General features: G+C 38.1%; 2 protein-coding genes across 2 annotated transcripts; both read left to right on the top strand.

The window, feature by feature from the left end:
- The first annotated feature begins 15,552 nt into the window (after positions 1 to 15,552).
- LOC106090246 (uncharacterized) lies at positions 15,553 to 16,197 on the top strand. The gene has a single exon (XM_013256378.2). It carries the CDS (start codon positions 15,553 to 15,555, stop codon positions 16,195 to 16,197), a length of 645 nt encoding a protein of 214 aa, XP_013111832.2.
- An 11,417-nt stretch (positions 16,198 to 27,614) lies between these two features.
- Positions 27,615 to 70,364, top strand: LOC106090247 (uncharacterized). The gene is made up of 4 exons (XM_059367168.1): positions 27,615 to 27,909; positions 27,964 to 28,261; positions 58,797 to 58,903; positions 70,291 to 70,364. Exons 1-4 carry the CDS (start codon positions 27,615 to 27,617, stop codon positions 70,362 to 70,364), a joined length of 774 nt encoding a protein of 257 aa, XP_059223151.1.
- The last annotated feature ends 1,725 nt before the right edge of the window (positions 70,365 to 72,089 follow it).

Below are 72,089 nucleotides of genomic sequence, written 5' to 3'. Positions count from 1 at the left end.
ACTTAACCGGATCCAAAGAATGGCTTGTGTGTGCATCATAGCCGCACTAAGGACGGCACCACCTAATGCCGCTGGACATTGCGGCTAGACAAATTGCTGCCACCAATGCCGAGAGGCTGTGGCAGCTTTCTCTTTGGCCATGTGGCGGCTACGGATACTATGTTATTCTTGATACAATGTCCGATGTGCCAGGCAGTGTGGATTATACCCTACCTGAGCCGCTTTTTGATAAGTAGTACTGTATCACTATTCCTGATAGAACCGATTGGAACTACGATATCGCTGGTAACAGAAGTTACATAGACTTCTATACGGATGGTTCCGAACTAGTCGACCAGGTGGGCTTTGGGCTGTACTCTAAAGATCTAGAACTGGTCATATCGAAAAGGTTACCCGACCACTGCAGTGTGTGTTAAGCGGAGATCCTTGCAATTAAGGGAGTGGTGGAATGGTTAATATATAATGCCATTATGACAACTGGCATTAATATCTTCTCAAACAGCCATTAAATCCCTAGAGAACGTATTTGTGAACATGAAAACCGCCCTTGACTGTCGCAGTTCTCTCAACGAGATGGCTGAACAGTTCAAAACTCATCTCTTCTGGGTGCCGGGCCACAGAGATATCACAGTGAATTCTAAAGCAGACGAGCTGGCGAGACTACCTTACTCATTCCAGGGAAACTGGAATCTGTGGATATGCCTCTAGCTTTAAGTAAGCTAATCTTTTCAGGACCAGGCCGGAAGGACAACGAATTAAAAATGGTCACAAAGAGGGGGCTGTGAGCATTTCAAAACTATGTGGCCTCACCTAGACTTGAAGAGGACTAACACTTTACTTTCACTGGTTAGAACAGACGTCTCTGTCTTTGTGTCCGTCATAACAGGTCACTGTCTAATCGGAAAACATGCTGACAGGCTCAAGGTTGCCAGTAACTACTTTTGCAGAAGCTGTAAGGACATCGAGGAAGAAGAAGAGACTATAGAACACCTTCTGTGTGTGTGCCCAGCTGTCAGAAGGAGTTCTATATTTCTTTATATTTCTTTGAAAACCTGTCTAATTTAGCGGATATTACCATTCGCAAGTTGTTGGGCTATTTAAAGCGATCTGGATGGTTCAACGGTAGGAACTGGAAGACATCTTTCACAATGGACGAAAACGTCTGAGTCTGATGGCAAACTGCCACTTAAACCTAACCTAACTTATGTAAACTATGATTTTACCGACCTTATCCAAGTTTTTGCCAAAATGTTTGGAGATGACAGTCCAAAAAATTTGGTTGTACTAATTTTTGCCGGAACTTTTCTATTCTCTCTTTGACTTTCAGCGATAATTGTCAAAGAGTGATAACTTAAATAGCATTAAAATAAACAAAAGAGTAATTGATGTTCCTCTTTTTTTGAATTTTTTACTCACCACCATCGAATGGGTGTATACTAATCCAGCCATTCCGTTTGTAACACCTTGAAATATTGATCTAAAACCCAATAAAGTATATATATTTTTGATAGTCTCGACACTCCAAGTCGAAATCACAAAAGCGGTCGAACGCATAAAGCCAGCCGCTTGAAATTTTGCACAGATGCTTAATATTTATGTGGTTTATTGGCGATTGGAAATGGGTTGTATCGGTTCAGATTTGAGTATAGCTCCCAAATAAACCGACCCCCCGATTTGACTTCTTGAGCCCTTATAGGCCGCAATTTTTGACGCGATTTGGCTAAAAATTTGCAGATAGTGTTCTGCTATGACTTCCACAAAGTGTGTCAAGTACGTTCCGAATCGGTCTATAACCTGATATACCTCCCATATAAACTGATCTCCCGATTTGACTTTAACCATAATTTCTTCCGATCTGGCTAAAATTTTGCAGATAACGTTTTCTTAGGACTTCTAACAGTTGTGCCAAGTACGGTCCAAATCGATCTATAACCTGAGATAGCTCCCATATAAACTTATCAACCGATTTGACTTCTTGAGTCACAATTTTTGTCCGGCTTGCCTTAAGTTTTGCAGATGGTGTTCTGTTATGATTTCCAACAACTGTGCCAAGTACGGTTAAAATCTTTCCATAAACTGATATAGCTCCTAAAATAAACCGATCTCCCGATTTGACTTCTTCCAGGGGCTCAGGAAGCCGCAATTTTTGTCCGATTTGGCTAAAATTTTGCTCACAATGTTCCGTTATAACTTTCAACAGCTGTGCCTAGTACGGTCTTAATCGGTCCCATATTAACGTGTCTCTAGATTATATTTTTTCTGTTCCTAGAGGCTTTAAGAAGAGGCTTGTTTGACAGAAGTTTGGTATGTAGCATAAAAGTATGCACTTCAATTTAATTTAGTTTGAATAAATTTTTAGGAGAATCCATGGTGGTAGGTTCCCTACATTCGGCCCAGCCGAACTTATCACACTTTTACTTGTTAATGTTCGAAATAAATACAAAAAGTTAATAATTCGCTCGGTTTTGGTTTTAAATGGCAGGAAAGATGAATATTTTGATGTGTTGCAATAGGAATGAAAAACTCGATATAACGGCTTTAAGTAGACTCAGGTTTGACAGAAGTTTGGTATATATTGGGTTGCCTAAAAGTAATTGCGGATTTTTTAAAAGAAAGTAAATGCATTTTAAATAAAACTTAGAATGAACTTTAATCAAATATATAATTGCCATTTTGTTCGATAACCTTTTGCCATCTTCCTGACATATTTAGTATTCCACGCTCATAGAACTTCTGGGCTTTATCTGCAAAAAACTGAACCAAGTGCGATTTTATAGCCTCATCATTGCCGAAAGTTTTACCATTTAAGGAGTTCTGCAAAGATCGAAATAAATGGTAGTCTGATGGTGCAAGGTCAGGGCTATATGGTGGATGCATCAAAAATTCCCCGCCGATCTCACTCAGGTTTTGGCGAGTGACCAAAGATGTGTGCGGTCTAGCGTTGTCCTGGTGGAATATGACACCTTTACGATTGACCCATTCTGGTCGCTTCTCCTTGATGGCTGTATTCAATTTGTCCAATTGTTGACAGTAAACATCCGAAATAATCCTTTGGTTCCTTGGAAGCAGCTCAAAATATACCACACCCTTCCAATCCCACCAAACAGACAGCATAACCTTCTTTTGGTGGATATCAGCCTTTGAAGTGGTTTGAGCTGGTTCACCATGCTTGGACCATGATCGTTTTCGACTAACGTTGTTGTAAACAAACCATTTTTCATCTCCAGTTACGATTCGTTTTAAAAACGGATCGAATTCATTGCGTTTAAGGTGCATATCACAAGCGTTGATTAGGTTTGTTTCAATACATGTGGTACCCATATTAAAATTGACGCCAAACAAACAAATGTAAACAAAATTTCGCGCACTTTGTTTCTAAAGCAAGCTAAAAGTAACAGCTGATAACTGACAGAAGAAAGAATGCAATTACAGAGTCACAAGCCGTTGAAAAAATTTGTCAACGCCGACTATATTACTACTATACTACCGACAATTACTTTTTGGGCAACCCAATAGCATAAAATTATGCACTTTAACTTAATTTAGTTTTTAGCAGAATCCATGGTGGTAGGTTCCCAAAATTCGGCACGGCCGAACTTAGCACGCTTTTACTTGTTAATATTCGGAATAAATACAAATGGTTAATTATTCGTTCGGTTTTGGTTTTAAACGGTAGGAGAGATGAATATTTGATTGTGTTGCAATAGGAATGAAAAACTTGATATAACGTCCATACTATGGTAGTGGTTAAAAAAAATATAATTTGGACAGATGGACGTATATCATTATATCTACCCGCAATGACATGGCGACCTAATAAATATGAGCTTTATATTGTGAACATTAAATCGGCAAACTCAGCATAGCCACATGTTTTCTTCAATTAGAAAAAAAGGTAACAACCGCAAATGCCAATGCAAAGCAAATTGAAAATAAACACTTGAAAATTAAGACAATTAATACCTTACACGTGTTACTGTTAGAGGCAGCCTACTAAAGTTCCAAAGATAACCAAATAAAAAACATTTACAGTTTGACGAAAAAAAAAAAACATTTTCAAGATCATAACTCTGCAAACAATTGATAAAATCGCCTTTATTGTCATTTGATTATGTCGTTTGTTGTGAACTTTAACTATTAAACATCAATAAAACCCAAACACTTCATAATTCCGCTTTGCAACTGAATTATTAAACTCTACTCGTATTGTTTGGCAAAAGACAAAAAAAAAAATAAACATACATAAATAACGTTAGGAATTATCGCTAAATTACGACTAGACCGGAAAACGGCTGTTCACCAGAAGACACTAAACAAACGACTTAAGACACGATATCGCTTAGCGCTTATCGGCAATCAACAACATTATTATTGATTTTAGCGCGCATAGGCAAAATGTTTACTCTTATTCAAAAAGGCATTAAAAAAAATCAAATAAAACTGGTTTTATTCTTTTTTGATTATGATTGCTTATAACAAGTGAAAACAATAAAAAGGTTATCTATCTCTGAAGATGTCTAAGATTCATAATTTGCCATACTGTGAAATACCAAAAGTGTAATGCAATGAACAATGGCAAAAAACAATACTGCATGTGAATGGGAAATAAAAAATGGACACACTGTTAAAGCTTTTAATTGATTTTTTTATTAACTTTTCTACTAAACTTTATATTTTGAACACAAAACACAAGTAATAAAAAAATACATTATTGGAAAGAAGATAACAAATTCCACTGACAATCATCTGAAATGTCAAACCGTACTTCCCTATCTATTTAACATCTTTTTATATTCAAGCTGTCAATGTGTTCATATACCAACCAATTCTTACGCTTTCTTCAGCCCTAAGTTGACACCTTATTCAGCTATACCAAAAAAATAGACCATGGGATGTCTACATCTGGCACAGATGTATAAGGAGTCAATATACTAGATCTGTATAAAAAGTATCGCAAATTAAGAAATTGAAACCTGAGATGAACCTTAAAGTTGAGTGCGACGCACTGCTGCCATTGGGACAGTCTTGTATTGACGGAACCCTAGTGCCATCTGGAAGATCATGTTACACGGATGGATCAAAGCTAGAGAAGGTGGGCCTGGGGGTTTACATTGAGAACCCAGGGACTGGCATCTGTTTTAGACTGCCTGACCATATTACGGTCCTGCAGGCGGAGATCCGGGCGATCACGGAATGTGTGAAGTGGTGTGGTGCTAACGCTAGGACGTCGAGTCTGAACATCTTTACCGACAGCAAAATTGCCATAAGGGCAATAACAACCAGGACGGTAAGGTCACGAACAGTCTTGCAGTGTAAGAAGGAGATTAACGCCTTCTCTGAGGATGGCAAAATCCGCATCGTTTGGGTGCCGGGCCATAACGGAATAAGGGGAAATGGAAGAACAGACGATTTGGCGGTAAAGGCCAGAGGAATGTCATCAATAAACTTGGTTAACCCGAAGCCTTTCGGGTCGACGCAGTCCGAGTTAAGTGAGACGAATGCGCATGCAACATTGTGGAACAGCGAAACGGTCGGTAGGTCGGCGAAAATACTATGGGGGGATCCAGATCGTGAGAGGACGAGGCTATTACTGAAAGGAAGCAAGAAAGAGGTCTGTATAGCTATTGGTATCATAACGGGCACATAGGTGGATACACAATACTAGGCATGAACCAACTTAGGGAAGTGGTATTGAAAACAATTGAGGATTTTGTAAGTAGCACGGAGTTCCTTACTTAAAATTTTCTTTTAAGAGGTTACGTTATAGTTTTTCTCCCAATTATTTTTATACCCCCCACCGAAGGATGGGGGTATATTCATTTTGTCATTCCGTTTGTAACATATCGAAATATTCATTTCCGACCCTATAAAGTATATATATCCCTCCACCATGGATCGCATTTGTAAGAGTTCTTTTCCCGGTATCTCTTCTTAGGCAAAATAAAGGATATAAGAAAAGATTTGCTCTGCTATTAGAGCGATATCATGATATGGTCCGGTTTGGACCACAATTAAATTATATGTTGGAGACCTGTGTAAAATGTTAGCCAATTCGAATAAGAATTGCGCCCTTTGAGGGTTCAAGAAGTAAAATAGAGAGATCGATTGATATGGGAGCTGTATCGGGCTATAGACCGATTCAGACCATAATAAACACGTATGTTAATTGTCATGAGAGAATCCGTCGTACAAAATTTCAGGTAAATCGGATAATAATTGCGACCTCTAGAGGCTCAAGAAGTTAAGATCCAAGATCGGTTAATATGGCAGCTATATCAGGTTATCAACTGACTTGTACTTTATATGACATAGTTGTTGAAAGTAACAATAAAAAACGTCTTGCGAAATTTCAGCCAAATAGGATAGGAATTGCGACCTCTAGAAGCTCTAGAAGTCAAGTCCCCAGATCTGTTTATATGACAGCTATATCAGGTTTTGAACCGATTTGAACCATATTTGGCACAGTTGTTGCATATCATAACAAAACACTACGTGCCAAGAAGGCTCAAGAAGTCAAGACCCAAGATCGGTTTATATGACAGCTATATAAGGTTATGGACCGATTTGAACCATACTTGGCACAGTTGTTGGATATCGTAACAAAACACGTCGTGCAATGGCAGCTATATCAAAACATGGACCGATATGGCCCATTTATAAAACCAACCGACCTACACTAATAAGAAGTATTTGTGCAAAATTTCAAGCGGCTAGCTTTACTCCTTCGGAAGTCTGCGTGCTTTCGACAGACAGACGGACGGACGGACGTACGGACGGACATGGCTAGATAGACATAAAATTTCACGACGATCAAGAATATATATACTTTATGGGGTCTCAGACGAATATTTCGAGTAGTTACAATCAGAATGACGAAATTAGTATACCCCCCATCTTATGGTGGAGGGTATAAAAATTAATATTATGATCATTTTGAAGAAATTTTTGGTTTGAATTTTTGAGCTTTAACAAACTTTCGACTTTCAACAGCCAATTTTCTCCCACAAAGTGATCTACTGTTAATACTAATCTAGTCATTCCGATTGTAACACGTCGCAATATTCCTCTGAGACCCCATTAAAAATATATATTCTGGATCGTCTCGACATTCTGATTCGATCTAGCCATGGCCATCCGTCTGTCGAAATCATGACAGCGGTCAAACGCGCAAAGCTATCCGCTTGAAATTTTGCACAGATACATCTAATTGATGTAATTCGTTGGGGATTGCAAATGGGTTCAGATTTGGATAAAGCTCCTATATGAACAGGTCTCCCGATTTAACTTCTTGAGGACCTAGAAGCCGCAATTTGGCTGAAATGTTGTATGTGATTTTCTGCTATGACTCCTAGCAACTGTGCCAAGTACGGTCCGAATCGGTCTATAACCTAATATAGCTCATATATATACCGTTCTCCCGATTTGACTTCTTGAGCCACTGGAAGCCGCAATTTTCGTCCGATTTAGTTAACATTTTGCAAAAAGTGTTTAGTTATGACTTCCAACAACTGTGCCTAGCGCAGTTCAAATTGGTCTATAACCTGATATAGCTCCCATATTAACCGATCTCCCGATTTGACTTCTTGAGCCACAGGAAGCCACAAATTTTGTTCGATTTGACTGAAATTTTGCATGCGTTGTTCTATTGTATTACGACTTCCAACAATTGTGCCATATACGGTCCAAATCAGTCAATAACCTGATATACCTCCAAAGTTAACCGGTCTCTTGATTATCGTTGTTCGGTTGCTAAAAGCTTCAATTTTTGCTAGTTTGACTGAAGTTTGTTATGTAGAGTAAAAGTATGCCCTTAAGTTACATTTATTTAGTAGAATCCATGTTGGTGGGTTCACAAGATTTGGCCCGGCCGAACTTAGCACGCTTTTACTTGTTATACCCTCCACCATGGGATGGGGTTATACTCATTCCGTCATTCCGCTTGTAACTACTCGAAATATTCGTCTAAGACCCCACAAAGTATATTTATTCTTGATGGTCATGACATTTTAAGTCGATTTAGCCATGTCCGTCCGTCTGTCTGTCGAAAGCACGCTAACTATTGAAGGAGTAAAGCAAGCAGCAACTTTTAACCGATTTGCCTGAAATTTTGCATCAGTTGTTTTGTTATGATTTTCAATAACTGTGTTAAGTATGGTTCATATCGGTCCCTGATATAACCGCCATTCAAACAGATCGTAATTATTTTCCGATTTGGCTGAAATTTTGCACGACGCGTTTTGTTATGACTATCAGCAACTGTGCCAAGTACGCTTTAAATCGGTCAATAAGCTGATATAGCTGCCATATAAACCGATCTGGGATCTTGACTTCTTGAGCCTCTAGAGGGCGCATTTCTTATCCGATTTGCATGAAGTGTTTTAATTAAACAATCAATAACTGCGCCTAGTATGGTTTATAACGTGATATAGCTCCCGTATAAACCGATTGGGATCTTGATTCTTGAGCCACTAGAGGGCGCAATTCTAATCCGATTTGTCCGAAATTTTGCATGAAGTGTTTTGTTATGACTTCCAGTAACTATGTATAGTTCAAAACGGTCCTTAACCTGATATTGCTGCCATATAAACTGATCTGGAATCTTGACTTTTTGACCCTCTAGAGGGCAATTACTATCCGATTTGGCTGAAATTTCGTACAAAGACTTCTACAATGACCTTCTACATACGTCTAATATGGTCTGAATCGATCTATATCTGGATACAGCTCCCATGTAAACTGATCTCCAGATTTTATTTTTTGAGCCTGTAAAAGGAGCAATTCTTGGCTGAAATTTGCCACAGTGACTTCTACTATGTTCTCCAAAATCGGACCATAACTTGATATAGCTCCAATAGCAAAGCTATCCATTTCCTGTATCCTTTGTTTGCCTAAAAAGAGATACTGGGCAAAGAACTCGACAAATGCGATCCATGGTGGAGGGTAAGATTCGGCCCGGCCGAACTTAGGACGTTTTTACTTCTTTGAACTAGTTTCACGCCAATCCATTAGGCATAAGGCTACCTCATTTTTAATTGGAGTTAGAATTTTTCTAAGACAGCTCTATATTCTTGAGCAATTTCACAACCAAACATTTGGTGATCGATAATTTTTCATAAAACTTTAGAATCCTTGCTAAAAATGTTAGCAATTTGCCCGTAGTGTGTTGGCAATAATTTTATTTGCGAGAAATGACACAAAAATTCAAAATATGCGCTTTATTTTATTATCAAATTTCGAATTCACTTGCCGAACGTAAACCCAGACAGCCAGCCGCTTTATGATTAAATAGCAAAGTTATGGCTTCGCTAAGATTAAAAAAATCACAAAACTAGAAATATACAAAAAGGCGCTGAATATAAAAGAACAAATATTATAATTTAAAATTATCATTTTAGTGTGTATGTGTGTGAACGGAACAAGTAAATTTGTTTAGTGAAAATCTAAAATTTTAATTGAGACTAATTTATAAATATTCGTATCCCACAATTTGAGAACCTATATACCCATATTCTAACAACTTGATATTTTGAAAAGAGTTGATAATACAGCTAAGCAGCTTTTCATCTTTAAAAAAAACCAGCTAAAAGACGAACAAAAGCATGACTTCCGATATACCGCTTCCGGTATCCGTTGTTAATTCATAGCACATTGAATAAAGCTGACTCTCTGTCATAAAAGAAACAGAAATGAAGAAAACATATTAATTGGCCTCAGAGAGTAAAAGCTAAATTACTAATGACAATTAATCAATTTTTCGTTTTGTACCTCATAACAATTGGCCAAACAAACTAAAGTCAGCAATTCGAAGAAGTTGAAGATCAAGTTTAAACAGATGTTGACTTAGAACTTTGAAGTTTAAATTGTGTGTACAAATTAAACCATAAAGGAAAGACAAAAGTCAGGCAAAGCCGATTATATATTATCCTTAACAACCGAGTCTACGAACTGCTTTTAATTCGTAGAACCTCTGCCGAAATCTACCCAGACTTAAATTTGAATACCTATCCAATAGAACTTTGTGAGATTTTCTCAGGATAGGGTTTAAATTGTGGCTAATACAGCCTTTAAAGGCCATATTGGATGAAAGATATATATGGATGCTATGTCTAAATATGGAACGATTTTTATACCCTCCACCATAGGATGGGGGTATACTCATCATTCTGTTTGTAGCACCTCGAAATATGCGTCTGAGACCCCATAAAGTATATATATTTTTGATCGTCATTTCATTTTAAGTCGTTCTAGCCATGTCCGCCCGTCTGTTTGTCGAAAGCACGCTAACTTTCGAAGGTGTAAAGCTAGCCGCTTCAAATTATGCAAAAATACTTTCTATTAGTGTAGGTCGGTTGGGATTGTAAATGGGCCATATTGGTCCATGTTTTGTTATAGCTGCCATATAAATCGATCTTGGGTCTGGACTTATAATATTGCACATTACTGTGTGCGTACACAAAAAATAATCCAAAGCACGCCCATGGACTTGGACATAATTGCAATTGTCTGCTCGTCACTGGTAAGGACTCATAACATTTTTTTAATTTTTTGATTCTGTATGTTGAGCAGCGTGGTCAAGTGCAGATGACAAACTTGGAATGTGACCACTTTTAAAGTTTCGCCTTAGATACAACAAGTAAAAAGGCGTTAAGTTTGGCCGGGCCGAACTTTGGATACCCACCACCTCGGGTATAAAATTAAATCACTTTCGTCATAATCCGGTGAAAATGCATAGTTTAGTGGTAGCTATATCCAAATATACGACACGGAAATTAAAAAGCCTAACACAATTCACTGTCCAAAATTTCAGCGAAATCGCACAATAAATACGCCATATATTGCCATCTGGAAGATCATACTACACAGATGGACCAAAGCTAAAGAACAGAGCGGGCTGGGTTTCAAATGTAGACCGCATTAAGAACTGTTCTGTTTTCGACCGGAGACCAGTGCGATCACGTGTGGTGGTAACACGAGGACATCTTTACGGACAGTATCGGGGCAATAAAAACCAGGACGGTAAGGTCCGGCACGTAATAGCGGTGTGCACCACACACACACTTTGGAACGCTGGAACTTTGGGGTCAGATCTGTCTGGTATTAATTGCTGTCAAAAGAAGCTTAGCTGCTAACTACCGGTTGCGGATAGTGGAATGCTCCATTCGGAGTAGCTTCAACGGTAGTCGCGGACATTCAGCGGTATCGAGCGGATAATCTCAATGATAGATGATGAGGCATTGGGGCATTTCCTATATCATTGATAGGCTCTTAAGTGGGGACACAATACAAGACATGAACCAACTTGGGTCGTGGTATGAAAAACAATTAAGGATTTTGTAAGTAGCACGGAAGATCAGACTTAGGTTACTTCTTAATTTGTAGAGCGCACAACAAAGCGATAAAGGACCTCCATGGGCGCCTTCCACTTGTCAATGAAATTGGGTTAAAAAATGTTGAGACTTTTACTGCATAGTACTTTGCGTGGTTTCATTCTCGATAAACTACCTCCCAAATGTATCCAAAATTTGTCAATTCGTTTGCAACACATCAAAATATTCATTTCCGACCCTATAAAGTAAATATATTCTTGATCAGCGTAAAAATCTAAGACGATCTAGCCATGCCCGTCTGTCTGTCTGTTGGAATCCCGCTACAGTCTATAAAAATATATATATTGAGTTGAAACTTTGCACAGACTATTTTTATACCCTCCACCATAGGATGGGGGGTATACTAATTTTGTCATTCTGTTTGTAACTACTCGAAATATTCGTCTGAGACCCCACAAAGTATTGGGTTGCCCAAAAAGTAATTGCGGATTTTTCATATAGTCGGCGTTGACAAATTTTTTCATAGCTTGTGACTCTGTAATTACATTCTTTCTTCTGTCAGTTATCAGCTGTTACTTTTAGCTTGCTTTAAAAAAAAAAGTGTAAAAAAAGTATATTTGATTAAAGTTCATTCTAAGTTTTATTAAAAATGCATTTACTTTCTTTTAAAATATCCGCAATTACTTTTTGGGCAACCCAATATATATATTCTTGATCGGCGTGACATTTTATGTCGATCTAGCCATGTCCGTCAGTCTGTCCGCCCGGCCATCCGTCCGTCCGTCGAAAGCACGCTAACTTCCGAAGGAGTACAGCTAGCCGCTTAAACTTTTGCACAAATACTTCTTATTAGTGTAGGTCGGTTGGTATTGTAAATGGGCCATATCGGTCCATGTTTTGATATAGCTGCCATATAAACCAATCTTGGGTCTTGACTTCTTGAGCCTCTAGAGTGCGCAATTCTTATCCGATTGGAATGCAATTTAGCATGACGTGTTTTGTTTTGATATCCAACAAGTGCGCTAAGTATGGTTCAAATCGGTTCATAACCTGATATAGCTGTCATATAAACCGATCTTGGGTCTAGACTTCTTGAGTCTCTAGAGGGCGCAATTCTTATCCGATTTTAATGAATTTTTGCACGAAATATTTTGTTATGATATCCAACAACTGTGCCAAGTATATAAACAGATCTGGTTCATAACCTTGACTTCTTGTGCTTCTAGAGGGCGCAATTCCTATCTGATTTGGCTCATATTTTGCATGACGTTTTTTATACCCTCCACCATAAGATGGGGGGTATACTAATTTCGTCATTCTGTTTGTAACTACTCGAAATTATCGTCTGAGACCCCATAAAGTATATATATTCTTGATCGTCGCGACATTTTATGTCGATCTAGCCATGTCCGTCCGTCTGTCCGTCCGTCCGTCCGTCTGTCTGTCGAAAGCACGCTAACTTCCGAAGGAGTAAAGCTAGCCGCTTAAAGTTTTGCACAAATACTTCTTATTAGTGTAGGTCGGTTGGTATTGTAAATGGGTCATATCGGTCCATGTTTTGATATAGCTGCCATATAAACCGATCATGGGTCTTGACTTCTTGAGCCTCTAGAGTGCACAATTCCTATCCCATTGGAATGACATTTTGCACAACATGTTTTGTTATGATATCCAATAAATGTGCACGACGTGTTTTGTTATGATATCCAACAACTTTGCCAAGAATGGTTTAAATCGGTCCATGTTTTGATATAGCTGCCATATAAACCGATCTGGGATCTTGACTTCTTGAGCCTCTAGAGGGCGCAATTCTTATCCGATTGGAATGACATTATGTTCTACGGATCCTCTCATGACCATCAACATACGTGTTTATTATGATCTGAATCGGTCTATAGCCCGATACAGCTCCCATATAAATCGATCTCTCTATTTTACTTCTTGAGCTCCCAAAGGGCGCAATTCTTATTCGAATTGGCTGACATTTTACATAGGTCTCCAACATGTAATAATATAATAATAGCAGAGCAAATCTTTTCTTATATCCTTTTTGCCTAAGAAGAGATGTCGGGAGAAGAACTCGGCAAATGCGATCCATGGTGGAGGGTATGTAAGATTCGGCCCGGCCGAACTTAGCACGCTTTTACTTGTTATTTTTTCTTTCAAAAACTGTGTCAAATAAGGTTTAAATCGGTTCATAACCTGATATAGCTGCCATTTAAACCGATCTGGGATCTTGACTTATTGAGCCTCTAGAGGTCGCAATTATTATCCGATTTGCCTGAAATTTTGTACGACGGATCCTCTCTTGGCCATCAACATACGTGTTTATTATGGTCTGAATCGATCTATAGCCCGATACAGCTCCTATATAAATCGATCTCCCTATTTTATTTCTTGAGCCGCCAAAGGGCGCAATTCTTATTCAAATTGGCTGACATTTTACACAGGTCTCCAAGAGATGCCGGGAAAAGAACTCGACAAATGCGATCCATGGTGGAGGGTATATAAGATTCGGCCCGGCCGAACTTAGCACGCTATTACTTGTTTTATTCATAAGCGTATTAAGTTCAAAAATGGGCTATATTGGATTATATCTTGATATAGGCCCCATATAGACCGATCCGCCTATTTAGGTTCTTAGGCCCATAAAAGCCACATTTATTATCCGATTTTGCTGAAACTTGGGACAATGAATTGAGTTAGGCCCTTCGACATCCTCCTTCACTTTGGCCAGATCGGTCCAGATTTAGATATTGTTGCCATATAAACCGATCCGCCGATTTAGGGTCTTAGGCCCATAAAAGCTACATTTATTATCCGATGAAATTTGGGACAGTAAGTTATGTTAAGCCCTTCGACATCCTTCTTCAATTTGGCCCAGATCGGTCTAGATTTGGAATTATCTGCCATATAGATCGATCTCTCGATTTAAGGTTTAGGGCCCATAAAAGGCGCATTTATTGTCCGATGTCGCAGAAATTTGGGACAGTGAGTTAAGTTAAGCCCCTCAACATACTTTTGTTATATGGCACAGATCGGTCCAGATTTGCATATAGCTGCCATACAGACCGATCTCTCGATTTAAGATTTTGGATCCATAAAAGGCGCATTTATTGTCCGATGTTGCCGAAATTTGGAACAGTGAGTTGTGTTAGACGCTTCGACATTCTTCTTCAATTTGGCTCAGATCGGTCCAAATTTAGATAAAGCTGCATTTAGACCAATCTCTCGATTTAGGGTTTTGGGCCCATAAAATGCGCCGATGTCGCCGAAATTTGGAACAGTGAGTTGTGTTACACGCTTCGACAGTTTTCTGAAACTTGGCCCAAATCGGTTCAGATTTGGATATAGCTGCCGTATAGACCGATATCTCGATTTAAAGTCTTGGCCACATAAAAGGCGCATTTATAATCCGATCTCAATGAAATTTGCCAAAGTGTCTTATATTAGGCTTTTCGATATCCGTGTCGTATATGGTTCAGATCGGTTTATTTTTAGATATAGTTACTAAAAAGATCAATATTTTGTTATACACAATTGAACAATGACTTGTACCTATTAGTATTTGGTCCAAATCGGAACATATTTCGATATAGCTGCTATGGGGCATAAGGTATGCATATTTCACCGGATTTTGACGAAAGGTGTTTTACATATATACCCGAGGTGGTGGGTATCCAAAGTTCGGCCGAACTTAACGCCTTTTTACTTGTTTAACCCGTCTTCGTACATCATTAGCTTGAAGAAAAAAAATTCTAGCATTAATCTATGTGAAGAAAACCAAGAATCCAAAGAAAAAATAATTTTGAAAATGGAGCTAATAAATAAAATTGCAAGAAAACAAGCTATGCTGCTCAGCAACTTTTTTACGTCTACTTTTTCAGCGTCATTCTTTAAAACCTGAAGCGATGCATTTTGATGCTTTGTTTTGCATATTGGGTCTATTTTAATGCTAATATTCAAAAGAACCCAAACATCATCATATAGAATTTGTGTGGCAGAGGGGACGAATAAGTATCCAAGAATTCTAAAAAGCATGCTTTGCTGATGATTATCTTGCAATTTAGTTATAATATTATTGGAGAGTTTTTTCTTAGCAGAACAAAATTTGTATAAATGTTTCTTGTTGATGGGTTGGCAGGTTAGTTCAGACTTGATCTTTCACTACTTTGGATTACCGAACTTTGTGGATTATAGGAAAACGGTTTTGGATACGACCATCATGAAACATTTCACCTGCATATTGGTGATATTGGGCGCTTTTGCAGCCTGTGGCCAAGGCCATTCAATTCAGAAACGTGGTCTAAGTCAACTATTAGGCGGTTTGGGTGGATTAGGAGGAGGTGGCGGCGGTGGTGGCCATGGTGATGGCCACGGTGAGGGTTATGGAGGGGGTGGTGGCCTTGGTGGTCTTGGTGGCGGACTCGGAGGTATACAAAGTTTGTTCACCTCGAAACTTTCTTCGCTCGGTGGATTGTTCGGTGGCCTAGGTGGTGGTGGAGGCGGTGGATCGGCTGCCGCACATGCTAGTGGCGGAGGCGGTTATTCAGGCGGTGGTGGTGGAGGCGGACACTCTGGCGGTGGTGGCGGCTATGGAGGTGGCGACTATGGTGGTGGCGGTCATTACGGCGGCGGTGGTGGTTATTCTGGCGGCAGTGGTGGTGGTTACGGTGGAGCTGGCTCTGCTGCCAAAGTTTATATAGTCCATGTACAAAGTTCTGGCGGCGGTGGTGGCTATGGAGGTGGTGGCCATGGAGGTGGTGGCTATGGAGGTGGTGGCTATGGAGGTGGTGGCTATGGAGGTGGTGCCAGCGGCAGTGCTGGTGGATGGAGCCAAGGCGGTGGCGGCGGCGGTTGGGGCCGATAGAATAACAAATTTACCATTACCTTTCAAATTTAATCAATTTCATCATAAATCTAGTTGTACACTATAGACTAAGTCGCAATTTTCACAAATAACTTGTAAGTCAAAAGAATGTTCACACAACTACCCCAACTCATTGTCATATAAATGCATCTAAAACGCAAATCATTCCACAAGGACTCTTCATTATACTGAATTAAAAATTGACATTTGTACAAAATTTCAAAAATTAGATTTTTATTTATTGAAGAAATTTCAAACTAGTTTCTTCGATCCATTCATATAAAGTTTATTGCAATAACAATGGGGCATATAAAAACTTGAATTAAAACTGGATATAGCGTCGCCAAATTTTAACACATAAACGAGTCGTGCCATCATTCAGATAAAGACTAACTGGATTTTCTTTAAATTCTTCATATGAATATCGGTTGAAATTTGTCTACAAGGAAGTATGATATCATTATAATAGGTAAATTAGATTTACTAAGAAAGTAACAAGAACTATCACAACGAACGTAATCTCTGAGCTTAGGACTCTCCATTAATACATGCACTTAAATTGCCAATTATGGAAATAACTATACTAATAAAAAGGGGCAAAGGGAATAAAGGACAAACATCCATGCTATAGTGACAAGCAGCAATCAGAGTCTTTGATACAAATTAGATCAGTGTAAAACCCCCGAAAATGAGAAGGAAGATCGTACCTACCAATAATTGAGAACCTTAAGTGTAACTTCTACATGTCACGCTGGCAGTAAATTTTTGGTTTCCTCTTCCTAGACGCCAACAAAGTATCTTCAAAAATATTTACCTTTAGTTGCTGTTCATGAATAGGCTTGTTCAAGCCAACGATACCAAAGCAGTATACTTCTTCAAGTTAAGATTAGTACACTGAAGCAATTTGTGATCGTCTTTATCCGTCCCTCCTCGAGCTGTATCTCGATGCATCGGCTTGAGAATCGTTTGTGGTATGTCCACAGCTATTAGAGTTTCAGGAATGTCTAAAGTGGTTCCTAGTTCTTCAAGTTTGCGTGGTCCCTGGCATTAATATATATGGCACTCCACTCAGATCACTTCAACCATCACACAGTGGGAGAAAATGGAAAAAAAAGAACTAATAACAACTAGTAAGGAAAGGCAAAAGTCGGGCGTGCTACAAAATTGAACCGATTTTGATGAAATTTCTCATATATATTAAAATCAGTTACAAAACAATCCGTGCATATCGGTTACAAATTGTGTTTATTACAGCGTTATAAGCTATATCTAAATCTGAACCGATTTTGATGAAATCTTGCTGATATGTTAAGATCAATAACAAAACAATCGGTTCCAAATTTTGTGCAGATTGGTTGTAAATTTTATTTATTGCGGCCTTAAAAATGTAAATCGGGCGAAATATATATAGGCGCTATATATTCAAATCTTAGCCGATTATAATGAGACTATGCATATATGTTTAGATGAGTAAAATATAATGCGTGCCAAATTTTATGAAGATCGGTCGAAATTTGTTGTTATGACGGCCATTTAAGTGCAAATCGGGCGACACATATGTATGGTAGTTATATCTAAATCGGAACCGATTTTGATGAAATCTTGCAGATATATTAGGATCAAAAACAAAACTCTCAGTGCCAAATTTTGTGTAGATCGGTAAAAATTGTACCTACTACGGCCATTTAAGTAAAAATCAGGCGATACTTATATTTATGGGAGCTATATCTTAAGCTGAACCGATTTTGATGAGATTTTGCAGATATGATAAAATCAGTAACAGAATAGTCCGTGCCAAATTTTGTGCTGATTGGTTAAAATTGTAGTTACTATGGCGATTTAAGTGCAAATCGGACTATAGATATATATGGGAGCTATATCTAAATCTGAATCGATTTTTACCAAAATCGATAGCGTTCGTCTTGAGCCAAAAATGTGATATGTGCAAAATTTCGTGATGATTGCACTACAAATACGACCTGCACTTTGATTACAAGAATACATGGACTCACAGACGGACATGGCTACATCGAATCACAAAGTGATTCTGAGTCGATCGGTATGCTTATCAATGGGTCTAGCTCTTCTCCTTCTTAGCGTTGCAAACAAATGCACATACTTACAATATCCTGTACCATAGTGGTGGTGTAGGGTATAAATATGCTGTGCGAGAACGGGTAGAGATGTCTCTTTGAAAAATTGAATGGTTAGATCTGAGGTGTCAGCGAGTTCGTGTGCGGGCCCCTAAAGTTGGTCACCTCGGTAATCCGAAAAATTTTTGGGGCTGCCAAATCCGATTTTCAACGTTCTTTTTTTGCTGGATGGTACTCAGGCATACAATATCTCCACTGGTTTTGGAGATATTCAACTTTTAATTTTTGTTGCTGCAATTTTGTCCAAGATCTGCTTTGTATTTTGCAATTTACGAAGGCACTTGTTTTTCGATTCTATTTTATGATTCGGACAACGATTTTAATGCATGATTCGGACAACAACTTTGCTGCCGCAACGGTCTATATCAGATTACTCAGCTAAAAGTTATACAGTTTGGAAGTCAAAAAATATGAAAATGTGTATTTTTTGCATTTTTTGGTAAAAAAAATATTTTCCTTGATTAGACTTTGTTGAAAAAGCATGCTTAAAAACCTTATTTTTTATACCTACCACCGAAGGAGGGGGTATATTAATTTTGTCATTCCGTTTGCAACACATCGAAGTATCCATTTCCGACCCAATAAAGTATATATTTTCTTGATCAGCGTAAAAATGTAAGACGATCTAGCCATGGCTATATCTTGATATAGCCCCATATAGACCGATCCGCCAATTGAGGGTCTTAGGCCCATAAAAGCCATATTTATCATCCGATTTTGCTGAAATTTTGGGACATTGAGTTGAGTTAGGCCAGTCGACATCGTTCTTCAATTTAGCCCAGATCGATCCTGATTTATATATAGCTGTCATATAGACCGATCGGCCGATTTAGGGTCTTAGGTCCATAAAAGCCACATTTATTTCCGATTTTGCTGAAATTTGGGGCAGTGAGTTGTGTTAAGCCACTCGATATCTTTCTTGAATTTGGCTTAGATGGGTCCAGATTTGGATATAGTTGCCTTATAGACCGATCTCTCGATTTAAGGTTTTGGACCCATAAGGGGCGCATTTATTGTCCGATGTCGCCGAAATTTGGAACAGTGAGTTGTGTTAGGACCTTCGAAATTCTTCTTCAATTTGGCACAGATCAGTCTAGATTTGAATATAGCTGCCATATAGATCGATCACTCGATTAATAGTTTTGGGTCCATAAAAGCCTCATATATTCTCTGATGTCGCCGAAATTTGGGACAGAAAGTTGTGTTGGGCCCTTCGACATACTTCTGCAATATGGCACAGATCGGTTAAGATTTGGATATAGCTGCGATATAGACCCATCTCTCGATTTAAGGGTTTGGGGCCATAAATGGCGCATTTATTGTCCGATGTCGGCGAAATTTGGGACAGTGAGTTGTGTTGGGCCCTTCGATATGCTTCTTCAATTTGGCTTTGATCGGTTATGATTTGGATATAGCTGCCATATAGAACGATCTCTCGATTTAAGGTTTTAGGCCCATAAAAGGCGCATTTATTGTCCGAATTCGTCGAAATTTGGGACAGTGAGTTGTTAGTCTCTTCGAAATTCTTTTTTGCAACTTGACCCAAATCGGTCCAGATTTGGATATAGCTGCCATATAGACCGATATATTGATTTTAAGTGTTGACCCCATAAAAGGCGCATTTATAATTCGATTTCACGGATGTTTGACACAGTGACTTATATTAGGCTTTTCGACATCTGTGTCGTATATGGTTCAGATCGGTTTTTTTTAGATATAGCTACTAAAAAGATCATTATTTTTTGTTATTATCGGGACAATATGGGATTCAATTGAAACGTATTCAAGAGTAGAGTACGAATTTCATAATAAAAGTTGGGTCCAAGTACCAGGGGGGCCGCCCCAGCCCCAAAACTCAAAGGTTTATTTGACGATCATGACAATATGGGACTCAAATGAAAGGTATTCTGGATTACGAATACGGTCAGGAAGTAGGAATAGACTTTATTATTTATTGATATCGGAAAGGGGATGTGAGGTGGAGGATCCACCGTTACCCCCACAAAACAACCATACATCGAAAGTGGACCGATAAGGACAATATTGGTATCAAATTAAAAGAATGCGGGAGTAGATAACGAATCTGGCATACAAGTTCTTTTCGAAGTATAGGGGGTCACCACACCCCCACAAAAACGCCAAAAATTGGGCACATTAGCCAATCACGGATATATGGGACTCGGTTTGTTTGTTCGTATAGACTGAAAAATGACAGAACCGATTTTCTAGAAAATTTTCGCATATTGTGTAGGTTGGTCTGGAAGGAAACATAGGCTGTACGGTATGGGAAGGGGGACGGACCCTCCCCCTTTGCCAAAAACACAACCCAATATCAAAAGTGGACCGATCAGGACAATATAGGTATCAAATTAAAGGTATTGGAGAGTAGAATACGAATATTGTATTAAAATTTTAGTCTAAGTACCCTTCGGGCCAACCCAACCCCAAAACTACACCAAACAGACATATTGGACGTTCATTTTAATATGGGGCTCAAATGAAAGGTATTCGGGAGTAGATTTCGAATCTTAAATACAAAATCAGATCGAAGTATAGGGGGTCACACCATCCCTTAAAAACGCCATTAGACCCATTATGACAATATGATACTTGGTTAACCGATTTTCTTAAAATGTTCATAGATTGTGTACATTTGTCTGGAAGGAAACATAGGCTATATAATTTTTAGATATCGGGTGGAGGCGGACCCTCCCTCTTATCCCAAAAACGTCAACCGTATCCGAAAGTGGTCCAATGGGTACAATAAGGTTATCAAATGAAAGGTATTGGAGACCAGAAAAAGAATATGGTATTAAAATTTGGGTCCAAGGAGCCAGCGGGCACACATATTAACCAGCGGGTTTATATTTGCCGGCCATGGCAATATGAGGCTCAAATTAAAGGTAATGTTCTTCTCCTCTAATGAGAAGAATATTTCATTTAAAGAGCTTTTATTTAATTGTCGAAAATAAATATTCAAAGGATAATTTTGTTTCAAATAAAGTAAAAGAAGACGCAGCGGAGCGGGCCCGCTTCAGCTAGTAAAGTATGTATATTCTTGTCCGTCCGTCTGTGTGTTGAAATCATGCTACAGTCTTTACAAATAGAGCTATTGAGCTGAAACTTTGCACAGATTTTATTTTTGTCCATAAGTATTATGTTCGAAGATGGGCTATATCGGACTTTACCATGATATAGCCCCCATATAGACGATCCGCCGATTTAAGGTCTTAGGCCCATAAAAGCCACACTAACCATCCGATTTTGCCGAAATTTGGGACAGTGAGTTGTCTTAGAGCTATCGCCATCCTCCTCCCAGATCGGTCCAGATTTGGATATAGCAGCCATATAGACGGATCCGCCGATTTAAGGTCTCGGGCCCATAAAAGGCGCATTTATTGTCCGATTTTCCTAAAATTTGGGACAGTGAGTTGTGTTAGGCCCTTCGACATCCTTCTTCAATTTGTCTCAATCGGCCCAGATTTGGATATAGCTGCGATATAGACCGATCACTCGATTTATGGTCTTAGGACCATAAAAAGGGCATTTATTGCCCGAGTTGTGTTAGGCCTCTCGACATCTTTCTACGATTTGGCCAATATCGGTCCAGATTTGGATATAGCTGCCATATAGAGTGATCTCTCGATTTAAATTTTTGGGGCCATAAAAGGCGCATTTGTTGTCCGATTTCTCCGAGGTTTGGGGCTGTAAGTTGTGTTAGGCTCTTCGACATATTTCTGCAATTTGACTTAGATCAGTTCAGATTTGCATATAGCTGCCCTATAAACCGATCTCTTGATTTACGGTTTTGGACGTCGCCGAAATTTGGGAGATTTAGTTGTGTTTGGGCCTTTGACATCCCTCTTCAATTTGACCCAGATCGGTCCAGATTTGGATATAGCTGCTATATAGACGTGATAGTACTGATGATGATGGTGAAATTTTTCACACATATTGGGCCGTTAAACAAAACGCCTCGTGAAAAACTTAGTAAAGATCATACCAAATTGTAGCTTCTATAGTCTTAAAAGACCATATCAGATGAAAGATATATATGGGAGCTATTTCTAAATATGATCCTATTCTGATGAAATATTGCACACATATTGGTACGTCGTAAAAAGCATTTCATGCCAAATTTGGTAATGATCGGTCCAAAATTGTAGCTTCTACAGCTTTAATAATCTAAACTGGATCTAATGAAAGATATATATGATAGCTATTTCTAAATATGATCCTAATCAGATGAAATATTGCACACATATTGGTACGTCATAAAAAGCACTTTATGCCAAATTTGGTAAAGATCGGTCCAAAATTTTAGCTTCTGCAGCATTAATAGGTCAAATAGGATGAAAGATATGTAAGGGAACTATGTCTTAATCAGAACCGATTTTGATGAAATTTTGCACACATATTGGCACGTCAAAAAAATACTTGAAGCATTTGGTAAAGATCAGACCAAAATTTTGGCTTCTTCGGCTTAAAAAAAGCCATATGGGATGAAAGCTATATATGGGAGCTATATCTAAATCTAAATTTTATGAAAATTGGACAACAAATGCGACCTGTACCTTGATTACAAGAATACATGGACAGACAGAGGGACATAGCTAAAACAAATGCACAAAGTTATTGGGTTGCCCAAAAAGTAATTGCGGATTTTTCATATAGTCGGCGTTGACAAATTTTTTCACAGCTTGTGACTATGTAATTGCATTCTTTCTTCTGTCACTTATCAGCTGTTACTTTTAGCTTGCTATAGAAAAATAGTGTAAAAAAAGTATATTTGATTAAAGTTCATTCTAAGTTTTATTAAAAATGCATTTACTTTCTTTTAAACAATCCGCAATTACTTTTTGGGCAACCCAATATAATACCCTATACCACAGTGGTGGTGTAGGGTATACAAATTTAAAAAATAATAAATAAAAAGTAAGAGTGTGACAAGTTCCGCCGTGCCGAATCTTATATACCCTCCACCATGGATCGTATTTGTCGAGTTCTTTCCCGGTATATCATTTTAGGCCGACAAAGGATAATGGATTAGAATTGTTATGCTATGTGAGCTTTATCATGTTATAGTCCGATTCGGGCCCTAAATAGCTTGAATATCGAAGACCATAGTAGAAATCATTGGGTAATATTTTAGTCCATTTGGATAAGAATTGCGCCTTGTAAGGGATCAAGAAGTATAATCGGAAGATCGGTGTTCATGGGAGCTGTATCAAGCTATAGATTAAATAAGACCATATTGGACACGTATGTTGAAGGTCATGGGAAAGGCCGTTTCACAAAATTTCAGCCAAATCGGATAAGAATTGCACCCTCTAGAGGATTATGAAATCAAGATCCCGGATCAGTTTATATGGAAGCTATATCAGGTTATGTACTGATTTGAACCATACATAGCACAAATTTTGGAAGTATATAAACCTGACCTTCTGATCTCATAAGATCGGATTTTAGTTATAAATTGGTTATTTTTCATCCGATTTCGATTAAATTTGGCACTGTGTGTTTTGGTGGACCTCTACCCATTTCTGTGAAGTGTGGTTCAGATCGGACTATATTTGGATATACCTGCCCTATAGACCGACCGCCGGGTCTCCCCATATAGGGTATTAAAACCATAGAAGATCCATTTATTACCCGAATTCGATGAAATTTGGCGCAGTGTGTTCTGGTAAACCCCTACCCATTCCTGTCAAATGTGGTTCAGATCGGACCGTATTTGGATAAAGCTGCTACATAGACCAATCTCCCGATATGTAGTATTGAGCCCGTAAAAGGAACTTTTTTCACCCGATTTGGATGAAACTTAATTCAGAATTACCGTTTCGATTTTGCAATTGTAATTCTTGAGCATATAAAATATGTCCTGCGTGGATATAGTTGTTAATGGTAGATTAATGGATAAAATATGCCACTATTTTGATTGTTATCTGCCTTTAACGGCTAAACTTGGGGCCATATTCACATATGCGCATATATTCACCACATTTGTCAATAATGTGTTGGGGTCTTCTAAATCTTACTACTGTTCTCAGTACCTAATAGTCCAATCTGGTCCACATTCCCTATATGGCCCAATCTGGACGATATTCAACCAAAAGATTTAGAGTGGAACCAAAACGCACTGTTTTAAATTTCATATAAATCGGATGAAAAATGCTCATTTTATGGGCTCAATACTACAAATCGGGAGATCGGTCTATACGGCAGCCAAATCCAGAGATGGTCCGATCTGGACCACATTTGACAGGAAAAGGTGGGGGTCTGCCAGAACACACTTTGCCAAATTTCATCGAAATCGGATGAAAAATGAACAATTTATTGACTCAAGACTTTAAGACTGCACTGTATAGCGGCTATATATATAATCCGACATGACATCAGAAGTTCAGGGAAGGTTTTTTTTAATGACACAGTACCTCATATGCCGCCAGCATTACGAGTTGATAAGCCTGATTGAAAATTTATTCTGATGTTCTATCCAAGATTCGAATTCAGACGTTTAACATCATAGGCGAATTTTTTAATCCTTGCGCTGCGAAGAAGATTTTGGGTTTTCGAACTCGTTAACCAGATCTCGGCATATCTCCCAAATACTAATCATATGTGCCCAATATTCCATGTTGTTAAGTGTGTCTTGTTTGGGCTTTTTGAGGGACATTTGTTTCCGGAGGTGGATATATTAGAGTCCTATTCCAAAATAACTTTTCATTTGAAACCCATATTGCTAAGATCGCTGAATATGTCTTTTTATATCCACCACCGAAGGATGGGTGTATATTTATTTTGTCATTCCATTCGCAACACATCGAAATATCCATTTCCGACCCTATAAAGTATATATATTCTTGATCAGCGTGCAAATCTAAACGATCTAGCTATGTCCGTCCGTCTGTCAGTTGAAATTGCGCTACAGTCTTTAAAAGTAGAGATATTGAGCTGAAACATTGCACAGATTCTTTTTTTGTCCATAAGCAGGTTTAGTTCGAAGATGGGCTATAACGGACCATATCTTGATATAGACCCCATATTGACCGATCCGCCGATTTAGGGTCTAAGGCCCATAAAACCCACATTTATTACCCAATTTTGCTGAAATTTTTGACAGTGAGTTGTGTTAGGCCAGTCGACATTTTTCTTCAATTTGGCCTAGATCGTTCTAGATTTGCATATAGCTGTCATATGGACCGATCTTTCGATTTAAGGTTTTGGGCCCATATAAGAAGCATTTATTTTCCGATGTTGGGACATTGAGTTGTGTTAGGCCCCTCGACATCTTTCTGCAATATGGCACATTATGGTTTAGATTTAGATATAACGGCCATATAGACCGGTCTCTCGAATTAAGGTCTTATGCCCATAAAAGACGCATTTATTGTCCGATTTTGCCGAAATTTGGGACAGTGAGTTGTGTTGTGCCCTTCAATATTCTTCTTCAATTTGGCCTAGATCGTCCAAGATTTGCATATAGCTGTCATATAGACCGATCTCTCTATTTAAGGTTTTGGGCCCATATAAGAAGCATTTATTGTCTGATGTCGCCAAAATTTGGGACGGTGAATTGTGTTGGGACCTTCAATAATCACCTACAATTTGGCCTAGATCGTCCCAGATTTGGATATAGCTGCCATATCGGCCTATCTCTCGATTTAAGGCTTTGGGCCCATAAAAGGCGCATTTATTGTCCGATGACGCCGAAATTTGAGACAGTGAGTTGTGTTAGACCCTTCGACATCCTTCTTCAATTTGGCCTAGATCGTCCTAGATTTGGATATAGCCGCCATATAAACTGATCTCTCTTTTCAAAGCGTTGGGGCTATAAAAGGCGCATTTATTGTCCGATGTAGCCGAAATTTCGGACAGTGAGTTGTGTTAGGTCCTTCGACAGCGCTCTTTAATTTGGCTCAGATCGGTTCAGATTTGGATGTAGCTGCCATATAGGCCGATCTCTCGATTTAAAGTCTTGGTCCTATAAAAGGCACATTTATAATACGATTTCGCTGAAATTTTACATAGTGACTTATGTTAGGCTTTTCGGCATTCGCGTTTATAGTTCAGATCGGTCGATATTTGGATACCAAAAAGACCAATATTTTGTTCTACAAAATTGAACAATGACTTGTTCTTATAAGACCACTCAATATCTGTGTCGAATTTGGTCCAAATCGGACGATGTTTCGATAGAGCTGCTATGGGGTCATAAATTATGCATTTTTCACCGGATTATAACGAAAGGTGTTTTACATATATACCAGAGGTGGTGGGTATCCAAAGTTGGGCCCGGCCGAACTTAACGCCTTTTTACTTGTTTGTGGGTGTTTTGGTGTCTGGGCCATCCCACTACATACTTGGTCCCAAAAGTGGGTTTATTTTTCTACTCTGAAATACCTTTCATTTAAGTTCCATATGGTGCTGATCGGTATGTACATACCTCGTATTGTAGGGGTGTGGCGACAATTTAGTTTTATTGTATTTGCGCTGTATTTCTTCCGTAACTACAAGTGATACCATTATCGAAGGCCTATTTTTCAATAAAAATCATATGAAAAATGTTTGGAAACTTCGTGCGTAGCAGTTGTCGTTCAAATGACAAACATACATTAAAGTGTTTGATATTTTATTAAAACCAAGCGAGGGCGATCAACCATACTGCCAGGTGATAGATTATTGCAATGTTTGCACTGTGTTGCCAATTCCAGCCAGTGACTGAGGTGACTGAGTTCAAACAAATACCGGTTCAACCCTTGAATTGGACACGAATATCATTCTCTCACATCGAGTGGATAGCCGAAAAAGAAGATATGACCAAAACAAACAACAGAAGATGCTGCTGCTGCTGCTGCTGTTGGTTTAATAAACTATGTTTGTGGTGAATTAGTTTTTGTGTTGGCTGAAAACAATCGGGTTATTTTAATGCAAATATTATTCAGCAGAACACGAACATAACCCCCACCAAAGAATTTCGTAGAGCATTCGGCTTAATGTTGTATTTCTCTCTAACCTCTGCCACTTACAGAGCCATAAAGGGAACCTCCAGCGCTGAGGGTGTATTCTAATTCTGAGTTTTGGTTTCTTTGCTTTTTCGGCTGACTAAATGTAAATTGACCATTGGAAATTTTCTAATACATGAGTTTCGTATAAATGCCACCTCACCATGGTTGGTTAAAGTAGTTAACGTTGTATCGTTCCCTTCATTGGATTACTAAACTTTTGTGGATTTTATCGTCTGACTAGGATAACGCTGGTGTTATGAGACCTTTCGTCTGTATTTTGGTGGTGTTGGCCGCCTTAGCTGCTTGCGGCCAAGCACACACAATTCAAAAACGCTCCCTGGGCTCATTGTTGGGCGGTTTGGGAGGCGGTGGAGGTGGTGGCGGTTTAGGCGGTGGAGGCGGTGGCTTTGATATACAAGGATTGATTTCCTCCAAACTTGCTTTGTTGGGAAGTTTGGGTGGCGGCCTTGGTGGTGGTGGTGGCGGTGCTAGTGCTAGTGCTGGTGCCAGCGCTGGTGGATATGGTGGCGGCCCAGGAGGCGGTGGTGGTGGTTATGGAGGCGGTGGCCATGGAGGTGGTGGCTATGGAGGCGGTGGCCATGGAGGTGGTGGCTATGGAGGCGGTGGCCATGGGGGCGCCGGCGGTTATAGCGGCGGTGGCGGTCATGGAGGTGGTGGCTATGGAGGAGGTGGTGGTTATGGTGGAGGCGGTGCTGCCAAAGTCTACATTGTCCAAGTCCAAAGTTCCGGTGGTGGTGGCGGCTATGGCGGTGGTGCTGGTGGCGGCTATGGCGGTGGTGCCGGTGGCGGTGCTGGTGGCTGGAGCCAAGGTGGCGGTGGCGGCGGCTATGGCGGTGGTGCCGGCGGTGGCGCTGGAGGCTGGAGCCAGGGTGGTCAGTCTTGGTAATTCTCCCAACCAAATCTACTGTTATGCCAAATAGACTAAATCCTAAACAATAGCAATCCACAACTTAGCCCTAATATTTAGATTAAGATAAAAAAAAAATACTTTAGAGAAAGAATATATAAAAAATATATCTTTTCTAAACAAAAACACAAAAAATATATTTTGGTTTTTACTTTTGTTTTCATTCGATTTTACTTACCCTTTGATACATTGATTTTGATGTGTAATTAATGAAAATTTGAAGTGTTTGTTTCCGTTTTTTGGTAACAATGACAATCAAATTAGCAAAAAAAATCATGACAATCTGTTATTAGGCATCATCCACTTACAGATATCTACGTAGTGTCTTAATATTAGACTTGGGTTAATTTTTTTTTTTTTTGGCTCTTTGTTCAAACACTTCTTCTTCTGAATATGGAAGCAATGTCAAGAGTACATTGATCTCAAGTAGGAAGGCATATGGATGGCAACGTGGAATATTCTATACGACCTACATACTTAAATAAACTTTCTCTAAATTAAAATAAGCCTATGAAATACAAAACTTAAATTTGGACGGGCAAAGCTAAGACAAATTTAAAAGCTCTGCTTTATTTCGGCATAGTCTTATGGGCCCAGCTTGTATAGAATTTAACAAGGTAAATGGGATATGAGTTAATATTCAAGAAGTGTATGAATGGACACAAGCTCATTCGTGCAATACTCCAGCTCAATAGCTACAGCGGTCAAAAAAAGTATTCATCATTAGCAAAATTGATAATAAATTCACTTATTTTGGGTAATTGAAGAAAATTTAAAGTAAACAAATAATGCAGTTTTATGCAATAGTTTATTTTTCGTAATATGTTTTAAATAAATTCAAAAAATAAATTTAATTAGCGCAAAAAATGCAATTTTATATAATAACACCAAAAACAGAACAAAAAAAGTATTCATCATTGATGTGCTATCATCAAAGTCAAATTCAAATATTATTTGGGAATCCCCCTTTTCTGTTTTATTTAGTAAAGGAGGCTTTGCCCTTGACAGCAAATATTTAATTTCATTGAAAATATAGTTTTTGTCAAAATGGGTCGTAAGCAAAACGAGGTTTCTGATGAGGTAAAAGTTTTGATAATAAAACACCACAGGAATGGTTTAACTCAAAAAACTATCAGTGAAATATTAAATAGACCACGATCTACTATACAATCCATCATCAGAAAGTGGACAGAAACGAAAACTGTTGACAATAAACCAAGATCTGGTCGACCAAAAGCACTTTCAGTTGGAGATGTGCGTTGGCTAGTGCGGCAAGTTCAGAAAACTCCGAAGACAAATGCGACCATTCTTCGTAAAAACACTATGGAATATTTAGGGAAGGAAGTTACTACACAAACAATTCGAAATACACTCAAAAGGCATAGTTACAGAGGAAGAACTGCACGTAAGAAGCCCTTTATAAATAAAATAAACCGAGTGAAAAGGCTAAACTTCGCAAAAATGTATGTAAAACAGCCCAAATCATTTTGGAAAACAGTCATTTTTGCAGACGAGAGCAAGTTTAATCTTTTTTGGGGTGCGATGGAAAGGTCATAGTGTACAGAAAACCAAATACAGAGCTTGAAGAACGAAACACAGTTGCTACTGTAAAACATGGTGGAGGTGGTTTAATGGTTTGGGGGTGTATGGCGGCTTCAGGAGCGGGAAATCTTGAAATTATTAATGGAGTAATGGATCATAAGTATTACATTGACATTTTAAAGAGGAATTTAAAAGATAGTGCTGTAAAACTTGGGCTTCGTAATAACTTTCAATATTATCAAGATAATGACCCCAAACATTCTGCTTTAAATACCAAGATGTGGATGCTGTATAACTGCCCCAAAGTCATTAAAACTCCTCCTCAAAGTCCCGACTTGAACCCAATTGAACATCTTTGGGAACATCTCGAACGCAAATTGAGAACGCGCAATTTTTCGAGCAAGAGTCAAATGCAACAGGTGATAATGGAGGAATGGACTAATATAGACCAAAATATAACCGCTAAATTAGTCCAATCGATGTCAAACCGTTTAAAAGAAGTTATAAGACGCGGTGGTCGAATAACAAAGTATTAATTTTTTTAAATTATGTTATTTATTTTTTTGTTTTTTTGCAATGATGAATACTTTTTTTGTTTAATTTTTTGTGTTCAGCTGTAAAATGGCCCTTTTTGTTCCAATAAATACTATCTTTTTCTTTAAAAACAATGAAATTGTGTACATATATATCACACAAGCACTACTGCATCATTAGTTTAATATGTTTTTATTCCAATTGTCTTTTGTAGACTTATTAAAAAAAAACATAGAATGATGAATACTTTTTTTGACCGCTGTATATTTTTCCAAACTCCGGCATAGTAAGTATCATATCAATTACACCTTTAATTACCATGACATTAGAAGTCGTGAGTCTGTTGCTAGAAACCAGATAATCACTGTCTCAAGTAGTGAAGTGGTTGGTTGTTCTAATGTATATTTCCTTAAAACATTGATAAAAGGGTAATAACCAAGTGTTGCACAGTGAGATAGAATAAAAACCTGTAAGGAAAGACCAAAGTCGGGCGGTGCCGACTATATAACGCCCTACACCTACCCTATAAGTACCAATTGGGAGCTTTATGTATTTATAAACCAATCTCCATGGACCTCGGCGGAGGTTTTCAGATGGGCTATAGTATCTGTACTAAATTTTGAGCAAATATGTTCAAATTTAAATAACTACAGCTCTATAAGTGCAAATAGGGCGATTTATATATGTAAAGGGTGATTTTTTAGCTATTATCTTCTTGGCAACACTGGTTTAAACAGCTCACGCACGTTTCGTGTTTTGTATCACAGTCCAACATCTTCAGTTTGGTCAATAAATTAGCCACGAATCATCTTACAAACGATGAACGCTAGCAAACTATTGCATATTATTATCAAAATGCGTCCTCTGTAAAGAAAGATCATCGCGCGCTTCTTCCGACGATGCTTATTTTTGGCTCAATGGGTTCGTAAATAAGCAGAATTGTCGATTTTGGAGTGAAGATCATCATTACCAGAGCTAGCAATGCATCCAGAAATAGTCACAGTTTGGTGTGGTTTATGGGTTCGTGGCATCATCGGACCGTACTTCTTCAAAGATGATGCGAATCGTAACGTAACTGTGAATGGTGACCGCTACCGTGAGATGATATCCAACTTTTGTGCCAAAAATTAAGAGTTTGTGCAAAATTTCAAGCGCCTAGCTTTACTCCTTCGAAAGTTAGCGTGCTTTTGACAGACAGACGGACGGACGGATGGATGGACATGGCTAGATCAACTTAAAATGTCATGACGATGCTTTATGGGGTCTTATACGCATATTTTGACCTTAAACGAAAATGTTACCTTATGGTGAGGTTAATTGCTTCTAAGAAGAGAAAATCTGCACCAATTTTCTCGAATACTCCTAGATTTTTGTAACACTTCCAACGATGTATTCGATTTTCAAAATGATTTTCAAATAGTAACACAATTTCAAAAATACCGATGATACCTTCACTTAAATTTTCAAAACAATTTGTTGTTGTTGTCCAATAAAACAATATAGTTATTGGAAGTCATAACAAAACACCACATGCAAAATTTCAGCTAAATCGGATGAGAATTGCGCGCTCTATTGGTCTAAGAAGTCAAGATCCAAGATCCGATTTGAATCATACTTAGCACAGTTGTTTGAAGTGATACCAAAACAATACGTGCAAAATTTCAGTTAAATAAGACGAGAATTGCGCCCTCAAGAAGTCAAGACCCAAGATCGGTTTATATGGCAGCTATATCAAAACATGGACCGATTTGATCCATACTTAGCATCGTTGTTGGAATCGTTGCTACCAAAACACAACGTGCAAAATTTCAATAAAATCGGATAAGAATTGCACCCTCTAGAGGCTCAAGAAGTCAAGACCCAAGATCGGTTTATATGGCAGCTATATCAAAACATGGACCGATTGAAACCATACTTAGCGTAGTTGTTGGAAGTGCTACCAAAACCCTACGTGCAAAATTTCAGTTAAATCGGATAAGAATTGCGGCTTCCAGAGGCTCAAGAAGTCTAGACCCAAGATCGGTTTATATGGCAGCTATATCAAAACATGGACCGATTTGGCCCATTTTCAATACCAACTGACCTACACTAATAAAAAGTATTTGTGCAAAATTTCAAGCGGCTAGCTTTACTCTTTCGAAAGTTAGCGTGCTTTCGACAGACAGACGCATGGACGGACGGACGGACATGGCTAGAGCGATTTAAAATTACATGACGATCAAAAATATATATACTTTATGGGGTCTTAGACGCATATTTCGAGGTGTTCTATGGTGGAGGGTATAAAAATAAAGTGTAAATTTGAGGACAAATAAAATCAAAATAATAGATGTATATATCGTCATGATTTGTTCACAGTTTGTAGACAAAATTGTTCCTTAAATACTAAAACCAAGTAAAAAGGCATTACATTCGACCGGGCCGGGGAAAAATTCACGATTTAGAACCTACAGCAGCTATATGGAAATATAGTCCGATCCCGCCACAGTTTACTGTGTTACTTTGGAAATAAAAGAGTCTTATGTGTGTTCAAGACCGTAAATCGGGAGATCGATATACATAGCAGCTATATCCAAATATGATTCGATATACAACATATTCGGAGAGGATGTATAGGTGTTTAGCATAGCTACTTCTATTTAAATGCAGAAAAGCGTGGAATGCGCTATTTTCCGGAGTACAGTCTAACGCCGTACTTTTTACTTTCTTTTCTTTCTCGGCACTGGCCCCGGAGGCTCGTGGAGAATTCACCGGTGTTCGGTGTACTTTCAATCACTATTGTCGCCCTTTATGTTGACCCCGAGGGTGCCTTTCCAAGCAGTGAGGTCCTCGCGAGGGTTAACGCAAGACCTTATGGGTACTTGCGTTCAGAACCAGATCAGGCATTAATCTGGATATCGTATTAACGGAAACTGCATTACTCAATATATGGTTCCGAGGCATCGAGCGTCAGCCCTGTCAGGGGTTTCCCCAAACTGCATCTATCTGTAGAGCACTTCAGTGAACGAATACGTAGGTAACTGGCGGCATCCGTTCGCCATGTCGCGAAGACGTCTTCGGGTAAAAAGGTCATTTTCTAGCATGTCCCCGGTCTTTGCCGCTCGTGGTCTTATTTTTTACAGCTGGCCTATAGGACGTTCAGCTATCCGCTACCTGATGATCCCAATAATAGCCTGAGATCTGCCCTACCTAAAAAGTTATTGATAGAGAAGGTATTGACACAAATAATACTAAAAGATACTCCCTAGTCTTTCAATTTTCGAAATAGAAACATTTTAAAATTTGAAAAAACAATACAAATTTTTGTGTTGACATCTTACCAAATCGAAACAGGAAATATATTCAATGTTTGAGGCGGAATTTTATACCATCATTGATTCTCTATCGATTAAATAAACATTTTCAAAAATTCAATAATTTAGAGCCAAATATCAAGTGGGATATATATATGCCGCATTGTGCCCAATTTCAGCGAAATCGAGCAATAAATGTGGCCATCTTCGAACTTATCTCTGATTTCTACAGACGGACAGACAGACAGACGGACGGACGAACAGGTGGACATAGCTTGATCTCCTTTGATTCTTTCAAGGACCAAGAATATATGTACTTTATAGGGTCGGAAATGAATAACCCTATCCTTCGGCGGTGGGTATAACAAGTAAAAGCGTGCTAAGTTCGGCCGGGCCGAATCTTATATACCCTCCACCATAAATCGCATTTGTCGAATTCTTTCCCGGTATCTCTTTTTAGATAGACAAAGGATAAAAGAAAATAATTGCTTTGCTAATTGAATTTTTGAGACCACAGTAGAAGTATATGTGTAAACTTGCAGCCAAATCGAATAAGAATTGAGCCATTTAGAGGCTCAAGGAGTAAAATAGGGAGATGGGTTTATAGAAGAGCTAGATCAGGCTAAAGACCGATTCAGACCATACATTTTGCGATTACCCTTTCCCAATTAAGCTACGTATATTTATAAGTTGGTGTATATATGGAGGAGAATACACTCAAAAATACACTCAAATACATTTTTAAATAACCAGTAAGGAAAGGCAAATGTCGGACGATGCCGACTGTATAATACCATACACCAACCCTACAAGCACAAAGTGGGAGCTTCATCTTATTCTGAACCACTTTTGATGGACCATTTTCAGGTGGGTTATTAAACAATCCGCACTAAATTTTGAGCAAATATGTACTAAATTTTGAGCAAAATCGGACGACCATATATATGGGAGCTATTGTGTATTGTGGTAGTCATCGAGAAAAGCGTTATACAAAATGTTGGCAAGATTGGTCAATAAATGTGTTTGATGTGGCTCTAGAAGTGAAAATCTAAATCTGGACTTATTTCTATGATATTCACCAGAAATATTAATAGTAATAAGAAAATCTCTGCAGCCAAATTTCGAGAGAATCGGTTAACAAATGAGCTCTTTATTGGAATATTTTTAAAAAACCAGACGAACATATATGTGGGAGCTATACCTAATCTTAACCGATTTCGACGATACTCTATAGATATTGTGGTGGTCATTAAGGAAAGAGTTCAAAGCGTACAAAATGTTATTAAGATTGGTGAATAAATGCGCTTGCAGTGGCTCTGGAAATAAAAATTGGGCGATATATATATGAGAACTATATCTAAATCTGAACCGATTTCTATGAAATTCACCATTAATATCGAGTCAAGAAAAATTCTTTGGGCCTGAGGTTTCCCTAAAATGATTCGGTGTAAAAAAAAATTAAATTAAATTTATTCTAAACAAAAGTTTTCAGTAACAGTTTTTTAAATGACACAATTTCATATATATAATATTCTACAAATACAAATTATTTTTCTAAGGAAAGGTGTAATGAAATTCTTAGTAAAAACTATATTTTAATGAAATTTTTCTAAAGGAAAAATTGCAGAGTAACATTCTCTAATGACAAAACCTCAGCACGGTCCGGACCACCCTCGAAATTGTTTTTTAAAGTTACAATTTCTTTAAAATTTTTTCTACAGACAACATTTCAATTACATTTTTTTTAAAGAATAAATTTTAAATTCTAAATTTCAACGAAAAGCTCTTCAAAGACAGACAGACAAAGACCAACCAACATTTTCTTATTATTTGTATACCCTCCACCATAGGATGGGGGTACACTAATTTCGTCATTCTGTTTGGAACTCTTCGGAATATTCGTCTAAGACCCCATAAAGTATGTATATCCTTGATCGTCATGACACTTTAAGTCGAACTAGCCATGTCCGTCCGTCTGTCCGTCGAAAGCATGCTAACTTTCGAAGGAGTAAAGTTAGCCGCTTTAAATTTTGACAGAATATTTCTTATTAGTGTAGGTCGGATGAGATTGTAAATGGGCGATATCGGTCTATGTTTTGATAAAGCTGCCATATAAACCGATCTTTGGTTTTGACTTCTTGAGCCTCTAGGGGGCGCAATTCTCGTCCGATTTGACCGAAATTTTGCACGTGGTGTTTTGATATCGCTTCCAACAACTGTGTTAAGTATGATTTAAATCGGTTTTTAATCTGGTTTAGCTGTCATATAAACTGATCTTGGATCTTGACTTCTTGAGCCAATAAGCGCGCAATTCTCATCCGATGTGGCTTAAATATAGCTGCTGTAGGTTCTAAATCGTGAATTTTTCCCCGGCCCGGTCGAATGTAATGCCTTTTTACTTGGTTTTAGTATTTAAGGAACAATTTTGTCTACAAACTGTGAACAAATCATGACGATATATACATCTATTATTTTGATTTTATTTGTCCTCAAATTTACACTTTATTTTTATACCCTCCACCATAGAACACCTCGAAATATGCGTCTAAGACCCCATAAAGTATATATATTTTTGATCGTCATGTAATTTTAAATCGCTCTAGCCATGTCCGTCCGTCCGTCCATGCGTCTGTCTGTCGAAAGCACGCTAACTTTCGAAAGAGTAAAGCTAGCCGCTTGAAATTTTGCACAAATACTTTTTATTAGTGTAGGTCAGTTGGTATTGTAAATGGGCCAAATCGGTCCATGTTTTGATATAGCTGCCATATAAACCGATCTTGGGTCTAGACTTCTTGAGCCTCTGGAAGCCGCAATTCTTATCCGATTTAACTGAAATTTTGCACGTAGGGTTTTGGTAGCACTTCCAACAACTACGCTAAGTATGGTTTCAATCGGTCCATGTTTTGATATAGCTGCCATATAAACCGATCTTGGGTCTTGACTTCTTGAGCCTCTAGGGGGCGCAATTCTCGTCCGATTTGACCGAAATTTTGCACGTGGTGTTTTGATATCGCTTCCAACAACTGTGTTAAGTATGATTTAAATCGGTTTTTAATCTGGTTTAGCTGTCATATAAACTGATCTTGGATCTTGACTTCTTGAGCCAATAAGCGCGCAATTCTCATCCGATGTGACTTAAATTTTGCATTATGTGTTTTGTTATGACTTCCAATAACTGTGCTAAGTATGGCGCAAATCGGTACATAACCTGATATAGCTGCCATATAAACCGATCTCGGATCTTGACTTCGTGACTTCTTGAGCCGCTAGAGGGCACAATTCTTATCCGATTTGTCTGAAAGTGCATGAGTGTTTTACTATGACTTCCAACAACTGTGCTGAGTATGGTTGAAATCGGTCCATAACCTGATATAGTTGTCATATAAACCTATCTTACTAAAAATGAAATATAACCATAACCTGATATAGCTGCCATATAAATCGATCTGGGGTTTTGACTTCTTGTGCCTCTACAGGAAGCAATTCCTGTTTGATTTGGCTGAAATATTGCATGACGTGGTTTGTTATGACTTTCAACAACTGTATTACGAATAGTTCAAATCGGTCCATAACCTGACATAGCTGCCATATAAACCGATATGGAATCTTGACTCTTCAGCCCCTAAAGTGCGCAATTCTTACTAGATTTGGCTGAAATTTTACACAATGACTTCTACTATGGTCTCCTATATTCAGTTCAATTATGGTCTGAACTGACCAATAACTTGATATTGCTCCGATAACATATTAATTCTTTTCTTTTATCCTATGTTTGCCTAAAAAGAGATACCTTGGCAAGAGCTCGACAAATGCGATCCATGGCGGAGGGTATATAAGATTCGGCCCGGCCGAACTTAGCACACTTTTACCAGTTTCTATAGACATATTTCAATAAATATTTTTAAGGACGAAATTTTAACCCATTACGCCTGGCCCTCGATTCTGTTTTCCGACTTTTATGAAATTTTATTTATTCATAATTTGGAGAATTTATAATGACATAAAATTTTTTTAAATTTTTTGAATAAAAACTTTTTATTTTATAATCCCCTACAAGAAAAAAATCATTTCTTTAATAGCGAAGAAAGCTGGCTTAAACGAGTATGACATAAAATAGTACCTGTTGTCGAAAGAAGTAGTATTACAGCCATGAAATTATTTTCTTCATATAGAAATCATCAAATGCAACAAGCCACTAAAACGGATTGCAGAAATCTCACTCCTAAGAATTTGGATAATTTTTTTTCTTTTGATTTTTGTTATATAAAATTGCCGACTTTCGACACGCCAATTTTCCCCCAAACATGACGAGAACAATTATTGTAACTTGTTTCAAAACTGACTTAAAATGAAATATTTTGCTTGTTAATACAATAAGTTGAAAAACTTTTCCGAACAGTAATTAGTAATATTTAATAATACATTATTTGAATTGCATCAGCAATGAAATGAAAAATTTTAAGGACTCGGAAACACAATTTCAAAATCTCGATACTATCACCCATATTAATTTACATTTTAAATAATTATTTCAAATAAACCAATTCCGTTTTTTTTCTTGAAATTCCAAAACTCGCAATACAGTATTTAAGTCATTGATAAGGAGCTCATATTGATTAAGAGACGAAAATTCTAGTGGAAATTTGTTAGTTCAGTTGGCTTTGAGCGTCAATTTAAGCAATCTTTTATACCCTCCACCATGGGGGTAAATTAATTTCGTCATTCTGTTTGTAACTACTCGAAATATTCGTCGGAGACCCCATAAATTATATATTTTCTTGATCATAGTGACATTTTATGTCACGAAATCAGAAAGTGATTCTGAGTCGATACTTGTCAATGGATCTATCTCTCTGCTTCTGGGTGTTACAAACAAAAGTACTTAGTTGTAATATCCTGTACCACAATGGTTGTGTAGGGTATAACAAGCAAAAAATTTGCTGTAACAACAATAAGGTTGCTGGATGAAGGATAGCAGTAATTTTGTGCTAAAATCGTAAACATTTTCTGTTTATATGATGCATAGCTGAGTGTACCTAAAAATATCACAATTTTTCAAAAACCTGTATGTTACCTTATATCTCTTAGTGTTAAGTGTACAGAGCGTAAATTTTTTTCGAGTTTTCCACAATTTCATAATTTATTAACGATTTGAAATAACAGCAGACAGAGTATCTACTTAAATCATATTTATTATTTTAAACAAAAATGTACAAAAAATTTTTATAAACATATCTGAAATTAATTCAATATCTTAAGGAATTTCAACAATTTTCAACTTTTTCTTGCAAAAGGGAATACATTTTAATTTAAGATTTACAGGCATTGTTTGCTGATATCAGGTGTAGGCGTTTTTTCTGGTTACCAATTTATATTTTCGCAAACATTTTATTTTTGTGTCAAAACTCGATTTATGTGGATATAAAGTTTTTTGTTTCATTTGATGTCTAAGTGGCAGTTAGGTTAAACAAAATATTAGTAGATCATTGGATAATCGATATGCCGAGCTTTTGTAAACAAAATGGCTCAGATAATGTAAAACTTCCCATTACTAGTATTATTGCTTAGTATTAAGAATAAATGTGTTTTTCTTTTCTTAAACAAACGCAAATGTTTGCTCAAAATCCTCAATCATTTGTTACTAAGCTGCTTTTTTCTCCAAAAGTATTGAACATTGGTAAAAAATTCGTAAGTTAAAAAAACTTCGTTAATATTAAAATTGGTAGACGTTGTGTCTTCTTTGGAGAAATTTTCAAAACCGGTCGGTTACAAAAACATTTATAGCTATGATGTTATAAACGAAGTATAAAATATAATGAAGCCCAAACAAAACCATTTGAATTGGCTTTGTGTTTAGAAAATTTCACGTGTCTTCTGCAAAACGCATAAATAAGCCATAAATATTGCACACATTTCTTTTTGGATTCAAATGATTCTAGAGCTTAGTTTTGGTTTTATATTATTTTTAGATAATTATTTATATATCTTATTTTTTTCTAGTAATCCAACTTCGATCTTTCTTTCCGGAAATCCTCCTCCGAACAAACATTTGAAATTTTAGTTGGTACATTTTATTTTGCATTCCTTCACAAGTTTCGTAAGCTATTGTTCTTATCTCCCCGAAAAGCTAAAATGTTCTAAAGTTGAGTTGTGTTCCTATATGTGAAACTTGTTCTTCTGGATTTCGGTTATGTTATTATTAATACCTGCCTTTGGAATATTCTTTGTCCACATCATGATTCAGAATATAAATGGCTTATTTGCATTTTTAACTAATCGATGATTACATTTGGTGCCAAGCAACAAGATATGTTTGTGTGTTTTATAAGCTTCTGCCACCATATCAATCGGCATTTAAAAGATTCAGTAAAATTTTTAGCGTCCGTTGGGTCGTCTTTTGGCCTATAGACACATAATTTGTTAGTGTTAATTAAGAAATTTAATTAGATGGTATATAGAACATTTCCCAATGGCATTTTTTCTGTAGTCAATATTGATTACTTGTTTACGTTTTTCATTTCCGCAACCTATTGATTTTTACACAAAAATTATCCAGTAGGCAAAGTAGAACTATTAAATTATATTGACCATGGCCGTTCTCTATGTAATAGTTGTGTTGCTGACGGAAATGTAATTTTTACCAACAAAACTCATCAAGCACTCTCTATTGGCGAACAAACAGAATAAAACCATATAAATGTTTTTAAAAACTGGCTAGTTTTCGACGAACTAAAGAATACAAAATAAAATCTTAGCTTGCTTAGGTAGGTTACCAATCATATAAATATTAATTTTTTTCATTCACTTCTCAACACATCAAATGTACATTCCCGACCCTGTTTTATTAAGTGTTTACGAATATATACCTCACCAGTACATTCTTAGAGAGTTTGCCTGCCTGGGGAAATCAAGCTATAGTCTTCATTAATCACGCTATATGTCATTTCCAAAAAGTTTGGCAAATCTCAAAAGAGAAGGGAACACATCATTAGAAAACAAGTAAGGACGGAATATATGGAACCCAGGGACGTAGCCAGGAGGGGTGGTCCTCGGTCCCGAGCATTTGCATAAACATTTTTAAGGGCAACATTTTAACCCATTACGCCCGACCCTCGATTCCGTTGTCCGATTTTGATGAAGTCTTATATTTTCATTCTGAGAATTTATATTTTAGAATTTATATTTTTTTCTTAATATTTTATGACCATTTAGCAAAGAAAGCTAGATTTTATGATTTTGGCATAAAATAGCACCTGCTGTCAAAAGATGTAGGATTATTGCAAAAATTTGTTTTTATACCCTCCACCATAAGATGGGGGGTATACTAATTTCGTCATTCTGTTTGTAACTACTCGAAATATTCGTCTGAGACCCCATAAAGTATATATATTCTTGATCGTCGTGAAATTTTATGTCGATCTAGCCATGTCCGTCCGCCTGTCCGTCCGTCCGTCTGTCTGTCGAAAGCACGCTAACTTCCGAAGGAGTAAAGCTAGCCACTTGAAATTTTGCACAAATACTTCTTATTAGCGTAGGTCGGTTGGTATTGTAAATGGGCCATATCGGTTCATGTTTTCATATAGCTGCCATATAAACCGATCTTGGGCCTTGATTTCTTGAGCCTCTAGAGTGCGCAATTCTTATCCGATTGGAATGAAATTTTGCACGACGTGTTTTGTTATGATATCCAACAAGTGTGCCAAGTATGGTTCAAATCGGTTCATAACCTGATATAGCTGCCATATAAACCGATCTTGGGTCTTGACTTCTTGAGCCTCTTGAGGGCGCAATTCTTATCCGAATGGAATGGAATTTCGCACGACGTGTTTTGTTATGATATCCAACAACTGTGCCAAGTATGGTTTAAATCGGTTCATAACCTGATATAGCTGTCATATAAACCGATCCTGGGTCTTGACTTCTTGAGCTTCTAGAGTGCGCAATTCTTATCCGATTGAAATGAAATTTTGCACGACGTGTTTTGTTATGATATCCAACAACTGTGCCAAGTATGGTTTAAATCGGTTCATAACCTGATATAGCTGTCATATAAACCGATCTTGGGTCTTGACTTCTTGAGCCTCTTATGGTCGCAATTCTTATCCGAATGGAATGGAATTTCGCACGGCGTGTTTTGTTATGATACCCAACAACTGTGCCAAGTATGGTTCAAATCGGTCCATAACCTGATATAGCTGCAATATAAACCGATCTTGGGTCTTGACTTCTTGAGCCTCTAGTGTGCGCAATTCTTATCCGATTGGAATGAAATTTTGCACGACGTGTTTTGTTATGATATCCAACAACTGTGCCAAGTATGGTTTCAATCGGTTCATAACCTGATATAGCTGTCATATAAACCGATCTTGGGTCTTGACTTCTTGAGCCTCTAGAGTGCGCAATTCTTATCCGATTGAAATGAAATTCTACACGACGTGTTTTGTTATGATATCCAACAACTGTGCCAAGTATGGTTCCAATCGGTCCATAACCTAATATAACTGCCATACAAACCGATCTTGGGCCTTGACTTCTTGAGCCTCTAGAGGGCACAATTCTTATGCGATTTGAATGAATTTTTGCACGAAGTATTTCGTTATGATATCCAACAACTGTGCCAAGTATGGTTGAAATCGGTCCATAACCTGATATAGCTGTCATATAAACAGATCTGGGGATTTGACTTCTTGAGCTTCTAGAGGGCGCAATTCCTATCCGATTTGGCTGAAATTTTGCGTAACGTATTTTATTTTTACTTTCAACAACTGTGTCAAATAAGGCTCAAATCTGTTCATAACCTGATATAGCTGCCATATAAACCGATCTGGGATCTTGACTTCTTGACCCCTAGAGATCTCAATTATTATCCGATATGCCTGAAATTTTGTGCGACGGATCCTCTCATGACCATCAACAAACGTGTTTATTATGGTCTGAATCGGTCTATAGCCCGATACAGATCCCATGTAAATCGTTCTCTCTATTTTATGTCGAGAGCCCCAATGGGCGCAATTCTTATACGAATTGGCTGAAATTTTACACAGGTCTCCAACATATAATTTAATTGTGGTCCGAACCGGACCATATCTTGATATCGTTTTAATAGCAGAGCAACTCTTTTCTTATATCCTTTTTTGCCTAAGAAGAGATGCCGGGAAAAGAACTCGACAAATGCGATCCATGGTGGAGGGTATATAAGATTCGGCCCGGCCGAACTTAGCACGCTTTTACTTGTTTAATATAGAAACCATCAAATGCAACAAGACATTAAAAAACATTCCAGAAATCTGACTTCTGAAAATTTTGGAATTGCGATTTAAAAAATTCCCGACTTTCAAAAAGCCAATTTTCTCCCAAAACATGACGGGAAAATTGTTGTAACTGAATTAAGTCGTCCACTATGGGACGCGTTTCGTCATTTGGTTAGAATAACTCATCGGTCATATTAAGTGTAGAGGCTTCAAGGGCCATACATTGGTTAACATACATTAGGTCGAACTTATACCGAATATACCACGAAAACGTGCTTATTATGAAAGTATGACACTATCAAAAGTTTGACACTTTTCATACTAGGTGTTCTTTTCCACCGCAAGTATTTTCTTTAAAGTGATAGACTTTTATTCTAAACGACATTTGTGTGCATCTTTTGAAAGTAATATTAAGGGCTTCGAACGCTAGACAACAGCAAGGGCTCCCGCTGCCCAGTTTCGAATCCCGGTCGGGCTATGCCGAATTTTTATTATAATCTGTGCAAACTTCAGCGCTGACTTTATGACCAATTGTCACCGCCGATGGGTAGTTCTTGCAAACAATAGCCCCCACAATTTTCAAAAAAAAATTTGAGGTATCTTTAACAATTTTACACATTTTCGATTTTGAAAAAATGTGTGTATAAAATCCTGGGACCTATATCTAAAACTGAACAAATTTCTATGAAATTCATTAGTCATCAGAAGAGTTATAAGAAAAACCTTCATGGCAAATTTTGTGAGTTTTGGAACTATATCTAATCGTACCGATTTCTATTAAATGCAAATGACTATCTTTATACCCCTACAATAGGATGTAGGGGTATAAAGATAGTCAATTTCTGGTCATCACTACTGAGAGTTTGCTTTAATTTTAACAAAAACTTTTGTTTTTCTCCTCTTTGAAGTGTTTTCTTTTTGAATAACTCAAAAATATGGCAAAACTCCTTTCAGACTTTTGGCCAGAAAATGGGTTATTGCGAGCATAGTACTTTGGAGTGAAAACATCCTTTGCGTTCCTTGATTCCATGGGGACATACTACAGGTATATCTCCAGGGAGGCATTTCATTGGACACAACAACCCACAATTACGAATAACAGTGGCACCTGTTTCGGCGCAGAAAATGTTTAAGCATAAGTTGTTCTGTTGTTTCCTCACTGGAGATTGTCCAAAAATTCCGTCCGTCTGTCTGTCCGTCCGTCTGTCGAAATCAAAATAACGATCGAACGGTCTCAAGGTGCTTCAATTTTGTACGCAAAACACACACATGTCTTTAAATAAGTTTCTTTTGTGGAAATTTCGTCCGTCTGTTGAAATAACGCTACAATCTTAAACAAGTAAAAGCGTGCTAAGTTCGGCCGGGCCGAATCTTATATACCCTCCACCATGGATCGCATTTGTCGAGTTCTTTTCCCGGCATCTCTTCTTAGGCAAAAAATTATATAAGAAAAGAGTTGCTCTGCTATTAAAACGATATCAAGATATGGTCCGGTTCGGACCACAATTAAATTATATGTTGGAGACCTGTGTAAAATTTCCGCCAATTCGTATAAGAATTGCGCCCATTGGGGCTCACGAAGTAAAATAGACAGAACGATTTATATGGGATCTGTATTGGGCTATAGACCGATTCAGACCATAATAAACACGTTTGTTGATGGTCATGAGAGGATCCGTCGTACAAAATTTCAGGCATATCGGATAATAATTGCGACTTCTAGGGGTCAAGAAGTCAAGATCCCAGATCGGTTTATATGGCAGCTATATCAGGTTATGAACCGATTTGAACCTTATTTGACACAGTTGTTGAAAGTAAAAATAAAATACGTCACGCAAAATTTCAGCCAAATCGGATAGGAATTGCGCCCTCTAGAAGCTCAAGAAGTCAAATCCCCAGATCTGTTATTTTATCACAGCTATATCAGGTTATGAACCGATTTCAACCATACATGGCACAGTTGTTGGATATCATAACGAAATACTTCGTGCAGAAATTCATTCAAATCGGATAAGAATTGCGCCCTCTAGAGGTTCAAGAAGTCAAGACCCAAGATCGGTTTATATGGCAGCTATATCATATTATGGACCGATTTAAACCATACTTGGCACAGTTGTTGGATATCATAGCAAAGCACGTCGTGCAAAATTTCATTCCAATCGGATAAGAATTGCGCACTCTAGAGGCTCAAGAAGTCAAGACCCGAAATCGGTTTGTATGGCAGCTATATCAAAACATGGACCGATATGGCCCATTTACAATACCAACCGACCTACACTAATAAGAAGTATTTGTGCAAAATTTCAAGCGGATAGCTTTACTCCTTCGGAAGTTAGCGTGCTTTCGACAGACAGACGGACGGACAGACGGACGGACGGACGGACAGACGGACGGGCGGACATGGCTAGATCGACCTAAAATGTCGCGACGATCAAGAATATATATACTTTATGGGGTCTCAGATGAATATTTTGAGTAGTTACAAACAGAATGACGAAATTAGTATACCCCCCATCTTATGGTGGAGGGTATACAAATAGAGATATTGAGCTGAAACTTTTCACAGATTCACTTTTTGTCCATAAGCAAGTTAAATTCGAAGATGGGCTATATCGGACCGTATTTTGATATAACCCCTTTATAGACCGATCCGCCCATTTTAGGTCTTAGGCTTATAAAAGCCACATTTATTATCCGATTTTGCTGAAACTTTGGACAGTGAGTTGTGTTAGGCCACTCGACATCCTTCTTTAATTTGACCCATATCGGTCCAGAGTTGGATATGGCTGCCATATAGACCGATTTAAGGTCTTGGGCCCATAAAAGGAAATTTAGGAGAGTTAATTGTGTTAGGCCCTTCGACATCAGCTTTCAATTTTGCCCAGATCGATCCAAATGTGGACATATCTGCCATATAGACCGATCTCTCGATTTAAAGTTTAGGGCCTATAAAGGGTCCATTTATGGTTCGATGTCACCGAAATTTGGGAAAGTGAGTTATGTTAGACCCCTCGATATCTGTCTGCAATATGGCACAGATCGGTCTAGATTTAGATATAGCTACCATATAGTCCATTCTCTCGATCTTGGGCCCATAAAAGTCGCAGTTATTGTCCGATTTCGCCGAAATTTGGAACAGTGAGTTGTGTTAGGTCCTTCAACATTATTCTTTAATTGGCCAGATCGGCCCAGATTTGGATATAGCTGCCATACGGACCAATATCTCGCATTTATTATCAGATTTTGCTAAAATTTGGGACAGTTAGTTGCGTTAAGCCCTTCGACATCCTTCTTTAATTTGGCCCATATCGGTCTAGATTGGAATATAGCTGCAATATAGACCGATCTCTCGGTATATGGTTTTGAGTTCACAAAAAACATATTTATTTCCAATTTCGCCGAAATTAGGGACATTGAGTTGCGTTCGGTTCTTCGACAACTTTCTGCAATTTGGCCCAGATCGGTCCAGATTTGGATATGGCTGTATGTAGACCGATCGCTCTATTTTAGGTTTTGAGCCCATAAAAGGCGCATTTAATATCCGATTTCGCCAAAATTTCGGACAGTGAGTTGGGTTAGGCCCTTCGACAGCCCTCTTTAATTTGGTCCAAATCGATTCAGATTTGGATATAGCTGCCATATATACCGATCTCTCGATTTAAAGACTTGGCCCCATTAAAGGCGCATATAATTTGGCTCAAATTCGGATTACGGCCGAACTTAACGCCTTTTTACTTGTTTTGTTTCATTTTATGCTAATATTTCTATTTGCCTGTCATGTGCTTCAATTGTTTAGGGTAATTTTTCTGGCTTTGATCAGTTCCTTATCATTTGCTTTCTAAAAATAAAAATCTTGTCTTTCACTTTATTTAATTCTAGTTAATAATGTAGAAGCAAAATTTACTACGGCGGACAGTGTTTGCTATTTTCATGTGTGAAGAATGTTCCGTAGTGTAGAGGCCTCGAATGCATCATCGACGGAACTGCAGAGCCCTTTTTCTGAGACCTTTATAGACAGCCTTTATATTTTCGTACATCAGCCTCATACATTATATTTAATTTTGTAAAATATATAAATTAATGTCCCAGTCTTTTGGTGACCTTGTGGCATTTACCTTATTGAAAAGTCTTCTGCAGTCTTCTTGAGCTCGCTATCAATTCAATAAAGAATTGAATTGAATCATACATTTTTTAATGGTTTTAAAGTTTTAGCTTTTATGATTTATCGGAATCTCTAAGTTTAACCCCTAACCTATATTAGCGGATATATTATAACAATCATCATCTACCATACCAGAACTAAATATAATATTTTTTTTTTGCATTTCAAATAAAGTAATCATTAATCGCAATTTTTCATTAGTGAAAAAATTCATTTATTTCGTTTTAGGTATCAATAATCATTGATTCTCCAAATACCTAAAAATATGTTAGAAAAAATTTGAACCAAGTGGAATTTAAAAACATTTCGAAAAAGCTCTCTATAGCTTTTGATCGACTCTAATAACATTTAAAGATTCATTGCGATTTGTGAATTCTGTTATAGTTGGCGGGTGAACTTGTAGACAAAGTTTAAAAGTTGATATTTAGTGTGCTTTTAAATTATTTCTTCATCAAGTAAAGAAATTATGACTTTAAAACAGCAATGCGTAATACAGATGTACATATATACATTTGATTTTAATTTTCTTGCATTTTCTCTGTACAACTTCGAGTTTATGTGGCTAATAAAGAAACATTTTTAAACTGCTTAGAGAAAGCTTGTTTGTAGTGGTCTTAGGGGCAAAGGCGACCTTTGGTACCAAATGACTATCGCAAGGTATCAATGGCTAAACCACTACTATCGACATGCAACTGTAGAATGCAATATCGGGTATCAGGAGAAAAGGAAGAAAGTATCCACATAAAGAAAAGGGTAATATATGATCGAGAGTTTGTGCGAATGGAGATTTAAAGGAGTCAGAATGAGGCTGAAGAATTTAAATATTCCATCAAGCTGATGGCCTTGGTACTGTTATATGTTCCTTCATAGACAAGGAAGGAAATATGGAATCAGAAGCCGACTGGCATATGGAAATACATTTTTTTCCAGCAACCCAGAATGAGATCAGCATAGCAGCAAACTTGCTGAAGAACACCAAAGCAGCAGTACACCGAACGAAAAATTGATACAAACAGTATTGATAGTAAAATAATACCAAAACAATACTGTATGTCATGAATGATGCAAAGCATTATAAATACGATATGGTACTGTTTTGGTATTAATTCACGGTGTTGCTTTACTATCAATGCCATTGATACCATACGGTATCAATTTTTTTCGGTGTTGTCGATGGGTTGACCGCTAACTTACTCATATCCGTACACAAGAAAGTCCAATACAGTGGGTGGCAACTTCCCATTGCGTACAAAATACTTACGCAGGGGTTATCATGTCCGCCTTTGACGCTGAACGCCTGGGTTCGAATTTTTCAGCGGGGTTATCCCCTCCTAATACTGGCGAAATTTGTGAGGTTCTTTGCCGTGTAAATACTTCTCCCCAAAGAGGTGGCACGCCATTAGGACTCGGCTATAAAAAGAAGGTCCTATATCATTGAGTTTAAAATTGAATCGGATCGCACTCATTGATTTGTGAGAAGTTTGCCCCAGTTCCTTAATGGAACGTTCATGTTAAGATAAGAATCTAAAGTTAAAACAGTAAATTCTGGAAAAACAAGTAAAAGCGTGCTTAGTTCGGCCGGGCCCAATCTTATGCCCAATTATGCTAAAATTTTACACAAACTGAAGGGCATAATTATACGTTACGTACCGAATTTCCGCCAAATCAGGCAAACATTCAAGCTTCTAGGAGGAGTAGAAGGCTAATCGGGTGATTTATATGGGAACTATATCAGATTAGATTTAGACAAAACTGCCATGGATGTTGGAAGTCGATACAAAATACTACGTGCAAAATTTCAGCCAAATCGACCAACAACTGCTGCTTCTAGGGAAGTCAGAAGAAAAACACTTCCAGGATGTATGCTGCCTTCACCTCATTTGAAAATAGTCATAAACAATTGAAGTGGGCTTTATTTCGCGCACTAGGTTCGCCAAAAAATTAAAAGAGTAAAAAAAAAAAAATTTATTTCTTCTATATTAATTGGGAACTATATTAATTATAAGCTTGTTAGTAGCAAAAAGGTCGTTAGCGTTAATGACGCCGCCAAGATGAAAAAAAATTCTCTCAAATACCCAAAAACATGGGAGTGAAAGCAGATTCAACGGGTTTTGATAAAAAAAAAAAAAAAAAAAAAAAAAAAAAAAAAAAAAACATTTTCCATATGATACGACGGAACGCATGAAGACATCGAAATCTTGGAAAAATGATGGTGATCGAAGGCTTATCATTACAGAATTTATGGTGAAGGAATCCTTGAGAAGCTTCAAAACATTTAAGTCACCCGGACAGAATGAAATGTTTCCAGAGTTACTACAGAAGGAGGCGAACTATCTGACGCCCCATCTGGCCTGTATTTTCACATCTTGCCTAAAACTTGCATATACTCCGAAAGAGTGTAAGGATGTAAGGGTGGTATTTATAACCAATCCCGGCAAGGCAAGTTATGCGACATCAAAGGCCTACAGACCTATAAGGCTTACGTCCTTTCAATTCAAAACCATAGAACGTATTGTGGACACTATTATAAAGAGTAGGACATTCAGCGAACTGCTCAAATTCATAGCTTTCGGTACCGTACAAAGGCATGCGACCTCACTTATGCAAAATCGGTATGGCAAGTGATAGCATGTGTAGGGCACATTGGGAAGATGATGAGACGTTGGAGCATTTCATATGTTATTGCCCGGCTTTCTCAGAAAAGACACGGTTTTGTTTCTCGAGACTTATGGATTGTAGCAATATCCTGATAAAAAAATATGTCAAGGCCCATTAATGTTTTAACATTTTTCAACATAATAATTCTAGCATTTCTACATGACTCCCTAAGATCATTTTAGTTGCAATCCAAGCCATGAAAAGCTTGTCATGAAAGGAAAAGCTCCCCAAGTCATGATGTGCCGCTCCCAAAATTTCGGCTTATTCCTTTTGGTTTTTATAAGCGTAAACCACGCCAGCAATACTTAACCCCATCAGTTCTAGCAACATCGAACGTTTTCTTCATTTCCAAACAAAATCTTTTTCTATATATCCCCAAAGTCCATATAGTCAAGGATAAGTCATTGGGTAATATTTCAGTCCATTCGGATAAGAATTGCGCCTTGTAATCGCTCAAGAAGCATAATCGGGAATCGGTTAAAAAGGGATCTGTATTAGGCTATAGATTGATTGCGATCATAGTGGACACGTATATTGAAGGTCATGGGAGAAGCCGTTGTAAAACATATTAGCAAAATCGAGTAAGAATTGCGCCCTCTAGTGGCTTAAGAAGTCAAGATCTAAGATCGGTTTATATGGCAGCTATATCAAGTTATGGACCAATTTCAACCATATTCAGCACAGTTGTTGGAAACTATTACAAAAGACTTCATGCTAATTTTCAATTTTCATTCGGATGAGAATTGCGCCCTCTATTGGCTAAAGAAGTCAAGATCCACAATAGGTATATATGGCAGCTATATCAAGTTTTGAACCTATTCAAACCATACTGAGCACAGTTGTTGGAAGTCATAACAAAACTCTTTGTGCAAAATTTCATCCAATTCAGATGAGAATTGCGCCCACGAGTGGCTCAAGAAGTCAAAACCCAAGATCGTTTTATATGGCAGCTATATCAGGTTTTGGGCCGATTACAACCATACTTAGCACAGTTGTTGGAAGTTATAACAAAACACGTCATGCTAAATTTCAGCCAAATCGGATAAGAATTGCGCCCTTTAGATTCTCAAGAAATCGGTTTGTATGGCATCTTATATCAAAACATGTACCGATTTGGCCCATTTACAACCTCAACCTACACTAATAAGAAGTATTTGTGCAAAATTATAAGTGGCTAGCATTACTCCTTCGAACGTTAGCGTGCTTTCGACAGATGGACGGACGGACATGGCTAGGTCGACTTAAAATGTCATGACGATCAAGAATATATATACTTCATGAGGTCTTAGATGCATATTTCGAGGTGTTACAAACGGAATGACGAAATTAGTATAACCCCCATCCTATGGTGGAGGGTATACATATATAAATTTTATTTCTTAAATTTTTACTTTTTCCTCTGTGTTTTCGAGTGAACCTATATTTGTTTTGCATTGTACAACTTGGTCCCACATTTGGATATCAGATTCGTGTTCTATTCCAAAATACCTTTTATTTGAGCCCCATGTTGCCATGGCCAGTATGTAAGTCTGGTTTTACAGAGCATCGTACTCTACTTTAAAATATCGTTTATTTGGGGTTCAAATAAATAAATATTGCCATTGGTTTAAGTGGGTCAAACACTTGGCCCAAAAAGTGGTTTACAAATTCGTTTTCTTAACTCAAATGCCTTTCATTTCAGCCCCGTATTGCAATAGTGAGCAAATTTGTCCGGTTTTGGGGGGTGGGTCCTACAAACTATCAACATCGTGCTTCACCCTCTTTGAGCCCCAAAATATCATGATGAGCAGCTATGTCCTATTTGGCGGTTGTTATGGGGGTGGGACATCTCCTAGTTGGTCCCGATTGTTGATGTCAGATTTGTTCTCTACTAACAAATATCTTTCATTTGAGCCCCATATTTCCATAGTCGGCAAACATGTCCGGTTTGGGGTGGGGGTGCTTTAAAATTATTATTTTACCTATGCACTATACTGGCACGGTCAGGAAAAAAAGTCCAGTTTGGGGGTACGGTACGGGTTGGGGGAACTGGTACGGCCTTTCAGATGTTTCGCCCCAATGAGGATATCATATTGGTGGGGAAGTTTTTGGAGGTGAAGTGGTACTCCATGTATCAGATTCGTGCTCTAGTCTCATATATATTTCATTTGGTCCTAATATTATAATTATTGGTTTCAATTTTCATTCAACGTGCTTTAAAGGTGGGGCGGCCGCCCTAGATATCCCACCTTAAAAAAGTATACCAAATTTCTGTTTTTGAGTTATTATATACGTACTAAATTTCGCGTAAATCGCCCCATCCATCTCCGGGATATGGCGCTTTTGAAAATAGGTAAGGGGAGGGCCCGCTCATTAACGTTTGGCTATTGGATCTACTTCATTCTTTTGATTTTGATAGTCGATTGGAGAAGCCAAACGCTTTGCCCGAAAGTGGGTATTAGATTGATTCTTTACTCCCAAAAACCACATTTGAGCTTCATATTATCAAAGTCGTTATATGTGTGGGTCAGGGGGTGTTTATGAGATGAGATATCAGATTTGAGCCTCTTTTCACCATTATCCACTAATATGTCCTGTTTGAGGTGTAAGTAGGGTGGGGGGTCTCCCACGCACTTAGCCCTGAAAAAATATCAACATCGTGTTCTACTGTTAATTTTAATACCCACCACCGAAGGATGGGGGTATATTCATTTTGCCATTCCGTTTGCAACACATCGAAATATCCATTTCCGACCCTATAAAGTATATATATTCTTGATCAGCGTAAAAATCTAAGACGATCTAGACATCTCCGTCCGTCTGTCTGTTGAAATCACGCTACAGCCTTTAAAAATTGAGATATTGAGCTGAAACTTTACACAGATTCTTTTCTTGTCTACCAGCAGGTTAGGTTCGAAGATGGGCTATATCGGACTATATCTTGATATAGCCCCCATATAGACCGATCGGCCGATTTAGGGTCTTAGGCCCATAAAAGCCACATTTATTATCCGATTTTGCTGAAATTTGGGACAGTGAGTTGTGTTAGGCCCTTCGACATCCTCCGTCAATGCGGCTCAGATCGGTCTAGATTTGGATATAGCTGCCATATAGACCGATTCTCCGATTTAGGGTCTAAGACCCATAAAAGCCACATTTATTATCCGATTTTACTGAAATTTGGGACAGTGAGTTGTATTAGGCCCTACAACGTCCTTCGTCAATTTGGCTCAGATCGGTTCACATTTGGATATAGCTGTCATATAGACCGATCCTCCGATTTAGGGTTATATGCCCATAAAAGCTACATTTATTATCCGATTTTGCTGAAATTTGCGACAGTGCCGACCGATCCTCCGATTTGGGGTCTTAGGCCCATAAAACACGCATTTATTGTCCGATGTCGCCGAAATTTGGGACAGTGAGTTAAGTTAAGCCCCTTGACATACTTCTGCATTATCGCACTGATCGGTCCAGATTTGGATATAACTGCGATATAGACCGATCTCTTGGTTTTAGGTTTTGGGGCCATAAAAAACGCATTTATTGTCCGATGTTGCCGAAATTTGGGACAAAGAGTTAAGTTAAGCCCCTCCACATAATTCTGCTATGGGACATAAGTTATGAGTTTTGCACCGGATTTTGACGAAAGGTGGTTTACATATATAGCCGAGGTGGTGGGTATCCAAAGTTCGGCCCGGCCGAACTTAACGCCTTTTTATTTGTTTTCTATTATTTGAGCCACAATTGCAACTGGTTTACGGAGAGTTTATGAAGTAAGACTACCACCAAACTCTTGGCCTCAAAATATATATATATAATATATATATATATATATATATATATATATATATCCTACAAAAAAAAAAAAAATATATATATATATAAATATATATATATATATATTTTTTTTTTTTTGTAGGATAGGGGAAGGTGGATTGCACTCTGACACATCCTTTCATTTGAGTACAATGTATTCTCGGTAGTTCTATATGACAGTTTGGTGTTGTTTTTATTGGGAGGAGAGGGTCGGTCCCCTCGACGCTAAGACCCAAAAGACATTTTATTTGAGTCCTGTTGAACTGCAGAACGTGACCCAGATTCTTAAATCCTAATATCAACATACGATTCGAACTTTACTGGCATAGAACATTCTTTTAATTCACATATTATCCCGCTCGAAATACCTCAGAGACCAAGGAATAAATTTTTATATCAGCTTTTACTCTGCTTGGGGAGACTCTTCAGATATCAAGGAATAATTTTATATGTCAGATTTATACTCTACTTTAAAATACTTGTCATATGATTGCCATATTGCCCAAAGCGGTAAAAGTGTCCTGTTGGGTGGTGTTTTTGGGGTGAGGGTGACATTTTATTGCCAAGTTGGTACTCTACTCCTAAATACCTTTTATTTGATACCCATATTGTCCCAATCGGGAAACATATCCGTTCGGGTTGTTTTGGAATGGGGCGTCCCCCAAGGTAATTTGACCCCAAAATTTAATACTAATTTCGTGTTTTTGGGGTACCATAAGGTGATATACAAAATTTCGCTTAAATCGGAGAACCCATCCAAGCTTAGCTCCTAAGAAAAGCAAGCTCGTTTCGGTCTAAAGGACCGATCGCAACGAAACTTATTTATATCATATAGTCATCAAATTTACTCAGTATTTATGCATGAGCCGGCGTCGCCCGGCCTCTCATTGAGACTCTCCAATCGATACCGCCGGTTATCCGCGACCGCAGTTGCAACTACCCCGTATAGACCATTCTAATATTCGCAACCTGTAAACGCGCCCGGTAAATTGAATCTAACGGGACGGTGCTCTAAAAATCCAACTACTATTAAAAATTCAGGAGAGTCCAAAAGATGTCTTGAAAGAGAATGACAGTTACATTAATGACGACACTATCTGAGCACTAAAATTAATGCTACATTTAATGCCACTGGACATTATGGTAGAACAATTTCTGCGACCACTGCTGTAAGGATTAGGGAGCTTTGTCTATTGTTCAACAGCGGGTACTGCTGCTGATACAACGCTGGTAAAAAATCTACAATTTGAGAACGAGGTAAATGCCTTTTTTTATCAAAAAAAGTTGACTTTTATAAATTGTTTGACTTTCAAGCTGTATAACATTTAACTGAATAATCGGATGTGGACACTTTTGTCACTAATCCAAATCATGAACAAAATGAACATCGAGCTACAAATGATTTCGAAAATCGAAAACGCGAAGCCTGCCTCGGCCGAAATATTGGGTTGCCCAAAAAGTAATTGTCGGTAATATAGTAGTAATATAGTCGGCGTTGACAAATTTTTTCAACGGTTTGTGACTCTGTAATTGCATTCTTTCTTCTGTCAGTTATCAGCTGTTACTTTTAGCTTGCTTTAGAAACAAAGTGTGCGAAATTTTGTTTACATTTGTTTGTTTGGCGTCAATTTTAATATGGGTACCACATGTCTTGAAACAAACCGAATCAACGCTTACAACGTTTATGCACCTTAAACGCAATGAATTCGATCCGTTTTTAAAACGAATCGTAACTGGAGATGAAAAATGGTTTGTTTACAACAACGTTAGTCGAAAACGATCATGGTCCAAGCATGGTGAACCAGCTCAAACCACTTCAAAGGCTGATATCCACCAAAAGAAGGTTATGCTGTCTGTTTGGTGGGATTGGAAGGGTGTGGTATATTTTGAGCTGCTTCCAAGGAATCAAACGATTAATTCGGATGTTTACTGTCAACAATTGGACAAATTAAATACAGCCATCAAGGAGAAGCGACCAGAATTGGTCAATCGTAAAGGTGTCATATTCCACCAGGACAACGCTAGACCGCCCACATCTTTGGTCACTCGCCAAAAACTGAGTGAGCTTGGCTGGGAACTTTTGATGCATCCACCATATAGCCCTGACCTTGCACCATCAGACTACCATTTATTTCGATCTTTGCAGAACTCCTTAAATGGCAAAACTTTCGGCAATGATGAGGCTATAAAATCGCACTTGGTTCAGTTTTTTGCAGATAAAGCCCAGAAGTTCTATGAGCGTGGAATACTAAATTTGCCAGGAAGATGGCGAAAGGTTATCGAACAAAATGGCAATTATATATTTGATTAAAGTTCATTCTAAGTTTTATTAAAAATGCATTTACTTTCTTTTAAAAAATCCGCAATTACTTTTTACGCAACCCAATATCAAAATATAAAAGTCAAATATCTAAGACTTACACAAATAAAAACTTCGAAATGCCGAGGTGACCATTTTTAGGTCCCGGATCACCTAAGGCCTGGAAATTTTGCACATGATCTTGGTAACACATCATCTCTGAACATTCAAAACTTTAAAGATTTATTCATACCCTTCTCAAATTGCAGATTTCTTACTATATATTTCTATTCTATCGCAATGTGAAACTCCTAATTTTTTGTGCAGTGTGGACTACATATTGTCTGAGCCACTATTTAACGGAAATTACTGTACCACTATACCGGGTATAGTTATTTGAGGCTACAATATCCCCTTTAATAGATAAATGGTTCCATACTGGACGACCATTTGGACTATGGGGTATATGCAGAAGAACTGGGGCTCGGTATATCGAGAAGGTTACCCCATCACTGTTGTGTATATCAAGCATAGAGCCCAGGATCAAAAAGAGTTGGAAAGGCAAAGCCGCCCTTGACTGCCGCAGATCTCTCAACGACTTGGTCAAACATTTTGAAAGTCATCTGTTATGGGTTCCAACCCACAAAGATATCCCGGGGAATTACTAGAAGGCAATCTTAGAAAATTTGGAACTACTTTACAAATTACAGATGATCAGAAATACAGCAGTAGGAATAGGAACTGTTCTCCGAACTTAGTTTATTTAGGTACAGATCTTCCTTTATATCCCCCACGACCTAATGAAGCCAACGCTTTTCACAGTGAAGAGAAAGTTGCAATACAGTAGAATATTATTTTGATGTTTTACTTTTGGTATGCTGTCATTATGGCATCAAGCCTACATTAATTGATTGAATGATATTTCTTTACTCATGTGTTTTGCTTTGTAATAGCATTTGAATGGTTTCCTAGATCGCGATTTCTTTTGACACAATATTATTGTTTTGCAAAGGAAAATTCCAAACCAAAATTTTGCGGGAAAAATTTTGAACAATATGGTCATGCTACCATAAATTCTAAAATTATATTTTAAGAAATTTAATACAATTTTCTTTTAAGTATTTTAACAAGTAAAAACATGTTAAGTTCGGCTGTGGCGCGCATTGGATACCAATAGATATTTTAATCATCCTAGTTTATGATAACTCCACTACCATATCCCCACTTAACATTAATTGGCCACTACAGAAAATTTAATCCTTTAGCCGAACGTAGAATAGTTGTCCAAGCTCTTCGATCTTCTGCGCTTCTTCTCCAATCTCTGACACACAGTTTCGAGATGTCACTCTCCAGTTGGTCACTCCACCGGAGTTTCGGTCTTCCACTTTTGCGTTTTTCTTTTATGGTCAACATCAAAAGACTTCTTTGCTGGTCAACATCAAAAGACTTCTTTGCTGGTCAACATCAAAAGACTTCTTTGTATTTTGATGCGTTCAACCATGCTATCGTCGTCACACAGCTTGTGATTCATACTACGCCTATATTATCCATTAACGCAGACTGGTTCAAACATTTTACTAAGGATTTTTCTCTCAAACACTCAAACGCTTCATCAGCTTTTGCAAGTGCCAGAGTTATACAACAGCACTGATAGTATCAGTATCTTGTCTGTCGAGAGAAGGCTTAGCTCCTCATCTGCTTGCTTAATCCAAATTAGCATCTATTAGCCAATATTATTCTTCGTTTTATTTCAAATCTGTAGTCATTTGTTTCGGTTACGGCGATGCCTAGTTAGATTAAGTTCCCGACTATCTCAAACTTGTAGTTCCCAACATTCTCCGTTTTCTTTTTATGTTTGGGTTTACGGGGTATTGTGGGAGTTGATATCGTCCATTTTGTTTTATCTCCATTTACTGTCAATTCCACTTTCATTGATTTTCTCTCGATACTTTCAAAGGATGCAATTGCTTCTTCCGTTGGCCGACCCATAATATAGGCAAATGGAATGAGTAGTGTGCCATATCTATTCACATTTGCTTCTCGTATGTCTCCTTATCTGACATCTCGTTTGGTATTGAAGGGTTCGGAGAGGTTCTTTCCTATTTTAACTGAGTAGCGTGTATCAGCAAGCGTCAACCTGCAAAGCCAAAACAGTTTTGCAGGGATACCAAACTCAGACATGGCTTGAAATACCTTTGAACATAGAATGCTGTCGAAGGCGATTTTGTAGTCAACGCCAAGATGGAAGGTGTTGATATCTCCTTCTCGGCTCTTTTCCAGATTTTGGCACAATGTGAATATCTGGTCAATGGTGGATTTATCAGGCATTTAGTTAACTTTAGGCTTTAATCTTTCACACAGCACGCTCGATAGTATCTTGTATGCGATGGGGAGGAGACTCAGTTTTCTGTAGTTGGCACATACCGTCTTGTCTCCTTGTGTACGGGACGACATAGTATGCTGAGATTCTTATCATCTGGTATAAATTCTTCTAGGCAAATTGTGCAGACGTGCTGATGCACACTCTTTATCAGCGTGTCGCCTCCTGTCTTAAACAATTCAGCCGGCAACCTATCGGCTGCTGCTGCCTTATTGTTTTTCAACCGGGTTGCTGCTACGTGGACCTCGTTTTGAATAGGTGGTTCACATTCTGTACCATCATCAGTAATTAGTTTTGCGGTATACTCATGGCCACCACTATCGGATACCAGCAGCTGTGAGGTTTTCAGTATCAGTTATCAGATTTCCTTTCTTTACCCCTGCAGGGGGTAAATATGCCGTTGCCACCTGTTGTGTTTGTAGCTTTCCGATGTCCAGCTTTCGTGCAGTGCCAGATCGTTTCCCGCCACATTAAGACATGCGAACATTTGCTGCAACAAGGTAAAGATCCGAATCAATGTTCGCCCCTCGGGTTGATGGGCGAACTCAGGTTGAATGCCTGGTTTGGTTTCTCGTGTTTTGTTCTGGTGACAGCCATTGTCGGGTGAATCTTTCGATGTTGGAATCTTGTGTTGCCAATTCCATGTTCTTTGCCGCGGCGAAGTTTATTAGCCTCAATCCATTTTCCGAAGTTTCTTCAGGTACGCTAAATTTTTCGACTGTTGGGCCAAAGATACTTTCCTTCCTTATTTTCGCACTAAAGTCTTCCAGAACGATTTTCATTTTATGGACGGACAGATGGATCAAAGCCAAAGGACAGAATGTGTCTGGGGATCTTCATTGAGAACCCTGGGACTAAAATCTGTTTTCGTCTGCTTGACCATAATGCGGTCATGCTTTATGGTTAACTAGAAGCCTTACGGGTCGACGCACTCCGAGTTAAGAGCGTGGGCTACGAGCATATAATACTGTGGAATAGCGAAACGGTCGGTAGGACGGCGAAAATCCTATGGGGAGATCAGGATTGTGAGAAGAAGCAAGTAGGAGGTCAATAAAGCTTTCGGTATCACAATAGGACACATACGACTACGAGCTCACTGATGCAAAATCGGTGCGGCAAGTGAAAGCATGTGTAGGGCATGTGTGGAAGATGATGAGCATTTCCTATGTCATTGCCAAGCTTTAGCTGCTAACTGACACCGGCACTTAGGTGCGGACACAATACTAGACATACACCAACTAAGGAGCGTGGTATGGAAAACAATTAGGATTTTTGTAAGCAGCACGGAATTCCTGACTTAAATTTCCTTTTTCGAGGTTACTTTTTATAACTTCCACCATAGGATGGGGGTATACTAATTTCGTATTCTGTTTAAAACACCTCGAAATATGCGTCTGAGACCCCATAAAGTATATATATTGTTGAGCGTCATGTCATTTTAAGTCGATCTAGCCTTGTCCGTCCGTCTGTCTGTCGAAAGCACGCTTCGAAGGAGTAAAGCTAGCCGTTTGAAATTTTTCACAAATACTTTCTATTAGTGTAGGTCGGTTGGGATTGTAAATGGGCCAAATCGGTCCATGTTTTGATATAGCTGCCATATAAACACATCTTGGGTCTTGATTAATTGAGCCTCTAGAGGGCGCAATTCTCATCCGATTTGACTGACATTTTGCACCTACTGTTCTAGTATCACTTCCAACAACTGTGCTAAGTATGATTCACATCGGTTCATAATATGGTATAGCTGTCATATAAACCGATTTTGGATCATGACTTCTTAAGCCAATAGAGCGCGCAATTCTCATCCGATTTGACTGAAATTTTGCATGAGTTTTTTTTTTTGACTTCCAATAACTGTTCTAAGTATGGCGCAAACCGGTACATAACCAGATATAGCTGCCACATAAACCGATCTGGGATCTTGACTTCTTTTGCACGTGGTGTTTTGGTATCACTTCCAACAACTTCGCCACGTTTTGATATAGCTGCCTTATAAACTGATCTTGGGTCTGGACTTCTTGAGCTTCTAGAGGCACAATTCTAGTCCGATTTGATTGAAACTTTGCACGTAGTGTTTTGGTATCACTTCCAACAACTGTGTATAGTATGAATCAAATCGATTCGTAACCTGGTATAGCTGTCATATAAACCGATCTTGGATCATGACTTGAGCCAATAGAGCACGCAATTCTCATCCGATTTGGCTGAAATTTTGAATAAGATTTTTTTTTTTTATTTTACTTAGTACAGTTATTGGAAGTTATCCAATAACTGTACTAAGTATGGCGCAAATCGGTACATAACCTGATATAGCTGCCATATAAACCGATCTGGGATCTTGACTTCTTGAGCCTTTAGAGCAATTGCCGTCCGATTTGGCAGAAATGTTGTACAGCTGCTTCTCCCATGAATTTCACAAGGTGTTTAAGATGGTCTGAATCGATCAATAGCTTGATACAGCTCCCATATAAACCTATCTCCCGATTTTGCTTCTTGAGCCCCTACCAGTCATACTCTTATCTGAATAAACTGAAATATTATACAATGGTTTCTACAATGTACACCATTCATTTATGGTCCGAATCGTACTAGAGCTTGATATAGCTCCAATAGCATTACAGTTCTTATTTAATATTCTTTGTTTGCCTAAAAAGAGATACCGCGCATAAAACTCGACAAATGCGATCAATGATGGAGGGTATATAAGATTCGGCCCGGCCGAACTTAGCACGCTCTTACTTGTTATTATTTAGAGCGCACAAAATGCCGTTTACTGGTTTAGATGTATGTTCATAGTGGCATGGGCCGGATTGATACCCGCAAGATCTTTTCAACCTAACCTCAACAACAACAACAATTTCACAGCCAAATATATGATTCCGTAGCTATAAAATAGGACGTCACCTCTCGGCGTTTTGTGGAGCTTTTCCCGAGCCATCGTACTACCTGTATGGCAGTAATATCTGCCCTGTATTTCTCCAATACATCTGACAGTACACTGCACCCTCTCTATAAAGAGTTCGGTGCAGATACGCAAATCATGGTCCTTAAAGCGTTTGCTGGTATCGTTAAAATAGGGGGATCAGTTTTTAATCTTCTTCGTTTTTATACCCTCCACCATAAGATGGGGGGTATACTAATTTCGTCATTCTGTTTGTAACTACTCGAAATATTCGTCTGAGACCCCATAAAGTATATATATTCTTGATCGTCGTGAAATTTTATGTCGATCTAGCCATGTCCGTCCGTCTGTCCGTCCGTCCGTCCGTCCGTCCGTCCGTCCGTCCGTCCGTCCGTCCGTCTGTCTGTCGAAAGCACGCTAACTTCCGAAGGAGTAAAGCTAGCCGCTTGAAATTTTGCACAAATACTTCTTATTAGTGTAGGTCGGTTGGTATTGTAAATGGGCCATATCGGTCCATGTTTTGATATAGCTGCCATATAACCCGATCTTGGGTCTTGACTTCTTGAGCCTCTAGAGTGCTCAATTCTTATCCGATTGGAATGAATTTTTGCACGACGTGTTTTGTTATGATATCCAACAACTGCGCCAAGTATAGTTCAAATCGGTCCATAACCTGATATAGCTGCCATATAAACCGATCTTGGGTCTTGACTTCTTGAGCCTCTAGCGTGCGCAATTCTTACCCGATCAGAATGAAATTTTGCATGTCGTGTTTTATTATTATATCCAACAACTGTGCCAAGTATGGTTCAAATCGGTCCATAACCTGATATAGCTGCCATATAAACCGATCTTGGGTCTTGACTTCTTGAGCCTCTAGAGTGCGCAATTCTTATCCGATAGGAATGAAATTTTGCACGACGTGTTTTGTTATGATATCCAACAACTGTGCCAAGTATGGTTTAAATCGGTCCATAACCTGATATAGCTACCATATAAACCGATCTTGGGTCTTGACTTCTTGAGCCTCTAGCGTGCACAATTCTTATCCGATCAGAATGAAATTGTGCACGACATGTTTTGTTATGATATCCAACAACTGTGCCAAGTATGGTTCAAATCGGCTCATAACCTGATATAGCTGCCATATAAACCGATCTTGGGTCTTGACTTCTTGAGCCTCTAGAGTGCACAATTCTTATCCGATTGGAATGAATTTTTGCACGAAGTATTTCGTTATGATATCCAACAACTGTGCTAAGTATGGTTGAAATCGGTCCATAACCTGATATAGCTGTCATATAAACCGATCTGGGGATTTGACTTCTTGAGCTTTTAGAGGGCGCAATTCCTATCCGATTTGGCTGAAATTTTGCATGACGTATTTTATTTTTACTTTCAACAACTGTGTCAAATAAGGTTCAAATCGGTTCATAACCTGATATAGCTGCCATATAAACCGATCTGGGATCTTGACTACTTGATCCCTAGAGGTCGCAATTATTATCCGATATGCCTGAAATTTTGTACGACGAATCCTCTCATGACCATCAACAAACGTGTTTATAATGGTCTGAATCGTTCTATAGCCCGATACAGATCCCGTATAAATCGTTCTCTCTATTTTACTTCGTGAGCCCCAATGGACGCAATTCTTATACGAATTGGCTGAAATTTTACACAGGTCTCCAACATATAATTTAATTGTGGTCCAAACCGGACCATATCTTGATATCGTTTTAATAGCAGAGCAACTCTTTTCTTATATCCTTTTTTGCCTAAGAAGAGATGCCGGGAAAAGAACTCGACAAATGCGATCCATGGTGGAGGGTATATAAGATTCGGCCCGGCCGAACTTAGCACGCTTTTACTTGTTTCATAGTAATTTCTTCAACTTTTCCGTGTGAGGGGCTACTAATCTGACGCCCCAACCCATCATTTTATCGTTGTGCAGGTGAACATGTGGCACATTTAAGCTCACTACCTTTAACGGATGTTTGTATGGAGGTTTGTGACCACATTTGAGATGAAGGAAGACCAAATTAAGCCTGGATTTTTTCAAGTCAGACCCAATCAGAACCGTTGCTTGTTATCATGCATCCCCAAGTCCCCTTCAAATATTTTTTACCTATTTTTGGCATTATATGTAGCTGCATATTTTTAAAAATAATGGGTTATCCATTCTTCAATACTAGCCACTTTAATAAATTTTCATAATACTAGAATCTGGCACCGTTTCAATTTCAATTCGAAATCAATAAAAAACAAATATAAACGTTTGATGTGGCTTTTGTGCTTACTGTGTGAATTCAAAGCCAATTTATAAATGACATCACTAAATACTTTTTCATATGCCAAATATTTGATAAGTTTTTGTTTTGACAAATTACATTAATCATAATTTAAGAAACGTGTTTGGTTTCAAACGAGTGTCGCGCTAAACTATTCAACAAAGTTTTCATCCAAAACAATTTCAACCATTTTAAATATTCGAATCGAAAAAAAAACTTTGCATAATTTTATGACGGGGTGTGAAACACACAAACAATTTGGAGCAAATAGTTTTAGATGGATTTCTCAAAGAAGTCGTATTCTATTATAAAAAGAGAAACAGTGGATAAGGAGCATATAATTAGACATATGTAAAAATGTACGCTCGGCCCTACCGAACATTTCATCTAAATTCAATGAAGTTTATTCGGGAGACCGATTTATTTGTACCTAAATCCAAATTTGATGTAGGCTCAAAACGGGCAAAGATGTTTAGGGGACCAAAGCTTCTTGTAAATGCAAATTCCGTCGCAATCGTGTAAGAAATTATGGTTCGGATTTTGAGGCCAATTGACTTGCCTTTTCCAAATCTCAACTAAATCGGTTCATAAACGAGCTTTTTAACAGTGCTAAATTGGGCAAGACATGGGATTAAATCACAAGATCGGTGTATAAGGCAGCGACATCTAGATGTAGAGTAGCCTGCTACAAATCCTTTCTTGGAAATGGGAGCTTAAGTGACTTTTTGTGATGTTCTGCCCTGGATTTGAACCCGGGTGATCAGTGTGATAGTCATCGATAGTACAATATCTCCAAAATTTGAGTTAATAACTTATGCACAGCTCATTATTTGTCCAGTGATACTTAGGTGCACAGACCGCCATGTGGCTTTTAGAAATGATTATCGTTTCTGTATAATATATAACACAAACAAAGATTCTCTCTCTCTCTCTTTAAGGGACCATAAAATACAAAGACTTACTTAATTCACTCACCTGCCATCAAACCACTGTACACACGAGGGATGGAAAAGTCAGTACTATAGTACTTTTTCGACCCGAAAATTTAGTACCTTTTCAAGCGCGAAAAACGAATTTTTGCAAGATTTTGGATGTCTTTCCAGTCTTGTTACACCCTACACCACTACTGTGTTACACGGTATTATAACTTTCATTTGATTGTAACACCCAGAAGGAAGAAGATGAGATAGACCCATTGATAAGTATTCTGATCGACTCAGAATCACTTTCTGATTCGATTTAATTATGTTCGTCTGTCTGTCTGTTTGTCTGTCCATGTTAATTTGTGTATTAAGTACAGGTCTGTCTGTCCGTCTGTACATATTAATTTGTGTACAAAGTACAGATCGCAATTTTCATCCGATCGTCTTAAAATTTGATATAGTCATGTTTTTGGCCTAGAGAAGAAGCCTATTGAAATTGGAAAAAATCGGTTCAGATTTGGATATAGCTCCCATATATATGTTCCTCCGGCTTGGACTTATTGCAATTATATCGACATTTGTAAACCGATTCCCACGAAATTTTGCGCGAGGATTCTCTTATAAATTTCGACATTCATGAAAACGGTTGAGATTTAGATATATGTCATATATATATGTTCTTCCGATTTAGATAAATTTGCAATTATTTCGTCATTTGTAAACCGATTTCACGAAATTTTGCATTAGGAATTCTCTTATAAGTCTCGACATTATTTAAGAATTTCATAAAAATCGGTTCAAATAGCATGAACATATATATGTTTGTGCGACTTGAACTAGTATTGCAATAATTTGGTAATTTGTTAACCGATTTACATGAAAATTGCCTCAAGTGATTCCCTTATGACTTTCGGTATTGCTATAGAATTTAATAAGTTTCCTACAATATGTAAGCATTTTAAAAGAAACTCTAAATTGCAAATTCAAGCAAATTTTAAATTCGACAACTAAGCCTGCATATCCAATGTGGTGTAGGGTATCAAAAGGTCGGATTCGCCCGACTCTAGCACGTCCTTACTTGTTTCTTTATATGGAGATATTCTAGCATACAAGTATGTGCCATTCACAACACTGAAAAAATTATTGTCCAAGCTTTAAAAATTCCAGCCAAAGATTAGTGAACTTAATTTAAAGATTTTAAATTTTCCAACTTTTCAAGGAAACATACTCTTTGGTAAAAAATTTTTTTATATTGAATGACAGGTTAATAAATCCTTACCTTTCAGTCTTATTATTAAAGACAAAGATCTAAATCGAAGGTCAAACTATCGTTGAGAGATATTAAATCGACTTTGGGACAAGACATGAATGTACCGTATTTAAAGATGCATAAAAGCCTTACAAAAAGGAGCGTCTTTAAATTTTTTGTTTTTGTACCCACCACTGAACGATGGGGGAATATTCACTTTGTCATTCCATTTGTAACACAACGAAATATCCATTTCCGACCCTATAGAGTATATATATTCTTGATCTTCGTAAAAATCGAAGTTGATCTTGCCAAATCACGCTTAAGTCTTTAAAAATAGAGATATTGAACTGAAGGTTAAGTTTGAAGATGGGCTTTATCGGACTATATCTGATATAGTACCCAAATAGACCGACCTGCCTATTAAAAGTCTTAGACCCTTAAGAGCCACATTTATTATTAAATTTTGCTGAAATTTGAGACAGCGTGTTGTGTTAGGCCCCTCGACATCTTTCTTTAGTTTGGCCCATCGATCGTTCCATATTCGGATATAGCTACCATACATACCGATCTCTTGATTTATGGTATTGGGCGCAAAAAAGGAGCATTTATTGTTTGATTTGGCTGAAATTTGGGTCAGTGAGTTATGTTACGCCCTCGACAAATTTTTCAATCCGGTCCAGATCAGTCCGGATTTGGATATAGCTGCCATATAGTCCGATCTTTCAATTTAAAGTTTTCGGTTTGAGGTTTTGTGCCCATAAATGGTGAATTTATTAAAAGATTTCGCTGAAATTAGGTACAATGAGTTTCGTTAGGCATCTCGACATTCGTACCGAGTATGGTAAGGATCCTTCTGAGTTTCGATATAACTGCCGTAAAGACCGATCTCCCAATTTAGGGTCTTGAGCCCATAACAGGCGTATATCGACATCCTTGTTTAATACGGATTAGGTCGGTTTTGATTTGAATGCAGCTTCCATATATACCGATCTCCTCATTTAATGATTTAGATCCATAAAAGGTGAATTTATTAACCGATTTTGTTAAAATTTAGCACAATTAGTTCTGTTAGGCCCTTCGATGTTTTTTTTTTTTCAAAAAAAAAATAATAATAATAATAATAATTGAATCCGCATTTTTCTGGGCCTTATGACTGCTTTAAGGGCGATCTTAGCGCCCAACTTCATTTTGGGCGTTATGGCCGCCAATTCTGCGGTCAGACGGTTGGACGTTATGACAGGTCGTCGGTTTGCATTTTAAGTGAAGAAATATATCAAATAAGTAATTGCCATACTTTTATACCCACCACCGGATGATGGGGGTATATTCATTTTGTCATTCAGTTTGCAACACATCGAAATATCCATATTTGATCCTATAAAGTATATATATTCTTGATCAGCGTAAAAATCTAAGACGATCTAGCCATGTCCGTCCGTCTATCTGTTGAAATCACGCCACAATCTTTAACATGTAAAAGCGTGCTAAGTTCGGCCGGGCCGAATCTTATATACCCTCCACCATGGATCGCATTTGTCGAGTTCTTTTCCCGGCATCTCTTCTTAGGCAAAAAAGGAAATAAGAAAAGATTTGCTCTGCTATTAGAGCGATATCAAGATATGGTCCGGTTTGGACCACAATTAAATTATATGTTGGAGACCTGTGTAAAATGTCAGCCAATTCGAATAAGAAGTAAAATAGAGAGATTGATTTATATGGGAGCTGAATGGGCTATAGACCGATTCAGACCATAATAAACACGTATGTTGATGGTCATGAGAGGATCCGTCGTACAAAATTTCAGGCAAATCGGATAATAATTGCCACCTCTAGAGGCTCAAGTAGTAAAGATCCCAGATCGGTTTATATGGCAGCTCTATCAGGTTATGATCCGATTTAAACCTTATGTGACACAGTTGTTGAAAGTAAGAATAAAATACGTCATGCAAAATTTCAGCCAAATCACATAGGAATTGCGACCTCTAGAAGCTCAAGAAGTCTAGTCCACAGATCTGTTTATATGACAGCTATATCAGGTTATGAACCGATTTGAGCCATACTTAACACAGTTGTTGGATATCATAACAAAATACTTCGTGCAAATATTCATTCAAATCGGATAAGAATTGCGCCCTCTAGAGGCTTAAAAAGTCAAGACCAAAGATCGGTTTATATGGCAGCTATATAAGGTTTTGAACTGATTTGAACCATACTTGGCACAGTTGTTGGATATCATAACAAAACACGTCGTACGCAATCTCATTCCAATCGGATAAGAATTGCGCACTCTATAGGCTCAAGAAGTCAAGACCCAAGATCGGTTTATATGGCAGCTTTATCAGGTTATAGGCCGATTTGAACCATACATGGCACAGTTGTTGGATATCACAACACTACATTCATTTCATTCCAATCGGGTACGAATTGCGCACTCTAAAAGCTCAAGAAGTCAAGACCCATGATCGGTTTATATGGCTGCTATATCAAAACATGGACCGATATGGCCCATTTACAATACCAACTGACCTATATTAATAAGAAGTATTTGTGCAAAATTTCAAGCGGCTAGCTTTACTCCTTCGAAAGTTAGCGTGCTTTCGACAGGCGGATTGACGGATCCGCCGATTTGGCGTCTTAAGCCCATAAAAACCACATTTATTATCCGATTTTGCTGAAGCTTGGGACAGTAAGTTGTGTTAGGCCCTTCGACATCCTTCTTCAATTTGGTCCAGATCGGTCTGGATTTGGATATAGCTGTCATATAGACCGATCTCTCGATTTAAGGTTTTGGGCACATAAAAGAATCATTTATTGTCCGATGTCGCCGAAATTTGAGACAGTGAGTTATGTCAGGCCCTTCGACAGCGTTCTTCAATTTGGTCCAGACCGGTCCAGATTTGAATACAGCTGCCATATAGACCAATCTCTCGATTGAAGGCTTTGGGCCAATAAAAGACGCATATACTGTCCGATGTCGCCGAAATGTGGGACAGTGCGTTGTGCTAGGCCCTTCGACAGCGCTATTCAATTGGCCTACATCGGTTCATAAAAGTCGCATTTATTGTCCAATGACGACGAAATTTAAGACAGTGAGTTATGTTAGGCCCTTCGACTTCCTTCTTCAATTTGGTCCAGATCAATCTCCCGATTTGATTTCATGAGCACTTACAAGCCGCAATTTTTGTCCGATTCGGCTAAAATGTTGCATGCGGCGTTCTGTTAAGACTTCCAATAACTGTGCCAAATAAGGTTCAATCAGTCTATAACCTGATATTTCTTCGATGTAAACCGGTGTCTCGATCATCGTTGTTCGCTTCCTAGAAGCTTTAATTTTTGCTGGTTTGACAGAAGTTTGGTATGTAGAATAAAATTGTGCCATTCAACTAAATTTATTTTGTATACTTTTTTAGCAGAATCCATGGTGGTGGGTTCCCAAGGTTCGGCCTGGCCGAACTTAGTACGCTTTTACTTGTTTCTTTTTGATTTCTTTATATTGTTTTTGATTTCTTCACTCGAATACTCGGGGTCACCATTATTCGGAGGTCAGCGTATCCGCCTCTGACGCTGAACCAAGGGTGCCTAGGTTCATTAGAAAAAAAAATTCAGCGGCAGTTTTCCCTGCAAGTGCTGGTAAGTTATTACCTCACCTAAGGAAGGTAAGGAAATTTCCGTAATCAGCCTGCAAACTTCTCTGTTAAGTGGTGTCGCTCTTCGTTTTGGACCAAAATAGGGGTATGTTATCATTGACCTTAAATTTGTATCGGACAGCACTCAATGATATGTATCTCCGATGTTCGTAAATGGAATATTCATACGCAAATTTTCAATTTTCCACTCTAATACTTTTGAAATGTTTATGTCAAACTGAAGTACTCTTCCGGTCCAAAGAGTACCTTTTTAGTGCCATTTCAAAATTTATAATTTCTACCCTGGTACACACTCCGTTAGATGACAGCTTGTTTACATCTTTGTAGCTACTTTAAAATTCACATTTAATTATAAAGGGTGATTTTTTTGAGGTTAGGATTTTCATGCATTAGTATTTGACAGATCACGTGGGATTTCAGACATGGTTTCAAAGAGAAAGATGCTCGGTATGCTTTGACATTTCATCATGAATAGACTTACTAACGAGCAACGCTTGCAAATCATTGAATTTTATTACCAAAATCAGTGTTCGGTTCGAAATGTGTTCATTCACCGTAACGTTGCGTCCAACAGCATCTTTGAAAAAATACGGTCCAATGATTCCACCAGCGTACAAACCACACCAAACAGTGCATTTTTCGGGATGCATGGGCAGTTCTTGAACGGCTTCTGGTTGCTCTTCACTCCAAATGCGGCAATTTTGCTTATTTACGTAGCCATTCAACCAGAAATGAGCCTCATCGCTGAACAAAATTTGTCAAAATTTGAACACATTTCGAACCGAACACTGATTTTGGTAATAAAATTCAATGATTTGCAAGCGTTGCTCGTTAGTAAGTCCATTCATGATGAAATGTCAAAGCATACTGAGCATCTTTCTCTTTGACACCATGTCTGAAATCCCACGTGATCTGTCAAATACTAATGCATGAAAATCCTAACCTCAAAAAAATCACCCTTTACATACAAAGTGGTGCGAGAAAAAATAGCGCTTATTTGTTTCATGAAAAACAATGTCAAACAAAACACATATTGTACTACGCTCATCACAACACATAGTATCTTTTCCAGCTCTTCAGTGCTCCCCAATTGCCGGCAGCATTTTGACAACAGCCGCTTGCTATGACCGCAAACCTCTTTTGTGAAGTACAACAATGAAAATGGATCATTTTCAAATGTTTGTACTAAAGAAACTCTATTAAATCGAAGTAAATAGATAAAAATATGAACTTGACTTGATTTTTGATAAATGATGAAGAATAAATTGAATATAACCACACACTAATAAATAATAAAACAGATGACTTGACGACGACAAGATGAACAGTGGGCGAAATGTTTCATGAAGCAGGATTGTGCACAAAATAAAACAAAGTGTTTCTAATAGGGACTTGATAACTTTGAATTCAATTTGTGAACAAACTCTTATACTAATCATCGAACTGTCACTGTCAATTCATTCAGTAAAGTCGACATTTTCATCATGGTAAAGTACACGAACGAAAATTGTCTGCAAGTTATAAAAATGTGCTACCGAAATTCGGAGTCGGTGACCGCTACTTTAAGAGCGTTAACTTCAATTCTGACGAAACTCATTTTTGTTTTAATGGGTTCGTCCAAAAGTAAAATATGCAGGTGACCGTTTGGTGCGGTTGCATGCCGGCGACGTCAATGGGCTTTACTTCTTCGTTGACAACGACAACGCTGCCGCAAAATGCTCACTGATTATTTTTGGCTTGAATTGGAAGATATGGATCTGGAAAACATGTGATTTGAACAGAACGGTGCCACAAGCCACACAGCACAGTTTGATGAGCGTGTTATATCAAACAAGTAAAAGCGTGCTAAGTTCTGCCAGGCCTAATCTTGAGAACCCACGAAATTTTCGTCTAAGACACCATAAAGTATATATATTTTTGATCATCATGACATTTTAGTAGAATTTTGCTACTATATGGGAGCTATATCCTAATCTGAACCGAACCGCTGAAACTATGGTATTGGATCCGGTAGAAAATGGTTAGCTTCAGCACATATAGGTAATATGTGTAGGCTATATGTGCTTAAGTCAACCATTTTCGACCGGAACCAATAGCATAGTTTCAGCCTAGAGGACATACTTTTTTGACATATCCTACTGATATACATAAAACCTCAATCCAAATTGGCCCGATGAAGTCTTTTATCGGCAAGGGCTGCCGCCTCAGTGTACAACACACTGCTAAACAAAAGCATATAACCTGCACCACTAATGGAGTCTTGGGTTTTATAACTTAGAGCATTTTTTGAAAAAACACACAGAAGAAATATAGACATTCTCATAAAATAATTAATAGTTTCAACATTTCCCAAGCTTCCCATGTACTAAAGGTGAATCCCCATTAACCCGGTTGTGACTATACAAAAGCGTTGACTATTGCCTCTATAAAAAAATTAAAGTTGTAACAGATATTGAGCTTTATTTGAGTATTGAGAATTTAAATAATTTGTATACCCTACACCGAAGGATGGGGGCATATTCATTTTGTCATTCCGTTGGAAACACATGGAAATATCCATTTCCGACCCTATAAAGTATATATATTCTTGATCAACGTAAAAATCTAAGACGATCTATACATGTTCGTCCGTCTGTCTGATGAAATCACGCTTCAATCTTTAAAAATAGAGATATTGCACTGAAAAAGATTCTTTTTTTTGACCATAAGCTGGTTAAGTTCGGAGATGGGCTATATCTGACTATATCTATGTAGAATAGTATAGTATAGATCCACCGATTTAGGGTCTTAGGCTCATAAGTGCCACATTTATTATACGATTTTGCTGAAATTTGGGACAGTTAGTTGTGTTAGGCGCCTCGAAATCCTTCG

This window comes from Stomoxys calcitrans, chromosome 4 (genome assembly GCF_963082655.1).
Source record: "Stomoxys calcitrans chromosome 4, idStoCalc2.1, whole genome shotgun sequence".
Taxonomy (NCBI): domain Eukaryota; kingdom Metazoa; phylum Arthropoda; class Insecta; order Diptera; family Muscidae; genus Stomoxys; species Stomoxys calcitrans.
This window is presented reverse-complemented; position numbering and strand designations above follow the sequence as displayed.

Bases quoted from the DNA above. Each gene is read 5' to 3' on its own strand.
- LOC106090246 (XM_013256378.2), top strand. From the start codon at position 15,553: ATGAAACATTTCACCTGCATATTGGTGATATTGGGCGCTTTTGCAGCC.
- LOC106090247 (XM_059367168.1), top strand. From the start codon at position 27,615: ATGAGACCTTTCGTCTGTATTTTGGTGGTGTTGGCCGCCTTAGCTGCT. The intron at 27,910-27,963 runs GTTATGGAGGCG...GTGGCCATGGAG, and splicing joins CCCAGGAGGCGGTGGTGGTG to GTGGTGGCTATGGAGGCGGT. The intron at 58,904-70,290 runs GTACGCTAAATT...TATCTTTTCCAG, and splicing joins ATTTTCCGAAGTTTCTTCAG to CTCTTCAGTGCTCCCCAATT.